The sequence below is a fragment of the Anopheles gambiae genome, chromosome 2, assembly GCF_943734735.2.
Source record: "Anopheles gambiae chromosome 2, idAnoGambNW_F1_1, whole genome shotgun sequence".
Lineage (NCBI taxonomy): Eukaryota > Metazoa > Arthropoda > Insecta > Diptera > Culicidae > Anopheles > Anopheles gambiae.
This window is the reverse complement of record NC_064601.1, coordinates 74,141,238-74,202,185: the sequence shown is the minus strand read 5'-3', so window position 1 is coordinate 74,202,185 and position 60,948 is coordinate 74,141,238. Positions and strand designations below refer to the sequence as shown.

The following is a 60,948-nucleotide window of genomic DNA, read 5'->3' as shown; positions in this document are numbered from 1 at the left end:
TATTATCGTGCAAGGCTCCAATAGTATAAATATTGATTCATACAACAGAAACTATTCTTCATTAACAATATTGTTTGATTAGCATTAAAAAGATGCTTACTAAAATTAAAACTATTCAACTAAAAAATAGCTTATTTTGTGCGAGCAAACATCCATACAAGATAAGATTAATCGTGACGATCCTAAAATAGAGACTTCAATATCATGGCGGTGTGTACACTTTCTCAGACAATAGATTACTACTACTACAATGATCAGATAAGATTGACCAAGTTTCAAATGCGCGCAATAAGTGTAGAGGAAATGGCGAGGAAAGCAGAAGGACGGAGCTAGGGGTGAGTGTGTAGATTTCAATTGGCAGATTATCAACAATAGATATTTAGGTATACGGTATGGTGTATTGTAACAATATATTAATTGTACAAGTAGCTTATCCTCCGCATTGGAGTGATTACGGCGTTATCTGAAATATAAAGCCCATGATTGGGCATACTTTAGCTTGACAGTGTAGCAGAGGTTAGTTCTGTGCGCGTCTGGGAAGTGGAACGTTAATCGAGATGATTTTGCCGCTAGTAGCTACGTTTGCGTTTATTGGACTAGCGCAGGGTATGTTTTAATTGTAGGTTGTAAGTTTCTAAGACGTTTCGATATGTAATTTCATCTTCGTCCCATAGCTGGTCCAATCGATCAATCAAAGATCGTCAACGGTACGGATGCAGCAATCGAAAACTATCCATTTGTTGTGTCTCTGCGTGGTGCTAGTGGAGGTCATTCGTGTGGTGGCAGTATCTTAAATGATCGCTGGATTCTTACGGCTGCCCACTGCGTCGATTATACTACGCCCCTGTACCAGACGATACAGGTGGGAAGGGCCGACATTTCCCGGACTGAAGACGAATCCGTATATGCGATTGAGGATGTTGTAATTCATCCCGGATACAACCCCGCCGACAGCTATATTGATGATATTGCTCTGCTGAAACTGCGCAAACCGCTGGTGTTTAGTGACCAGGTGCAACCAGTTCGACTGCCGAAACGATTTTTCGAAATCGACGTGCAGGAGTCTAATCTGGTGACGCTTGTTGGATGGGGCCGCAATGCTTCAGATGGACCAGTCCAGACCACTTTGCAGGAGATCGATTACTATGCAGTGCCGAACGATGAATGTAATCGTATCCACTCCAATCACATTTATCCAACACAGATTTGCGCAGCCGAGCCTGGCGGTGGAAAAGGCCAATGCAGTGTAAGTATACTATATCGCGTTGGTTACGTAATAGTGCTTGTTTTTAGATGTGGTAATCTTATTTTTAACTCAAATTCGTATACTTTCAGGGAGATTCTGGTGGTCCCTTGATATATAAAGAATTCCAGGTGGGCATCGTTTCCTGGAGTATTAAACCGTGTGCTATCGCTCCATATCCCGGCGTGTTAACCAAGGTGTCGTACTATGTTGATTTTATCAATCAACATGCTAGTGGTTATAGTGTTTAAACACCTAAGCAGCATCATATTTTTTCTGTGAACATTCGCTTCCTCAACAAAGCTGTAGCTTGAACACACTTTAAAGAACAGACCACAACTTATATTCATCTATGTACCAGCGTTTGTTTATTATCCTTAAAAATAAACTACGCTCTCTTTGTTACTCGATTTGTTGATAACTAAAAATGCAAAATGAATAAACCTTTTCACATAAAGCAATTGAAAAATGTGTTTTTTTTTTTAATTTTATTATCGTTAATACATTAATGATCGATTCGATCGTACGACTGTCTTCCTATGAAAGTTGACAGAGAGCGCCTAAGATGCATATTATGAGAGAGAGCGGCTAAACTTAATAGGGCCGTGAATTTCCGAATGATTGTCCCGATCGTAACAAAGGGGGGAATTACAGTGGAGCGCCGTTTATCCGGGCTCATCGGGACTTAACCTCGCCCGGATACTCCAATAACACGGAGAGAGAGTCAATGTATACATTTTATCACAAATTCCTGATCTTTTGTCTTAAATGTTTATTATGTTTTGGTAAATCTTAGCTAGTTCATTAACTAGGGCAAATGTACCAGTATTGGGCAGGTTAGTGCAGCAGTTTCACAAAAACTGTTTGTACACTTACAATTTTTATTACTTTTCATGAAAGTGACGTTATTTTGAACGATAAACTATCGAATTATGTTGTGATATTTTTTATTTGCCGTTTCAAATGCATTTTCTAGCGATATTCATGGAAATGCAAACACTGGTTTTATTCCTATTTTCGGCAGTTTGGTCCTATTTTCGGCAGGCTGTGCTCCTATTTTCGGCAACGCGAATACGGATCGGAAAATGTTTTAATTAATACCAATAGATAGACAAAAATGTTTAAAACAGTTCTACACTCTCACTTTCCTAAGAATGGTGTTAAAAAGTACTTAAATTATTAATTTTATGTTGCCCATTTTGGGCATTTTGCTGGCAATTTTTACAGTCATTTTGATTTGAGTTACAAACAAAGTAGGCACTGGAGAAATGAGACTGCCTGACGGCTGTAGAGTACGGCTCCGAATGGCTCACAAATTATTATCTTTCTCTCAAGTTATTGGATAATTTATAGTGAAATTGGTGATATTTGATACAAAATATGTGGTTTTATGTGTCGACATACACATTACAGTTTTCTGATCAAGTTTTAAATGAATATTCAACGAAATCAAAAGTGTGTTTTTGTTCCAAGTTTCGGCAGTAGCCCAAAGCATTGATCTGTCAAAAATCAACATTTACCGTGTACCAATTTTCGGCAGCATGTAAAGTGAATAATGTCTTGTGTTTAGTGATTTTAAAATTCCAAGCGGGCTAGTATAAAATCTGCAACCATCAAATCTTTCATAAAAACCATACTTTTATTGTTTTGGTGCTCTGATTCTGTTAATAATGAAACCTGCCGAACTATTGGCTAACTGCAAATCTGCCGAAACATGTTGAACTCTGCACATTTCGTTTATTATTTTGAAAAATATGCAAGGAAATGATGTGAAACTTCGTGTATGAATAACAAATGAGCATATCTCTATTTAAAAAAATATGTGTTGATACAATTTTTAACGTGTTTTTGCGTAAATACACGTTTTTGGTTACCCTGCCGAAAACAGGTACACTGCCGAATACTGGTACAGTTACCCTACATGTTTTCCCAATGAGAATATTTGAAATGTGCCATGAATTATAGCGCTTTTTTGTTATGACAATGGAACATGATAAAGTAACCAAAATCAACATCACACACGCAAATGGGTGCCCGCAAATAGTGCTGGGAGTAGTACAGTTTGAATTAAAAAAATAGATTAATTTTTTTTATTTAAAACCAAAATAGATGTGTTAAATGTTAAAGCTTAATTAAATTGAGAATACGTACAGGCGTGGCCCAATAAAAATACCCAATGATTAGAAAAATATTAATACCCTCTTAAAATTATTCTGATATTTAAATTGGTTAATCCGGACTGTAGAGTGCTTGGCCTAGGTTATGTAATACGCAAATGACCAACCAGTGTAGTCTATGGACATTTAATAACTGATATCAAATGGTTTAAGAACCATATTTGTTAATATTGGCATGCTAAGTGATCGTTTTGCTATGAAATGAAGACTGTCCCACTTTTCAGTGAACCGCATAAATGTTTTACCTTTTATCACATTTATAACTGATATCAAATGGTTTAAGAACCATATTTGTTAATATTGGCATGCTAAGTGATCGTTTTGCTATGAAATGAAGACTGTCCCACTTTTCAGTGAACCGCATAAATGTTTTACCTTTTATCACATTTATGAATGGTGTTTCGAGATTTTAAAAGATATTAGTCTGATTTTTTCGCACGTGCAGCTAAAAAGTGTCCTCAAAGACGTGTCAAGAAAGTTGTCCAATAAGTGGTCTAAGGAACTGCCCATGGTGCCGCAAAGTTAGATAAAAGGTAAAAAATATGAGGTGTCCGACTTTAGGTGACCGCCACTGTAACAATCCAGCCATAGAAATGAAATGTCATTCGAACGCGCTGCTACGGAAACGCAGAAATTCTCATGATGGGTATCTCTACGGAGCTGTTATACACGTTTACGCGCCCGTGTAAACGTAAATTATACGTAATTCATTAATAATTGTGAAATATAAAAAAAAACTTTTCGTTAAAAACATGTTTTTTTACCTATTTATAAGTTGTTTTATAATCGTTTCCCAATTTTAACATAGTACAAATCGTATTCAATTTTTACTTTTCACATGGGCACTACTAAGCAAGCCATGCAGTAAAAACATAATTTAGACATAGAAAAACAATCTAGCAAACAGTATATTGTTGTTCTATTTAGCAAATATGCTATCACCAGTTTTAGAGACGGAATTTATTTAAATATCAAAATTAGTTTGTACTTGTAGTATTCGAAATTTGAGTAATTTTGAACAGTCAACTAAATGAATCGTAAGCTTTCAGAAGATGACGTACGAAAATCGTCGGATTCCAGTGATATTGGCAGAGATCATTCACTTTCGGGCATATGCATCAGTCAACCCCGCGGCAGCAGCATTGATTCAGTGGTGTGTCGTATTTGTCAGGGCTCTAGCGATGAGATAAGGTAAGATTTTAAATTAAACACTTACATCTAGTGGAAAACTGTAAGCAAGTCTAAAGCAACATATGCTGATACTTCTCATACTCTCATTAACAGCATGATATCTCCATGTCTGTGCAAGGGATCGATGAAATACGTGCATTTGGAATGTTTGGAGCTTTGGTTAAACCGTTCCGGACTTACTCGGTGTGAGTTGTGTTTGCACAATTTCCAAACCCACGAAACGCTTCGGTAAGTACCAAATGCCTACAAAGGCAGTGGTTTGGTTAATGTAAGATATTGTTCATGTTTTACAGTTATGGTTGTTGCGAGTCAGTGCTAGTATGGTACCGTAATCCAGATAATCGGAATCTATTGATGGTAAGATATTCCTAATACTCTAGTTACATCATATTTATTAAACATAAATTTAATTTCTTTACGCAACCACTTTTCTTTTTTATATAAATCCGCAGTCGGATCTTTTGATCTACTCTATATTGTCATTTGTGTGCTTTATGCTCACACTGGTTTGCATGTTGGTGTTGCGTTTTCAACATTCTGAACACGATCCATTTGGAGAGGAATTAGCTAAAGTGGCTGTCATTTGTTTTCTATCGTTGGTGGTCTGTATGCAGTTTCTCTGGTCTCATATACATAATTTAAAATAAATCGCTGATTTGTAATTCTTTTCAGATGATTGCTTACTCTGCGAACGTTATTATCATAGCAAGAGATCATTTAATGCCCTGGTACCGGTAAGTTCTAAATTAGCAAATATATTAACCATTAAGAGGCGTGACATGAACAATATTTCACATGAAATATTTATTCGTTATTTTTCGTTACAGTTGGTGGAGATCAGCAAGAAATGTTCGATTGTCACGCTTAGACGTAGTCGATTATCCTATGGAAACTGTTTAGAATACACCGCTGAAGTATGTCTGAAATTAAATGAATCCTTTTCTTTCTGTTGTTTCACAAATTTGATTAGTTTAAAACATTTTTGCCTTCACAAATTAGCTCGGGAACTGAAAAATGTAAATTTAACATACATTTACATTCATATTCTTTTTTAATTCGATTTGTGTGTCTTTGAAATAAAAGAAAAGTAGAAAAAAGAATTGGAAGAAAGCTCCTGATATTTGGAGACATATTTATTGTATGATCAGGTGTGATATATTTATATTCTTGTATGCCGTTTTAGTCATACATTTTTCTTGTCATACGAACATGTTTAATTTCGATGTAGAATTTATATGTTTAAATTAATAACATGCCAGTGGTATTTTATTGCAATCAAGTTAAAAGGAAATGTATCCATATTGATTAAACGCAAATCATTGGTTTACATAAAAAAAAATGCAACTATCATTAACTGGTTTTTGAGTCAATTGAATTAGTTAGTAACAAGGAATCTTTATTATGCCATTATATAGCATACCTGGGGAAATCAGCAACTTGTTCGACTCAACAACATGCTCGGCGTGGGTTTAAACCTGATATGGACCATCCCTCATAATCAAGATATCGACTGCCAGGTACACTTTATGCGCCTCGAAAGGCTGTATAAACCGGTGTGATTATGTAGTAGGTCGTTACCAAAACGAAAAAGATTTTATTTGTTACCTGATTTGATTGATATATATTTATGTATAAAATATTTCGTGTTTTAAGAGTTATAAAAAATATTAGTTTTGAAGGAAAAATACTTACTTACTTATCCGGCGCTACAACCGCTTTGCGGTCTTGGCCTGCCTCAGGAGTGTCCGAAACCGCTCACGGTCTCGCGCCTGAAGGAAAAATATATGGACGATAAAAACGCGCATCTTACATTGCAAATATGTCTAAGAAAAGGAACCTCCATCAAGTTTTTTTGTACAACAAGTGCATAAAACGGTTCACAATATTAAAAAAAAAGTTATTAAATGTTTAGAATATCGATATCATGCTCGAAGATCATTTTGTATTTTTACAAAATTCAAGCAACAAGTATCACTTACTTACTTGTTCTACGCTACAATCGCTCTGCTTCAGGAGTGCCCTACATGTGAGCTAGCTCAATTTATCTAATTTAAAAAATTGTGGAATTCATTTGAATTAAAGAAATGATAAATTGATTTTGTATCGGCACTATAATAAAATAATTGCTTTTTAACGACGATTAGCAATTATTGAATCTTTGAAGCAATTATTCAGCTTTCCATCCTGATCCAACGATACATACCTTTGAATGCCCATACCTTTAAAGAGCATTCATAGATCAATCGTTTCTTCATTTTTACTATTGTAATGCTTATATGTTGAGCGTACATACGGTACATAGTGTACATGAACCGAGGTGGAATAACACTTTGTTCGAAGCGGACTTTTCGGACACTTGATCGTCCAGGCGATCATAGAAACCCAGAAGGGGTTTCCCTTACAGGAAACGTTGGAGTTTAGAAGCCTTACCTTGGATAAGGGGACATAACTAAACTCTTGAAATAAGTTGGAAGGCGAAGTATTAGGAAGCGTAACGTCCTATCTTGGCAGTCCGAACGAATCTGAACGCCACGGTCGGAATTGGTTTTATTTATACTCAATGAGTTTCGTACATTTGGTTTTGCAACGTGTTTTTGTCCGAATTCAAGGTTATTGATATGAGGTACAATTGTATCGGAGTGAGGTGTCTCTCATTATGCCTATGCTGCATTTTTAGTGTTCTGGAAGGTTCTGGAAAGTATAAACTGTTGTAATGTGATGAGCTAAATGTGTCTGGCTAAAGAACGGGTGCGTTCGTCGATGTTTGTCTACACTGCGCTTTTAGCAATAAGTTGCTATGCGTTCTCTGTTTATCCACTTGGCTGCAGTAACGCTTGAATTGCTTATGTTGCGCATTTCGGTTGTTTTCGATAAATGTGTCTCAATGGTTTTTTTTTTCTATGGTGTGGTCTGGATATGTTGCTATGGTGTGGATTATTTTGCTGATGTGTTATAATGAATGGTGTGTTTTGGCTTTCCGAAGTGTGTTACAATGTGTCTATAGCTGGTAGTGTGTATTATAATAAGTTGTGAATAGAAGATATGCTACACTATGATCCCTGCTGATATTTTGGAATTTAATGTTACCAGTTATGATTTAACACTTAACATCTAGTCTAATAAATACTCAACATAATGCATTAATACTCAGCTCTATTATGTTTTTTATGTATGTTCTATGAACCTGTCATTAAATATTATACCGGCATTTTTATTACGCTGATTACTGTTCTTGAGCTCGATGGAAGTTCAGTGCGTCATATAAATCACGACGTGTGTCTGAATCACAAATTTCTTCATATATATTATTCAGAGGCATTGCATTAGGATCACCACCAACTGGTACCTCGTACCAAAAGGAGGTGCTTTTCTCTGTTCCAGCATCACCAATTGAATTCGTTTTAGTAAGATACCTATAGAAAGGAACATGTAAAATTTTACGATAACGGTTGTAAAGTAAAATTATAACATTTGATACTAATACACCAACCGATATTGTTATTAATATTTTTAACGAATTCGTAGCAGTAGACAACGGTTGAACGATTGATTCTTTCCTTCCTTTAGTGAATATTTTTCCTTGTGGATATGCACTAACAGAATCAGCTATGGTTTCTTCACTCCGGTCGAATGGGGGACTAGTTGAAATTTCCTTTGTATCTTCCAGACGACACGGTAGACCCCATACTGAAAGTACGTCGTATCGTTTGCTATATCGAAAAATTTCAAAGAGTGATGGATTAATAACTCGACATTTGGTTAACCACAAACAATCCCACGGATTTTTATCGATTTCGATTCGCTCGAGGCGAGGCAGAGGCGCAAAATTTTCCATGCTCAAAAGCAAATTGTACGAAAGATTTACCATCCGTAGCAAAGGTGATGAACTGAACGCTTTGGGATGTATGTAAGAAATTTGATTATGACTAAGATCGAGTACGTTTAACGAAGATCCGGATGCAAATAAAGCTACTGATACTTGATTAAATCCATTATGGCTTAACACTAATGTAACCAGCGACGGTAGATTGTGCAACACTATTGAGTTCTCAGATAGCGAGTTCCTTGAAAGGTTTAGTGAAATCAATCGTGGCAAACTTTTTACAATCACGCAGGAGAGCAAACTTTGGACTACGGCAACATCTTCCACAGCACTTTGCTCTTCATCTGACGATCGTAGCGTTATATTTGGAATCTCATGGGTCAGCACATTGACGAAATTGATTGTCTTTAACGTTGATGGTAGATAATCGAATATTGAAGAAATTTGGTACACCGTACTATTTCTTACAGCAATTAATTGAATGTTTACCAAATCGCTCGCCGTGAACTGTATTCCTGTACAATTCTCTATGAACATCTCTTTCAATTGTATGAGTTTGTGAAACACATCATGGGTCATTACCCCAAATGTGCTGCTATTTAGTACTAACTTTTGCAACTTTGGCAGATCTTGAAAAACATCTCCATTGATATGATTCACATTACAGTTAATTAACTCCAGCAGCTCAAGATTATGAAAATCACGGTACAACGGTACGGCCCTCTGCATACGCACACAGTAACCATGCAGCACCAGTGTGGTTATTTTGTCTGGAAAACTCAGATACTCTAAGCCAAATCCAGTATCGCTGTATGCGTTTCTGCCATCCATGCGGTAGCTCGTAACCTTTCGAAACACTTTGTCCGAATGTGCATTCTTGACCGGGTGCACATTGCAGTCGAAGTTGATGGCAAATTCTTTACCAGGTACACGGTAGTTTACGGTTGTAACAATCAAACAATGGTTTAATAGTCTCGCACATCTCCAATCGTTTTGTGTGCTCAAATTTACACTTTCGTTATTATGATTTACTACTGATTGACAATTAGCGGATTTGCGGCTGGTTAACAGCATTATCACGACAACTTGCAATACAATCATCACGATTTTGTTAAGCAACTCACAGGAACAATAACGATTAGCTTGTTGGAACGTTTGTGCTAGATGTGGCCGACAACAGAGTGTTTGTGAGTATGGCTATAAGATTCAACGATGAGTTCTGAGAATATGTGGAGAGAACGTTTTAGATCTTGTTTACATTATCAGAATCGAAGAGCACAAGTGGGTACCGAAATAGAAACAGAAACGATGATTCACTCATTCATAAGAAAAATACCGATAGTATCGAAAAACTATTGGCATGATCTGATTTAAGACAAAACTATGCAAATGAATGTGCTAAAAATATGCTTAGGACGCTATCTATTCGGTTTTAGTATAAGCAAATTGTATGAAACTGATTTGTTTTACTCTAGTAAGCAATGCTTTGTTGTATTCCTTTCCCAATGCAAAATAAAAGGTCACTATCGTTGCCCCTGCTCTGTTTACAATGAGAGCAACAATACTGAAATGATTACGTGTCACGAGCGAGTTCGAGTGCGATTTGCCCGGATAAACGGCTCTAAACTGTATTCTATTTATTGTTTACTGTATAATACTTGGGCCATCATAATCATAATTGGTCACCGTGCATCGTATTTATGGGCAATACATTGTTCTGAAAATTTATGTATATATTTATAAACATTAATTTAAACAGAGTACTAAAACTCTGCATGTAATTACACCGAAAAATGAAATGGAAATAGTATTGCATTGCATGAGTTAAAGACGAATGAAGCAGAGATGCTCCAAGTCTCTATAAGTTAAACAAACAACCAACCAATTGCACAGTCGACATTTGCCGGAATAAAGCCTAAAAAATAAAAATTATCTTTTTGTCAAGCTGTTTTGTTTCATTTTCTAAGGATAAAAGTAAAGTACAGTGGAGCGCCGTTTATCCGGGTACCTTTTATCCGGCTTTCCGTTTATCCGTGCTGTTGAGAAATGACAGTTCAATACAAAGGTGACATTGCGTTATGAGGAGGGTATTTAAAAAAGCGGTTATAAGAGCACATTATCATAACAAAAAACACTATAATTCATGGCAAATTTCAAATATTCTCATGGGAAAAACATGAAGTTAATAAAAACTGGGTTATTTTTATCAAAAAATAGGAATTTTTTAAAGAACTAATCAGAAATTGATGATAAAATATATCATTTGACTCATTATCCGTGTTATTCGCTTATCCGGTAGAGGTCAAGTCCCGAGAAGCCCGGATAAACGGCGCTCCACTGTAAATACATTTTTTAAATAAATAATTAAGAAGTTATAAATCATCAAAGGATATTTTTTTAAATGCTTATTCAATTGTCAATTTTGAATTGTTTTTCATGTACTGTAGTTGAGGCGTCCTAGAGCTAGATTATAATTTACAAAACCTTGTTTTTAAGGTTTATTATTATGCTTTATGGAAAAAATATGAATTTCTCTAAAGTTGTTTCATATCAAAAAAAGATCTTAATCAATTAATCAGTCCAAATCATTGTTTTTTCCATATTCAAACCTATGCTAAAAAGTCTAAAGAGGTCTTAAGGTCTATAGATTGTAATCTATTATACCATTGCCTTTGTCATTTGGCGAAAAAACTAAGTACGATTTCATATTTCTTTTGACGGCAGTTGTTCCAAACTGACCACTGTGCATTGACTGGGTGTGAAATTGTCTTTTACCTTTTGTTTTAGTACAACGCTAGCGCCAAGGCGGAGAGTAGCATAAGCCCTGCAATGCATAGATCAGGGATGTCAAACAATTATGATGATATTTGGGTACAATGCACGCTCGGAAGTCCACACGTTTTTGATCCGCACGTTAAACAATATAATTACAAATATTAAACAAAGTTCGGCCAAAGGTAGTTAAATCTTTGAAATGATGAATTTTTAATCTCTATTTAAATCTACATCCCTCATCCTACACACAACAGCATTGATAAATAGAGTGAAATTGAAATTATAGCGAAAAATCTCATTTTTTCTACATGCGGTTTTTCAAAATCCACTGCCTGCGTTTTAGAAGCCGGCGGAACTGAAAGTTTATGAAAATCAGCGCCGGGCTGAACGTGTAAAATACCATTTCTTTCCTATGATTGAGGACGACTAAGCGATTGTCGTTTATTAGTTTCACGCGTAAATTTGGCAAACGAGACAGTTAGAATGTTGTCTAGAAACATTTTAACACGTTGAGCGCTACGCGTATTTTGCACAGCTTTCTGGTGTGCCGGCACTTCGTCATAAGTCGACCGCGAGCGAGCAGCGCACACGGTACGGCGAAACAATACAATGCAAAACTGATAAGCGAGTAAAGAGCCAGACCATGCACTCAGTAAACATTTCTTTAGAAACGAAACAATCAAATCTCCAAAGCGATGTCTTGAGACCTTTGGCTAAATTCACAACTTACTGATGTGGTCAGAGCAATTTTGATCACATCAGAGTGATTTTGTGTTTACGTAGAGTTCCAAATTTAAGCTATCGGTCAAAAAACCTCACATGTGTTTGAATTGTTTTAATAAAATTCATTAGAAAATCAATTTAAACTGCATTTATGTTTTATTTGGGATCATACAGGAAAATAAAAAAAAAAGTCATTACAATACAGGCCGACGATGTGCTTAAGAAGAATATGCACTGTTGGTCCCTGAGAAAATACTCTCCAATCAAAACGGCTCTGGCGGTCCGATCCGACCTCCGTCGGCACAGGGGAAAGTTCACACAAATTTTTAGCGCTGAACGTGATAAAAAAAAAACAAATCGTGAAATCCGAAACACATCGCAAACCCTGTAAACTCTCTCGCGAAAGATGGTACGATTCTCATGCTCTTCCTGCCTTTCGTTTCGTTTTTGCAGTTGCTTTGTTATCTTCTTTTTGTTACGAACAGCTGTACCTCTCGCCATTTCTCTGCTCGTATTTGCTCCTACCACGCAAACACGTGGTTGTTTCTATCTTTTGTTCCATGGAATTACATTACTTCTTGACCATACTGTTGACAGATCTAGCTACTACCCATGTTTCAATCATACAAATTGTAATGTATTGCTAACACGTACCTGCAACCTGGCGTAGATGCAGACAGAGCAAAATAATGGTCAAGTAACATAACAAAATACGAACTGACATGATTAGGAATTCAATCCTTCATAATCACAGGCACAACAAGGGGTACAATTTACATGAAAAATAGGCATTAAATCGTCATTAAATGTACGGTACATGGTATGATTATATTACCTTTAAAATTTGCCTGTCGACTGGTAACAATATCGGAGAAATGAGAGCACAGAAAAATCTACTTTTATACACATGAGCTACATAATTATATTGATAGCGATGATGCTTATATTATACTTACGCTTATATTAAATAATTAAATGCTTAAGCAATACGGCCTTTTTGGACCGTTACTCCTGAGTAAAAAAAATAATTAAATGCGTCACTGTACAACGTGTTAAATAGTTTTCAATAAGGCATAATAATTCCAATAGAATCTGAAACAATACAAATCATCATCGCGAATTTTCCCTCCAATTTATGATGTGCATGTGTTGGTGTCAATGTTCTATTTTGAATTTAACGGCAAGAGAGGTACAGGAATTTCATAGCGGTGTGAGTAACACACGATCAGCCGGCTCTAGGTAAGCTCTCACTCATTGACAATCGTACCATTTGGCAACCTTGTTTGCCCAGCTTCAAAACTGCCTTTCGTATTCTCTCTCTCTCTCTCTCTCTCTCATTCCTCAATGCTACCCGTAGCACAGCGCCTAGCAAAGCAAAATGTATGTCTACCCTGCGAAAGAGTACAAGAACGGCGATGGGTTTCTCTTGTTTCTTCAGTTTGATAGCATCTCTCGCACACTCTGGACGGTTCGAACCAAGAACAAACGTCGGCTTCAAGCGGACTGGAATCAGTAAATGTGTTGATTCGTGTTGTGTGTAGTTTTGTCAGTAGTTTCTTGTGGTATTGTAAAAATGTGATTTTAAAGGTGAAAATGTACAAATATTCTTCCGAGCGTTGGAGCACATGGTAAACTATGAGCTGTACGAGAAGATACACTAGTATGGGTTAATGACGCAGTAGTGATTATTCCCCGAATTAGCGAGAGTAAAAAGCCGTCAATGTGTGTGTTATTTCCAAACACGGTTTTGATGCGGTACTGGAAGAAGTAGAAAAACGAACCGGCATTTGTCTTACAGGGTTTCCCGCGATTTATTGGTCAGTTCCTATAGATTTTTGGTTCGTTCCCATAATTTATTGGTATTTTCTGATTGGATATCAATACAATTGGACCAAACAATTCTGAGAAACGGCCAAAAATCGTGGGAACACACCAAAAAATGGAAACATACCAAAAAATGATGGGAACCAACCAATGAATCGTGGGAAATCCTATATGCAAAGTACCCGAGTTTATCAAAGCTAATATAAAGATACGTGATTTTAACAATTAACCGGTGGATTCATGAGTGGAAGTATTGAAGGGTCTGTATGTCGGTACGTCAAATATTGTATGTTATTTTAATACGAAAAACATGATATACAAGCAAAAATGGAAGTTCAAACACAACCATCAGCTAAGATTTACCTGGGGAACTGTGAAGGCCAAATGAGAATAGAGCTTATGTTTAAAAAGGAACGTGTTTTTTGTTTCTTTTTTTGTCGGTGAACATTGTAATACAGGTTTTTTTTCCCAATATACGCTACTAATGCAGACCGGAGTCAATAGCGTAAGTCGAATGACGAGTTTCATTCAAATTATCGCTAATTTTCGTATGATTTTGCATAAAATGGTAGGTTTTAGCCACTAAATTAGTTATTTTATCTATCTCAACTGAAAATTACAATTTTATGCCTTTTAAAATGATCTCCAAAATTCGACCATATCAGTATAATTTGCTCACATTATAAGAGTCGTACAGCGAAATTGCTTATAGCGTATATCGGGGAATACCTGTACATCTCCGACAGTATTGACTATGAAGCGTGCATGTACAGTCTGTTCACGAGTTACGTGGTTCTTGACTGAAGCGATATTAGAGATATCCGCGGTTTTATAATTTTGATAGTTCATCCGTGCAATTTCAAGAATTTCAAATTCAAAATAAATGATTTTTTTTTTTCAAGAGAGAAACATCACAATTGACTGTAAGACTTCTTATAGATGAATGGAAAAGTGTATAGAAATTATAAATTTAAAAAAATCCTATCCATCACATGTATTTTAGCGGAAATACGTAATATTCGACTTCGACTGTGTTTATAAGCCAATTACAAGATTATTATCGTGTCTTAGAAAGAATATACAACTACAGAACAAGTAGTGACATGGACAAACGCCTTTATAGACTTATCTATTTAACGAGATTTATCAGACAGATTTATATACAACGATTTTAACTAAATAAATTTTACAATACTTTGCACAACAATACAATAATACAACAATTGCTGTTCTGCAATAGCTGCATAAATACAGCAATCCGTCTGATCACATGTAACTCACAATTGAAATTTCATTTTACGGCACGAGCCGGTATTAGCGAATCCGTCTCGCAGTGGACTGTACCAAAGTAGAGGAATGTGCCTCGCCAGGGTGCTGATGGTACGTTTAGTCCACTGGCAAAATCCGATCCCTGCCTCCTCGTGGCGCTGCCGGATGTCGGTTTTGATGAGCTTTGTCCGCTCGTTGAAGCCTAACCAAAGGGACGGTGCTGCTTTCCAAGGAAGGTGTACCAAAAGAAAGCAGCTGGAGCGATGTTCGAACACAGCATCCTTTAGGGAATAGTCAGCTGTTTTCTGTAAACAGGTATGAAATGATTCGTTCATAAAGGTTTAAGCGATCGTAACGACAGGTATCGGTATTGGATGTTTGGGACCAGTGCTTTGTTCCTGGATCGTAACATGAGTAGGAAGGGGGCTGCCCAAGAGCCCCAGAGAATGCTGTGAGGTGGGCATCGGTACTGGTAGCTTGGAACCGGTACTATTGGCTCAATCACAAGCGCTCAACAGTGTGAGGGACGTCCAAGCGTCCTGGAGGGGACTGTGGGATGATCTTGAGCCCGGAACGAGACTGGGAATCTCGGAGTACGGGCTTGAGAAAGGTTTGTTCACAAATGTCCCAGAGATAGTTAGACCGGGTATCGGTATTGGATGTTTGGGACCAGTGCTTTGTTCCTGGATCGTAACATGAGTAGGAAGGGGGCTGCCCAAGAGCCCCAGAGAATGCTGTGAGGTGGGCATCGGTACTGGTAGCTTGGAACCGGTACTATTGGCCCAATCACAAGCGCTCAACTGTGGTGGAGGACGTCCAAGCGTCCTGGAGGGGACTGTGGATGATCTTGAGCCCGGAACGAGACTGGGAATCTCGGAGTACGGGCTTGAGAAAGGTTTGATCACAAATGTCCCGTAGATAGTTAGACCGGGTATCGGTATTGGATGTTTGGGACCAGTACTTTGTTCCTGGATCGTAACACGAGTAGGAAGGGGGCTGCCCAAGAGCCCCAGAGAATGCTGTGAGGTGGGCATCGGTACTGGTAGCTTGGAACCGGTACTATTGGCCCAATCACAAGCGCTCAACTGTGGTGAGGGACGTCCAAGCGTCCTGGAGGGGACTGTGGGATGATCTTGAGCCCGGAACGAGACTGGGAATCTCGGAGTACGGGCTTGAGAAAGGTTTGATCACAAATGTCCCAGAGATAGTTAGACCGGGTATCGGTATTGGATGTTTGGGACCAGTGCTTTGTTCCTGGATCGTAACACGAGTAGGAAGGGGGCTGCCCAAGAGCCCCAGAGAATGCTGTGAGGTGGGCATCGGTACTGGTAGCTTGGAACCGGTACTATTGGCCCAATCACAAGCGCTCAACTGTGGTGGAGGACGTCCAAGCGTCCTGGAGGGGACTGTGGATGATCTTGAGCCCGGAACGAGACTGGGAATCTCGGAGTACGGGCTTGAGAAAGGTTTGATCACAAATGTCCCGTAGATAGTTAGACCGGGTATCGGTATTGGATGTTTGGGACCAGTACTTTGTTCCTGGATCGTAACACGAGTAGGAAGGGGGCTGCCCAAGAGCCCCAGAGAATGCTGTGAGGTGGGCATCGGTACTGGTAGCTTGGAACCGGTACTATTGGCCCAATCACAAGCGCTCAACTGTGGTGAGGGACGTCCAAGCGTCCTGGAGGGGACTGTGGATGATCTTGAGCCCGGAACGAGACTGGGAATCTCGGAGTACGGGCTTGAGAAAGGTTTGATCACAAATGTCCCAGAGATAGTTAGACCGGGTATCGGTATTGGATGTTTGGGACCAGTGCTTTGTTCCTGGATCGTAACACGAGTAGGAAGGGGGCTGCCCAAGAGCCCCAGAGAATGCTGTGAGGTGGGCATCGGTACTGGTAGCTTGGAACCGGTACTATTGGCCCAATCACAAGCGCTCAACTGTGGTGAGGGACGTCCAAGCGTCCTGGAGGGGACTGTGGGATGATCTTGAGCCCGGAACGAGACTGGGAATCTCGGAGTACGGGCTTGAGAAAGGTTTGATCACAAATGTCCCAGAGATAGTTAGACCAGGTATCGGTATTGGATGTTTGGGACCAGTGCTTTGTTCCTGGATCGTAACACGAGTAGGAAGGGGGCTGCCCAAGAGCCCCAGAGAATGCTGTGAGGTGGGCATCGGTACTGGTAGCTTGGAACCGGTACTATTGGCCCAATCACAAGCGCTCAACTGTGGTGAGGGACGTCCAAGCGTCCTGGAGGGGACTGTGGGATGATCTTGAGCCCGGAACGAGACTGGGAATCTCGGAGTACGGGCTTGAGAAAGGTTTGATCACAAATGTCCCAGAGATAGTTAGACCAGGTATCGGTATTGGATGTTTGGGACCAGTGCTTTGTTCCTGGATCGTAACACGAGTAGGAAGGGGGCTGCCCAAGAGCTCCAGAGAATGCGGTGAGGCGGGCATCGGTACTGGTAGCTTGGAACCGGTACTATTGGCCCAATCACAAGCGCTCAACTGTGGTGAGGGACGTCCAAGCGTCCTGGAGGGGACTGTGGGATGATCTTGAGCCCGGAACGAGACTGGGAATCTCGGAGTACGGGCTTGAGAAAGGTTTGATCACAAATGTCCAAGAGATAGTTAGACCAGGTTTCGGTATTGGATGTTTGGGACCAGTGCTTTGTTCCTGGATCGTAACACGAGTAGGAAGGGGGGCTGCCCAAGAGCCCCAGAGAATGCTGTGAGGTGGGCATCGGTACTGGTAGCTTGGAACCGGTACTATTGGCCCAATCACAAGCGCTCAACTGTGGTGAGGGACGTCCAAGCGTCCTGGAGGGGACTGTGGGATGATCTTGAGCCCGGAACGAGACTGGGAATCTCGGAGTACGGGCTTGAGAAAGGTTTGATCACAAATGTCCCAGAGATAGTTAGACCAGGTATCGGTATTGGATGTTTGGGACCAGTGCTTTGTTCCTGGATCGTAACACGAGTAGGAAGGGGGCTGCCCAAGAGCCCCAGAGAATGCTGTGAGGTGGGCATCGGTACTGGTAGCTTGGAACCGGTACTATTGGCCCAATCACAAGCGCTCAACTGTGGTGAGGGACGTCCAAGCGTCCTGGAGGGGACTGTGGATGATCTTGAGCCCAGAACGAGACTGGGAATCTCGGAGTACGGGCTTGAGAAAGGTTTGATCACAAATGTCCCAGAGATAGTTAGACCAGGTATCGGTATTGGATGTTTGGGACCAGTGCTTTGTTCCTGGATCGTAACACGAGTAGGAAGGGGGCTGCCCAAGAGCCCCAGAGAATGCTGTGAGGTGGGCATCGGTACTGGTAGCTTGGAACCGGTACTATTGGCCCAATCACAAGCGCTCAACTGTGGTGAGGGACGTCCAAGCGTCCTGGAGGGGACTGTGGGATGATCTTGAGCCCGGAACGAGACTGGGAATCTCGGAGTACGGGCTTGAGAAAGGTTTGTTCACAAATGTCCCGTAGATAGTTAGACCGGGTATCGGTATTGGATGTTTGGGACCAGTGCTTTGTTCCTGGATCGTAACACGAGTAGGAAGGGGGCTGCCCAAGAGCCCCAGAGAATGCTGTGAGGTGGGCATCGGTACTGGTAGCTTGGAACCGGTACTATTGGCCCAATCACAAGCGCTCAACTGTGGTGGAGGACGTCCAAGCGTCCTGGAGGGGACTGTGGGATGATCTTGAGCCCGGAACGAGACTGGGAATCTCGGAGTACGGGCTTGAGAAAGGTTTGATCACAAATGTCCCAGAGATAGTTAGACCGGGTATCGGTATTGGATGTTTGGGACCAGTGCTTTGTTCCTGGATCGTAATATGAGTAGGAAGGGGGCTGCCCAAGAGCCCCAGAGAATGCTGTGAGGTGGGCATCGGTACTGGTAGCTTGGAACCGGTACTATTGGCCCAATCACAAGCGCTCAACTGTGGTGGAGGACGTCCAAGCGTCCTGGAGGGGACTGTGGATGATCTTGAGCCCGGAACGAGACTGGGAATCTCGGAGTACGGGCTTGAGAAAGGTTTGATCACAAATGTCCCGTAGATAGTTAGACCGGGTATCGGTATTGGATGTTTGGGACCAGTACTTTGTTCCTGGATCGTAACACGAGTAGGAAGGGGGCTGCCCAAGAGCCCCAGAGAATGCTGTGAGGTGGGCATCGGTACTGGTAGCTTGGAACCGGTACTATTGGCCCAATCACAAGCGCTCAACTGTGGTGGAGGACGTCCAAGCGTCCTGGAGGGGACTGTGGGATGATCTTGAGCCCGGAACGAGACTGGGAATCTCGGAGTACGGGCTTGAGAAAGGTTTGATCACAAATGTCCCGTAGATAGTTAGACCGGGTATCGGTATTGGATGTTTGGGACCAGTACTTTGTTCCTGGATCGTAACACGAGTAGGAAGGGGGGCTGCCCAAGAGCCCCAGAGAATGCTGTGAGGTGGGCATCGGTACTGGTAGCTTGGAACCGGTACTATTGGCCCAATCACAAGCGCTCAACTGTGGTGGAGGACGTCCAAGCGTCCTGGAGGGGACTGTGGGATGATCTTGAGCCCGGAACGAGACTGGGAATCTCGGAGTACGGGCTTGAGAAAGGTTTGATCACAAATGTCCCAGAGATAGTTAGACCGGGTATCGGTATTGGATGTTTGGGACCAGTGCTTTGTTCCTGGATCGTAACACGAGTAGGAAGGGGGCTGCCCAAGAGCCCCAGAGAATGCTGTGAGGTGGGCATCGGTACTGGTAGCTTGGAACCGGTACTATTGGCCCAATCACAAGCGCTCAACTGTGGTGAGGGACGTCCAAGCGTCCTGGAGGGGACTGTGGATGATCTTGAGCCCAGAACGAGACTGGGAATCTCGGAGTACGGGCTTGAGAAAGGTTTGATCACAAATGTCCCAGAGATAGTTAGACCAGGTATCGGTATTGGATGTTTGGGACCAGTGCTTTGTTCCTGGATCGTAACACGAGTAGGAAGGGGGCTGCCCAAGAGCCCCAGAGAATGCTGTGAGGTGGGCATCGGTACTGGTAGCTTGGAACCGGTACTATTGGCCCAATCACAAGCGCTCAACTGTGGTGGAGGACGTCCAAGCGTCCTGGAGGGGACTGTGGGATGATCTTGAGCCCAGAACGAGACTGGGAATCTCGGAGTACGGGCTTGAGAAAGGTTTGATCACAAATGTCCCAGAGATAGTTAGACCAGGTATCGGTATTGGATGTTTGGGACCAGTGCTTTGTTCCTGGATCGTAACATGAGTAGGAAGGGGGCTGCCCAAGAGCCCCAGAGAATGCTGTGAGGTGGGCATCGGTACTGGTAGCTTGGAACCGGTACTATTGGCTCAATCACAAGCGCTCAACAGTGTGAGGGACGTCCAAGCGTCCTGGAGGGGACTGTGGGATGATCTTGAGCCCGGAACGAGACTGGGAATCTCGGAGTACGGGCTTGAGAAAGGTTTGTTCACAAATGTCCCAGAGATAGTTAGACCGGGTATCGGTATTGGATGTTTGGGACCAGTGCTTTGTTCCTGGATCGTAACATGAGTAGGAAGGGGGCTGCCCAAGAGCCCCAGAGAATGCTGTGAGGTGGGCATCGGTACTGGTAGCTTGGAACCGGTACTATTGGCCCAATCACAAGCGCTCAACTGTGGTGGAGGACGTCCAAGCGTCCTGGAGGGGACTGTGGATGATCTTGAGCCCGGAACGAGACTGGGAATCTCGGAGTACGGGCTTGAGAAAGGTTTGATCACAAATGTCCCAGAGATAGTTAGACCGGGTATCGGTATTGGATGTTTGGGACCAGTGCTTTGTTCCTGGATCGTAACACGAGTAGGAAGGGGGCTGCCCAAGAGCCCCAGAGAATGCTGTGAGGTGGGCATCGGTACTGGTAGCTTGGAACCGGTACTATTGGCCCAATCACAAGCGCTCAACTGTGGTGAGGGACGTCCAAGCGTCCTGGAGGGGACTGTGGGATGATCTTGAGCCCGGAACGAGACTGGGAATCTCGGAGTACGGGCTTGAGAAAGGTTTGATCACAAATGTCCCAGAGATAGTTAGACCAGGTATCGGTATTGGATGTTTGGGACCAGTGCTTTGTTCCTGGATCGTAACACGAGTAGGAAGGGGGCTGCCCAAGAGCCCCAGAGAATGCTGTGAGGTGGGCATCGGTACTGGTAGCTTGGAACCGGTACTATTGGCCCAATCACAAGCGCTCAACTGTGGTGAGGGACGTCCAAGCGTCCTGGAGGGGACTGTGGGATGATCTTGAGCCCGGAACGAGACTGGGAATCTCGGAGTACGGGCTTGAGAAAGGTTTGATCACAAATGTCCCAGAGATAGTTAGACCAGGTATCGGTATTGGATGTTTGGGACCAGTGCTTTGTTCCTGGATCGTAACACGAGTAGGAAGGGGGCTGCCCAAGAGCTCCAGAGAATGCGGTGAGGCGGGCATCGGTACTGGTAGCTTGGAACCGGTACTATTGGCCCAATCACAAGCGCTCAACTGTGGTGAGGGACGTCCAAGCGTCCTGGAGGGGACTGTGGGATGATCTTGAGCCCGGAACGAGACTGGGAATCTCGGAGTACGGGCTTGAGAAAGGTTTGATCACAAATGTCCAAGAGATAGTTAGACCAGGTTTCGGTATTGGATGTTTGGGACCAGTGCTTTGTTCCTGGATCGTAACACGAGTAGGAAGGGGGGCTGCCCAAGAGCCCCAGAGAATGCTGTGAGGTGGGCATCGGTACTGGTAGCTTGGAACCGGTACTATTGGCCCAATCACAAGCGCTCAACTGTGGTGAGGGACGTCCAAGCGTCCTGGAGGGGACTGTGGGATGATCTTGAGCCCGGAACGAGACTGGGAATCTCGGAGTACGGGCTTGAGAAAGGTTTGATCACAAATGTCCCAGAGATAGTTAGACCAGGTATCGGTATTGGATGTTTGGGACCAGTGCTTTGTTCCTGGATCGTAACACGAGTAGGAAGGGGGCTGCCCAAGAGCCCCAGAGAATGCTGTGAGGTGGGCATCGGTACTGGTAGCTTGGAACCGGTACTATTGGCCCAATCACAAGCGCTCAACTGTGGTGAGGGACGTCCAAGCGTCCTGGAGGGGACTGTGGATGATCTTGAGCCCAGAACGAGACTGGGAATCTCGGAGTACGGGCTTGAGAAAGGTTTGATCACAAATGTCCCAGAGATAGTTAGACCAGGTATCGGTATTGGATGTTTGGGACCAGTGCTTTGTTCCTGGATCGTAACACGAGTAGGAAGGGGGCTGCCCAAGAGCCCCAGAGAATGCTGTGAGGTGGGCATCGGTACTGGTAGCTTGGAACCGGTACTATTGGCCCAATCACAAGCGCTCAACTGTGGTGAGGGACGTCCAAGCGTCCTGGAGGGGACTGTGGGATGATCTTGAGCCCGGAACGAGACTGGGAATCTCGGAGTACGGGCTTGAGAAAGGTTTGTTCACAAATGTCCCGTAGATAGTTAGACCGGGTATCGGTATTGGATGTTTGGGACCAGTGCTTTGTTCCTGGATCGTAACACGAGTAGGAAGGGGGCTGCCCAAGAGCCCCAGAGAATGCTGTGAGGTGGGCATCGGTACTGGTAGCTTGGAACCGGTACTATTGGCCCAATCACAAGCGCTCAACTGTGGTGGAGGACGTCCAAGCGTCCTGGAGGGGACTGTGGGATGATCTTGAGCCCGGAACGAGACTGGGAATCTCGGAGTACGGGCTTGAGAAAGGTTTGATCACAAATGTCCCAGAGATAGTTAGACCAGGTATCGGTATTGGATGTTTGGGACCAGTGCTTTGTTCCTGGATCGTAACACGAGTAGGAAGGGGGCTGCCCAAGAGCCCCAGAGAATGCTGTGAGGTGGGCATCGGTACTGGTAGCTTGGAACCGGTACTATTGGCCCAATCACAAGCGCTCAACTGTGGTGAGGGACGTCCAAGCGTCCTGGAGGGGACTGTGGGATGATCTTGAGCCCGGAACGAGACTGGGAATCTCGGAGTACGGGCTTGAGAAAGGTTTGATCACAAATGTCCCAGAGATAGTTAGACCGGGTATCGGTATTGGATGTTTGGGACCAGTGCTTTGTTCCTGGATCGCAACATGAGTAGGAAGGGGGCTGCCCAAGAGCCCCAGAGAATGCTGTGAGGTGGGCATCGGTACTGGTAGCTTGGAACCGGTACTATTGGCCCAATCACAAGCGCTCAACTGTGGTGGAGGACGTCCAAGCGTCCTGGAGGGGACTGTGGATGATCTTGAGCCCGGAACGAGACTGGGAATCTCGGAGTACGGGCTTGAGAAAGGTTTGATCACAAATGTCCCGTAGATAGTTAGACCGGGTATCGGTATTGGATGTTTGGGACCAGTACTTTGTTCCTGGATCGTAACACGAGTAGGAAGGGGGCTGCCCAAGAGCCCCAGAGAATGCTGTGAGGTGGGCATCGGTACTGGTAGCTTGGAACCGGTACTATTGGCCCAATCACAAGCGCTCAACTGTGGTGGAGGACGTCCAAGCGTCCTGGAGGGGACTGTGGGATGATCTTGAGCCCGGAACGAGACTGGGAATCTCGGAGTACGGGCTTGAGAAAGGTTTGATCACAAATGTCCCGTAGATAGTTAGACCGGGTATCGGTATTGGATGTTTGGGACCAGTACTTTGTTCCTGGATCGTAACACGAGTAGGAAGGGGGCTGCCCAAGAGCCCCAGAGAATGCTGTGAGGTGGGCATCGGTACTGGTAGCTTGGAACCGGTACTATTGGCCCAATCACAAGCGCTCAACTGTGGTGGAGGACGTCCAAGCGTCCTGGAGGGGACTGTGGGATGATCTTGAGCCCGGAACGAGACTGGGAATCTCGGAGTACGGGCTTGAGAAAGGTTTGATCACAAATGTCCCAGAGATAGTTAGACCGGGTATCGGTATTGGATGTTTGGGACCAGTGCTTTGTTCCTGGATCGTAACACGAGTAGGAAGGGGGCTGCCCAAGAGCCCCAGAGAATGCTGTGAGGTGGGCATCGGTACTGGTAGCTTGGAACCGGTACTATTGGCCCAATCACAAGCGCTCAACTGTGGTGGAGGACGTCCAAGCGTCCTGGAGGGGACTGTGGATGATCTTGAGCCCGGAACGAGACTGGGAATCTCGGAGTACGGGCTTGAGAAAGGTTTGATCACAAATGTTCCGTAGATAGTTAGACCGGGTATCGGTATTGGATGTTTGGGACCAGTACTTTGTTCCTGGATCGTAACACGAGTAGGAAGGGGGCTGCCCAAGAGCCCCAGAGAATGCTGTGAGGTGGGCATCGGTACTGGTAGCTTGGAACCGGTACTATTGGCCCAATCACAAGCGCTCAACTGTGGTGAGGGACGTCCAAGCGTCCTGGAGGGGACTGTGGATGATCTTGAGCCCGGAACGAGACTGGGAATCTCGGAGTACGGGCTTGAGAAAGGTTTGATCACAAATGTCCCAGAGATAGTTAGACCGGGTATCGGTATTGGATGTTTGGGACCAGTGCTTTGTTCCTGGATCGTAACACGAGTAGGAAGGGGGCTGCCCAAGAGCCCCAGAGAATGCTGTGAGGTGGGCATCGGTACTGGTAGCTTGGAACCGGTACTATTGGCCCAATCACAAGTGCTCAACTGTGGTGGAGGACGTCCAAGCGTCCTGGAGGGGACTGTGGATGATCTTGAGCCCGGAACGAGACTGGGAATCTCGGAGTACGGGCTTGAGAAAGGTTTGATCACAAATGTCCCGTAGATAGTTAGACCGGGTATCGGTATTGGATGTTTGGGACCAGTACTTTGTTCCTGGATCGTAACACGAGTAGGAAGGGGGCTGCCCAAGAGCCCCAGAGAATGCTGTGAGGTGGGCATCGGTACTGGTAGCTTGGAACCGGTACTATTGGCCCAATCACAAGCGCTCAACTGTGGTGAGGGACGTCCAAGCGTCCTGGAGGGGACTGTGGGATGATCTTGAGCCCGGAACGAGACTGGGAATCTCGGAGTACGGGCTTGAGAAAGGTTTGATCACAAATGTCCCAGAGATAGTTAGACCGGGTATCGGTATTGGATGTTTGGGACCAGTGCTTTGTTCCTGGATCGTAACACGAGTAGGAAGGGGGCTGCCCAAGAGCCCCAGAGAATGCTGTGAGGTGGGCATCGGTACTGGTAGCTTGGAACCGGTACTATTGGCCCAATCACAAGTGCTCAACTGTGGTGGAGGACGTCCAAGCGTCCTGGAGGGGACTGTGGATGATCTTGAGCCCGGAACGAGACTGGGAATCTCGGAGTACGGGCTTGAGAAAGGTTTGATCACAAATGTCCCGTAGATAGTTAGACCGGGTATCGGTATTGGATGTTTGGGACCAGTACTTTGTTCCTGGATCGTAACACGAGTAGGAAGGGGGCTGCCCAAGAGCCCCAGAGAATGCTGTGAGGTGGGCATCGGTACTGGTAGCTTGGAACCGGTACTATTGGCCCAATCACAAGCGCTCAACTGTGGTGAGGGACGTCCAAGCGTCCTGGAGGGGACTGTGGGATGATCTTGAGCCCGGAACGAGACTGGGAATCTCGGAGTACGGGCTTGAGAAAGGTTTGATCACAAATGTCCCAGAGATAGTTAGACCGGGTATCGGTATTGGATGTTTGGGACCAGTGCTTTGTTCCTGGATCGTAACATGAGTAGGAAGGGGGCTGCCCAAGAGCCCCAGAGAATGCTGTGAGGTGGGCATCGGTACTGGTAGCTTGGAACCGGTACTATTGGCCCAATCACAAGCGCTCAACTGTGGTGGAGGACGTCCAAGCGTCCTGGAGGGGACTGTGAGATGATCTTGAGCCCGGAACGAGACTGGGAATCTCGGAGTACGGGCTTGAGAAAGGTTTGATCACAAATGTCCCAGAGATAGTTAGACCAGGTATCGGTATTGGATGTTTGGGACCAGTGCTTTGTTCCTGGATCGTAACACGAGTAGGAAGGGGGCTGCCCAAGAGCCCCAGAGAATGCTGTGAGGTGGGCATCGGTACTGGTAGCTTGGAACCGGTACTATTGGCCCAATCACAAGCGCTCAACTGTGGTGAGGGACGTCCAAGCGTCCTGGAGGGGACTGTGGGATGATCTTGAGCCCGGAACGAGACTGGGAATCTCGGAGTTCGGGCTTGAGAATGCTACCCTACCTATAGTTTGCTCTGAAGTGGGCATCGGTACTGGTGGCTTGGATCTGGTACTATTGGCCCAATCAGGAGGATTTAGTAAGGAGAGATTTCCAAGCGTCTAAAAGGGGAACAGTGTTTTTGTGTTGCAGTGCTTGTTTTCGTTACTGGTACTGTGGACACGGAAACTGTATTCCAGTAACCGGGAAAAAGGTTGGTGTTTACCTTATACCTGGAGTTACTCAGTTTGAGTTCAAAAAATATAACACAATTATAAAAAATACAAAAAAAGAAGAGATGGCAGGAGTAGAGGACGAAAAGAAAAATAATTAATTAGGTTTCACATGTGAGTAAATGTTTGACGCAGAAAGTACAAATACAATGTAAAAGATAGTTATAATATATTTTACAAATCATTCCGTTGCAAATTCACATCAATGTTAACAAGTATAAAAATCATCAAATGACGATGTATTAGATGATTGGCGGTGTTCTCGTAAATCCAGCGTTTGCCTATTCCGTTGTTCTCGTAAATTTAAATTCATCGCAAGTTGATTATGATTTAGGAGTATTTTCCCATCAGACATTAAGTGCCATCAAGTACCAGATTATACCTCATTTACTTTTTACAAAAGTTCTAGCATATATCAAAACCAACACATAACTAAGCGAATATGGAAGTAAGTTGCACGAGCCACATGAACTGTTGTTCATAAATACTGATAGAGTTTCAAAAATCAATTAAAGTATAGGGAAAATAGTAATGTGATAATGAAAGCAATTCGGTTCAAACAAGAAGTTTGTAAATCAATATTGAAGATTAGAAAATAATTAAGTATCAAAGATCATGTTGCTGGTGATACAGTTTGCAGCAGAAAGGCCTGATAGAAACTTGTTGAAATAACAACCGTACACATTTTGAGCAGAGAAAAACCATCATCGATCTCCCGGATTTGTGCTAGGTTTCCCAACTGGTAAGCTTTAGCTCTACACGAACTGTGTTATTAAGAATACCCGTTTAACGCCCATTTTCTTTTCAATTCACAGATTTCTCTATAGATTCTGACCATGTTTTTAAGTGAAACATAACATTAGAGTCTTATACAATAGAGACATATATAATGGGCCGGTCCCGCGAACCAGTCGTCAACTCGTACGTTTCAATGGTATGCTTGTGATGGGTTCAAGCCTAGAATGGACCCCGGTGTTCCCCCGGTGGCAACGACCAACTATTCGACTAAGTGGTACCTGTATAAGCCTTGAAAACCTATATAATCCAGCGTGTCCGCATAGAACGCTACGCCAAATGGAGGAAGAAGAAGAACAATAGAGCAAAGAAACAGAGCATGAATGTCAACTACAATCGCGCCAACATGGGTGCTGGTGGATATGGTGCATCGAATGTTATGAATGAATCGATCGAAAGTCGTTGGACAGTTGCGGAGCTGCGATGAACTCGAGTGATCTTGTAGCAGAATAACAAGCCAATTGGATTCGAAAACGAAATCCAGACTTTGCTTCATAAACGATGACGAAGTAGTAATACATGAACATACATACATGAACATCACCCAGCATCGTATTGTAAGCGGAAAGGGGAATGATGATGGTTTTTTCGAAACAGCAAACTAATGCTCACATCACATGCATTTAAAGAATGACAACATTGGGTACTCATCATGGTATGACAGTTTTGGATGAACTTTGTTCGTTGGACTTGTTCACTATAAGGTACAGCTATTATTCAATAGTTTAGTTTAATTATTTAACTGAATTTCAATCATCTAATTTAATTTCTGTTCATCCTTTTATTCCACAGACCAACTAACTGACTGAAATTTCTGCTGTGCCCCATGAGCTCAAGATGGAGTAATACCCTATAGCGGAGCCTTCCGCCGGCATATTATTCTCAACGGCCACAAAGACTGGCCACGCAGTATTGCTATCACCGGCTATGATCGATGCCTAATAACTTCAACAATCTTTGGTCAACATGTTGAACTTCGGGAAACAAATGTTGAAATAGTTGCGCTTTGAGTTTAGAATTCGTCAAAAAAGATTCCTTTGATTATCAAAAAACCTTTCATACCCAACATCAGTTAACAGAACAGAAAATACGGAACGATGAAGAGTGGAATATTTTATCGTTAGACAACAACATACCATTTTTAGAGAACATAGACAGGAATAGTTTGAGTTTGAATAAAATACGATACTATATACAGGATATACGAACACGTCCAAATAATTGCAGGCATCCAAATTCATTTTCAGACATAAAATGTGTAGGTTACACAAAAATGTATTTCCGTGATTTGTAATAAAACTGGATTGAAAACAAGATCTGATATACAAGTATTTAATAATTGTTTAAACAAGTTTTTGAGCAGCATTTATTAATTTACTTATATTTGGGAAGACAAATTACGGTTGCCTCCCCTCTTCCCACGTCGTTTAGTGTGTTGTGTTTTGCAGTTTAGCATTCCTGCGTTATAATTAGTGCCAACTTTGCCCATTTTCCAGCAGAAGCTTACACCTGAGATCAAAATCGCTCAAACGTCGTTGATCCACAACTCGCATCTCTTTGATTTGATAAAATTAAAATGTTTCAGATCAAGAAACGGCGTTCGTTCCTTGTGATGGCTATTATACAGAAATTTTCTGATATCTTCATCCGCTGTAGAAACAGCATCAACGGTAGGAATAAATAGAACCCGACAGATATCATAATACTGTGCTGATCTCATAAATCTGTCACATCCTTGGTTTTTGTTGAGGTTCCTTAAAGAGAAAACAGTAGAGAAAAATATACAGTAACGGCTACCTGAAGTCGGACACCTCATATTTTAACTTATTATCTGACTGCGGCATCCCGGACAGTTCCCTAGACCACTCACCGGAAAAAAAATCACCCATCGTTGACAACACCCTTGAGCTATGTCGCTACAAAATTTAATAACTTATTTACTTACTTGGGCCGGTCTGGTTGCACAGTCGTCAACTCGTACGACCTAACAACATGCCCGTCATGGATTCAAGTCCCGAATACACCGTGCCTACATACGTAGGACTGACTTTGCTGCTATGGTAACAATAAGGCCTGGGTCTATGAACATGATGTTGCGGCAACATTTGTTCAATGGCAACATTTTTGGATTTTCCTATTTATTTCAAAACATTTCCGCAACATTTTCATCGTCCATCGTTTCCTTGCGCTTCTATCCTAAATATACTTGATGTATTTTGACCTACGATCCTTGCTTTGACAATTATGTGTATGCATGTTGCTTCTTTATGTGCAGCGTGTTGCTTATTTGATCCTCCGGGTGTACGGAACTTTGCTAGACTGGTTTTACCATATTTTTACCATTTAACTCGTTCCCGACAGGCGTTCCCAAAAACGCTTGATTATTTCGGCCGACGATAAATATGCCATAAAACAAGATAACGTTTGATTCTTTCATTGCTAGTATTACTTTCAATAATTTTAACTCGTATGATTTTCTGTTACTTTTCTTACCGAATGTTTCTAGTAAGATGTACATTTGAAGTTACTTATTTATTATTTATTTATTTGAAGATTTTCGGATTATTCTCAGTTTATAGTAGGCATGTTGACCCGGTTGCTTTACGTAAGTGAGTAAATTTACTAGTAGCGTTTACTAGTGGTAGTGCGTTAAAAACTTTCCTATGAAAAAAGTTAGTAATTTTGATATGATGTTTCCTCATTCGTCATAAATATTGTTTCAAACGAACTGAATCTAGCACTCAACCGATGTGAATTACAAAAACAAAATTAGTTATGTAATGATTTACTTGTACATAATGTTAAATGAGTAGAATTGTGTAGAATTCATCTACGCTAAACAAGATTCGTCGTAATAAAATCCAACTATTCAAGTGATTAAAAAATATTACAAAAAAATCTCTGCATTTCTTTCTCTTTTTCTTCTTCTTCTTCTTAGGTCTTCTTCAACCAAACTGTACCGTTCGAAATTCTCCTTTAACTGTTGTTTAAAGGTGCGTCAAATGAACCATCACCGTATGGTTAATTCAGTACACGTGAAAAAGATAAATGATCCGGATCACAAAAGAAGAATGCTATGGTTCGTTTGATACGTAAAAAAAATCATGAAAATGAATGCAATAATTGAAATAACGAACAGAAAAACTTTTAAAAATTCGCGAATTAAGAAGAAAAATCAAGAAATGGTCTATTTTTGGGCTGTTGGTGTGAATTGCTTTCTAGGGTCAAAAGATAGATTGTTGCGTACGACCTCATTATGAAGTAAAAGCATATATGCGGATGTAGCGAAGTAAAACACTTCAAGTTAAAACGAAGTTCAAGTAAACACATATCAAGCAAAATACGCCTCAAGCACTAGCGCGCGCTTCAGAAACGCAACAAACATAAACTGGTAGTCAACCGTTCTCACGGTTCAAACGAGGAAGTAACTTTACGCAATTCATAAACCATAGGTACATGTCGCATTAAGTATAAATAAAACTTGTTATAAACATAGTCATAGTTACAGCTGGCTGACCTATATACGGTCAGAAACTAAATAGCATATAAGAGATGAAAACCTAAATAAAGGAAGCGCATTCGAACACAAACCTCAGAATCGCTCGTTTCTTAATAGTCGGAGGCTCTTTCCGGTCGACGAAGGAAAAATATACCCGACTCGGTGTAAAGCACCGGCGTTGGGCGCTGCGACGGAGCAACAAATCCGCCAGCAGCATTATAGATTGTCAATATTGGCTTGCTTTTCATGCTGTTGCGGTAGCAACGGGTAGGTTTGAGGCGATTTTTAAATTGCAACGGCTAAGTTGAGGAGATTTAAATTGCAACGCAATATTTCATTTGCAACGGCTAAGTTTGGATAGAAATTCGAAGCTATTGTAACTTATCGTATGAGAACGAGATCGCTGGCCTAAATAAACATACATCTTGGGAACGGCCCGTTTCTTGAGTTCATCGATAAGCATAAGCCACTCGACCAACGCGTAGGGTAATAAAAATATTTAGATCTGGTGCACCCCGTAGGAGGACAGAAATGCATGAAGAACGACCGGAGAAAAAAGAAAACATAAAGATTATAAACAAATTGTTGCATGCATTGCCAAAAAGGGCCACGGTCAAGTGTTTGTAGGATCAATCTAGAATGCGTGGAATTGAAGTATAAACAAAACACCATACGAAAACATAAAGATTATAAACAAATTGTTGCATGCATTGCCAAAAAGGGCCACGGTACTTTCACACACTGGCACCAATACAATTAAACAACGTGTACGGACACGTTCAACACCATCAAAAATGTTAGTATATAAGAACCAATTTTGTCAAATAAATGTCAGATCTAATTTAGAAACGGAACGGAAAACGTCTCGATTTTCTTTGAACGTTTTGGCCTTTCCTAGGTTTTTCTTTAGGTCTCATCCGGGTCCCTCTGCCCCCATTCGAAAAGTTATTGAATGAATTTGTGCCACTTTCGAAGCATAGGTTCCCACGAACCGCGAACACTAGCCGAAGGTTTAATGTACAATTTATTTTGGTAACTCCTTTCGGGCAGAAACCCATCTTTATATAAATTTGTTTTCGGTTGGATCTCAGGACACTGAAGGCCTTTCCTTCGCGTGGCCTGGCCCGAGATCCGCCGTCAACACATGCGATCAAACCAACAGATTAATATTCAGTTCTACCGATTTTTGAGTAGTGTACCGATTCACAGACTTAACATGTATTGCTGTTTGCAAAAGAACGAAAGAACCGAAATCATGTTTACGTTCACAGCAATGAACGCCTCGATTCACTCACGGTCACTTAAAATAACCGAAATGGCCCACCTGTACTGTTGATTGGCCGTTCGAATTGTTTGCGCCAAGGATCTTAGGAGATTGCACGCTAGGATTCCTAGTTCAGAAACAGCTCATGAATAAATTTATGGATCCTGTTAATTCTCAGAATATCCCGATTACTTTTTTCTTACGATGAAAGGCAGTATTTTGTGAATTTTATTCTAAAGGTAAGAAAGTGATCGTCGTTCCATCTGGCTTATGTGTTACTTTTTTTTTGGGTTTTTTTCATGCGTTTTGTATACTTTTTACGGTATAACGATATTTCCCCGTTTCGTAAGCGTTACCTGTGTAAAGGGGTGTTTATTTACCAGGCCACGAAATATCCTATTCTACCCGGTTAAGATTCTATTATTTAAAGATCTCTAGAAATAGACACTAAATAAGTAAAAATAAAAATAGCTCCACCATGTTATATTTGCAATATTCTAGTACTCTTCCTATTCTACCTGTCTAAGATTCTATTATTTAAAGAGCTCTAGAAATAGACACTAAATAAATAAAAATAAAAATAGCAGCACCATGTTATATTTGCAATATTTTTGGAGTTGCTAAAACGATTGAGAATTATGGCGATAATATTTTGAATCGTCATAAATCTCAATCGTTAAGGCAACTCCAAAAATATTGCAAATATTCCAAAAATATGCAAAATAACCAGTTTTACACCACTCAAACACTTTTTTGATATAAACGTTCAGGTGCATTTTTAAATTTTTCATTTTGTTTAAATTTTTCATGTTTCCAAAAAGAGGTGCGAAATAAGTATACAGCGCCTACCACAACTATATGGACAGTGGTTTTTCGCGATTTGCGGAAAATCCATAAGAGATAGATAAAACAGTGAATATATGAGATGTGCAGAATACAATTTTACATCTTCGTATATTTTTTTCAATTTTTTTAACACGTTCTTACACGACTTATGACGAAAAAACAAATTTATGGTCGTACCATAACTATAAAGACACTTCGAAAAACAGGTTTTCGAACAGGATCCTAAACATTTGATAAATATTTGATTTGATTTGATTAAATAAACAAAGATATTAAAAAGCATTTTGCACAATACGTGAACTCTTTTGCTGCTTCCTGCGCATGCTATTATTTAGATTTGAACCTTTTTTTTTTAGTAAGTTACTATCGTATTTGTAATACATTAGATACGCTTTTTGTTATTTAATGTTGGGTGTTTGTTGAATTGAATGTCAAGCCCCGAATGGACCGTGCCCCGTGATACGCAGGACTGACTGATCCTGATATAGTAATAATTAAGTCACCTACAACCAAGCCCTACAAGGCTATACCAACAACGGTTGTTTTGACAAAGAAGAAGAAGTTTATATTATTTATATTGTAAAGCGCACGTTTTGCCACATAGTTTCTACCTTATCATAATTGGCATAATGGGTATACAGTCCAATTGAATTCTTAAACATTTTATAAATTTTCTGTATTTGTTTTTCTATTGCTGCATAAGATGCACATATTTAAACTTTTAAAACCCGATATAATGTCGGAAAGGTTGTCTATACTTGTAGGACTTGTTTGTTCTGCGAGTTAGCATCGCAGATGTGACGTTAACGTTTCTGAATGTATGCCTGCATGCACATACTTTCAAGTACCAGTCGTGCTCCTAACGTTGTAACCTTTTTTGAGTTTATGACATACTTTCAAGCATCATTCGTGCTCTCAACACAACATTTGTGAACCGCACAGCGAAAAATTGTGTCCACTCCGTAGCGCATATACCTGCAATATGTCAAATTTTGTAAGCAGACGTATGTTGCGTTCAGTAAAATGCCATACAAAATTTATTAACCATAAATTATTGGGAAAATCAATAATATCAATTATATTACATACGTGTCAACCATATTGGTTCTACAGACCTCAAGTTAATTTTTCACCAAATTAAACATGAGCTCCTGAATTCTGCTCCCTTTACTTGGTTGAACAGGTCACCTAAAAATTGTAATTTTTTCTTATCTTGATTTTGAGAAGGACCTTTGCAAAGGCGAATTTACAGAAGTCAACGTAATGTTAAGGGTAGGAAGACAGTTTAGCTGATATGTGTAACGCACATGTACCGAGCCATGAAATGATACAAATCTAGATGTTTTTTTTTCAATTTGCTATTAGTAAGTAGTATTGTATTTACATTGGTTTTGAAATCTGTGTGTACCTATTCTGTAAAAACCCTCTAGTTAACACAAGACAAAGTAAAGACAAATAACAAAATACATTGTAAAGTTTTTTTTCTAATATCCAACGAACGATAATAGTCAAACTAACAATGCTTAAGAATGAAGCAAACACCACATGCGACCATGTGTTTTACCATGCATACATGGGATTTCCAACCGATTGTTGAATACACACCCACAAACGCCAATACACAAAAAGAAAGGAACGACAGAAAATTGTTTATTTCTTTTTTCCGTTAGGACACTGCGTGTCGTTTGTAAGTTACCACAGTTTGTTACGATCCGTCGAGCGTGTTGCACGTATGGCACAAGCTGCGCTAGAGGATTGATCATAAAAGGGCATACAATGTTCCATATTTGATTGTGTTTTGTTCAATTTGTATCTGTTTATCTCTTTTTGTATAGTGTTTAGGAATTAAAGTATTAAATTTTACAAACTTTGTTTTCTCGTCTTTTTATACTGCATGCTCAAATTTGTTTTTTTTTTGTTTCAACAAAGGGTAGAGTGATTTCATTTAATGAGTGCAGTGTAAATGTGTATGTTTAGTGAAGTGTGAGTGTATATAGCGTATGTGTATGCAATTTTGATCGAGCGGACTATTCTCTGCTAAATAAGCCTTTCAAACAGATAAGTTTAATCACATTCGATGAATCACGCTTTAAAGTTCCTTTTTTTATAAACTTAAATATTGTTAAAATATTACTTCAATTTTAAGAAGATTGACCGAAGCTATTTTCAAATTCTATCTACAAAAAAGCATTCTAAACTTATTTTTATCAAAAAGTATTTCTCGAAAGCAATGACAGCTTAGAGAGTCATCAATCGATTGATTAACTAAATTCATCAAAATTAGCTTAATAAATTGCAATGAAGTATACAACAATACTGTTACGATAAACAATGTACAATGTACAAACAATGTACATAGGTTCATAGAATTGATGGCTCAGCTACATTTTTTTATTTACTTTCTGTTTTTTGGCCTCATTTTCCTCTTTTCAGCAGCAGGTTTATAACATCTTAGAGGTGTTTTAGTTACCTTTTTAGCCTGATCAGTGAAATAGATCAGATCGATGTCTTCGCGCAGGCTTTTTCCACTTTAACGATGATAAGAAAATGAAATGAAGACGCGCACACAACCTTTCAGTTTGGTTTTACAATAGCAAGGGTTTATTAACAATGAAAAATGTCTTATATTCTTTTTTACTTTCTAAGTTAACCCCATTTTCAAGCGGTATGCGTTTTACTATCTTTGCCTGGATCGCCATGGATCTTTTCCGCGAGGACCGAGGATGTAAATGTTCGCCTGCCTTATCCTTTGTTTCGCATGGAGTTTTTTTACCATGATCCTTTTTGCCTGCTTGTCTTGTTTTATTAATTTACTCTGTTCTATCGTTCGTCGTGTACGGGCGTGGGTTGTTTATGTTGTTTATTGCCCGTTGTTTTATTGCACCGAGTTGTGTGTATGCAGATTGCTTTAGGCTCATTTCGTATGGCGATCCTGGAAAAGGATATTATATATTTAGGATAGCGATAACGATCCCTGAGTAGAATAAATTGCGCTAGTCTGAACGGTTGATTATTCTGTGCCATACTGTTGCAAGTTTGTTCAACTGCATTTGTTATAAAAATCTGAACTTATTTATAATATGCATGTTCGTACAGCGTTTCTTGTCTTATTATTTTAGGTAAATACAAAAAGACGGCTTACGAAGTATGTTGATTTTACGAAATCTAGTCTTATCTTTCTTAACGTTTCTTTCTACCTTAAATTCGCAACTGACCGTTAAGTTTGAAAATGAGATCGTCGAAGCGATCGCTCGTAAGTTGAATTAGATCAAATTTATAAAATTAAAAGAATCGCGTTCGCAACAAAGTTAGTTGTTGCTTATAATTAGTACGGATCTAACCCACAGTTTTGTGAGACATTTTTGTTGATTTGGCGTTATTTACCGGTCTTGTGAAAAGTCATCATTTCGTACGACTTAATATCATGTCGTTTTTAGTTCAAACCTCGTATACCAATCAATCATATTTAATCAAGAGCCACAAATTACTCAGGTCTTACTATATTGGTATTATTCTACATCTTATCTACAATTTTCTAACACATCGGAATGTGGACAGAGTGTATGCTGAGCTTTACATTTTGCCATTATTTCCTTCTGACTTTTACCCTTACTCGTTGATATAGATATTTTGTTGTCTTTCTTTGTGTGTAGCCTTGTTGTTCATGAAAATTAAATTATGACCTGACTGTGCATTTATCAATAATGGCATTACTTGTTCGTAAAAGGACTATCTTAAGCGAATGTTCTTTTGGGAGAACACTTCACTATGATAAGGCAATTCACTTTCATAGTGGCATTTTTTTGTTCGTGTAATTCAAATGGCTGGTAAAATCCTTTCCCAACCTCCACGCGGTACCGGCTGGAATATGCTCATAGTTGATGCATATACTGACAGGGAAGGTGTTTTGAAGAACAAACTTTACAATACCATATATATGTTAGTAAAGTAAATATATTTTTTACCCACTTAACAAAGACCTTTCATTGGTCTCTACGCTACGATCAGCAACGGGTTATTTTGGAAAGTCTCTGTACTTTACACCCGATGTTTTGTTTAAGTTATATCTACATTTCACAACACATCCTGTATTAACATGTCGCAACACAATCCAGTTTTAACGTATCGGATATCCTGAGTTTGTAATGGTATTAATGAGACAGTAAAAAAGTGATATAAAAGGTTTTTTTCGATTTTTGTTCGGCGATTGTTTAGGTAGTTGGGACGCCGAATGTCCCAGCTGATCGTAAAACTTTTGTTATTAGTTATCCTATGTTCGTGAAATTGTTCCAAATCCTGAAATCTACCTGGTTCCAGACTTTTTCTTACTTAGGGGTTTTACTGGTTTCCGGTTGGCATGTTTGTGTTTTGCCCTAACGCACATGTACATTTGTTGTTGCACATGTTGCACATGCGTTAATTGTTTAGCGGATTTTTACACTTTCCCGCAGAAACGTCCCTTTTTGGATTCTTTTCTTTAATAAATTTTAAAAATTTAATTTAAATTTAATTCAATGGTGTTGTTTTATTGAACCATCATCATATGTTTTGTTCATGAATATGCCTTGGATCCTTGCTCTTATAGTCGATCTTGCGCATCAGGTTTCTTGTTTTTTGGTCTATCAACGATGATCTTGAACAATAAGATACTGTTGAAAGCATGACTGCACTCAGATTTGATTCTGCCTATTAATAATGCAATAGAATTTTCAAAACATCAATCAAATGTTTGTTTAAACGCGCATTAACATTTAATTTATGATGAGGTTTGTTCAAAACCCAAAATAAATTAGGTGGAATAAATGGTTTATTAGGGGTCTCATATAAAGCAATTAATTATAAGGAATAATTAACATTGACGCTACAATTTGTTCACTTAATTTTATTCTAAACCACACTAACTATTTTTTTTTGCACTTTCGTTCACTGTAGTTATTAACATTAGGAAACACCTCCTCTCCACATTGAAGCCGCCAATGTAAATTTCGATTAGAAATTACACGAAGTCAAGTCGAGAAAAGTGAAACTAGAATAAAAACGCAGTACACATGTGCACTGGTTCGCTTTACAATTGTATAAATTTATTCGTATATAATAATTACGGCTTATATACTAGTTTGCTTGTGGTTCTACCGTGCGAAGATTTTTCTCTCCTTTTCTCGCATTTGAACGTATAGCTAACACTTTTCCTTTTCACATGCCTACGCATTCTCACTACGAGGTGTATCTGTTTGATGGCAAGTGCCATGGATGCAATTGTGATATATATTATTTTTTATTACCTTTCTCTGTTAAGAACGAATTGATTGCATTGATTGCGGGCGCAGGAATTTTCTTTTAAATTAAACTGTATCTAACCTTTTCTTCTGGCGCGTGTTTCGAATGTACCCCTGCATCGTCAAGTGCATAAAATCATTCTGTTGGTTTTGGATTTGATCTGTTTATCGAATACTTCTGTCTTGGATCTTTTACATGGGTGATATTTTTGGTCGAATGTTAATTATAAAAAGGAATTGGCTTACCTGGATAAGTTCCTTTGTTTCCTTTTGATGTGGTGCAGGGACGACGTTCTCCTTGCCTGGCGTTGGCTGCGCTGTGATGAATTGTTACACGATCACAACGCTTTTTAGCACGATTGTTCAGTAATTTAGTTAACAACACTACTTGTTGACGGCGGAACTCGGACCAGGCCACGCGAAGGAAAGGCCTTCGGTGTCCTAAGTTCCAACCGAAAACAGATTTATAGAAAAAGATGGGTTTCTGCCTGAAAGGAGTTATTATAATTAATTGTGTATTAAACTTTCTGCTAGTATTCACGGTTCGTGGGAATCTATTCTGCAAAAGTGGCACAATTTATTCAATAACTTTTCGGATGGGGCAGAGGGACCCGGATGAGACCTAAAGCAAATCCTAGGAAAGGCCAAGACGTTCAAAAGAAAATCGAGACGTTCTCCGTTCAGTTTCTGAATTAGATTTGACGTTTATTAAACAAAAATTGGTTCTTATATACTAAAATGTTTGATGGTGGTGAAACGTGTCCGTACACGTTGTTTAAATATATTGGCGCCAGTGTGTGTGAAAATACTGTGTCTTTTTTCGGAGATACATGCAATGGTCTTTTTTATGTTCCTTATGTTTTAATATACTGCTATGTTTATGCTTCAGTTCCACGCATTCTAGATTGATATTAAGAAAACTTGAAATTTTATGACCTCCTTGCTTTGGGATGGTAACTGAAAGGATTCATTAGCTGGTGCATATACACGTTTTCGTCCTGCATGCATTTTTCTCCTAATTTCTTTCCATACGCAGGATTTACCAGATCTCAAAATATTTTTATTACCCTTTGCTTTGTCCGTGTTGCTTACGCTTATTGATGAACTCAAGAATGGGACGTTCCCTAAAAAATGTATGTAGTTTTAGGCTAGTTAAAATTAAAATTAATAGTTTAAATTAAATGTGTATGACCCTGGGAAACATGGATGTAAGATTTTCCTACGCTTCTTGGACTTGGTCTAGCTTGACGATAGACACACGTGCATGCAGTACTCCTAAGTTAACTATTATAGGTTCGAAATGAAATGAAATGCTTAATTGTTAAAACATGCAAGTCAAAAAAACCAGATGGCCCTACTTGAAGGGTTTAGGATTACAATATGTTTGTCTCCTTGATGGGAACGTTTGTCCTTGAGTTCGTTTGAACTTTCATATTTTATTCTATTTAATGGGTTGAAAGAAATATAAAAAAAATCGTCAGTCGCGTTCGCAACACTTTATGTTTTGCCTGTTTATGTTTATGTTGCAATGTTTAATGTGATTTTTTGCTTTCCGGTAGTCTATACGTTACTTCTAAAACACGGAAGTGATTATTTAAATAGAATGGCTAAAACATACGTCCTTCTTATAATGATCGGTGTTTAATTTGGCTTAGATAATTTACAACGTAGGTGTAAAACTTCGAGGCGTTTACAAAACCTTTTTTGGCTCGATCAGACGTTGATCAAAACCATTGCTAACGCGCTAGCAGTACCACCTATTAAAGACGAGGAAAAAAAGAACTTCCGACACTGAAACACTGATCTTTTCAGTTCGAGATCTAAATAGCAAGTGTTGATTTGTATCCAAAATTTCACATTATATACTATTAGCTTAACGTTCAAACGTGGGAAAAATATTTTCCCTCCCTTTCACGTGTAATATGAAGATTATTTATCTTTTGACTTCTCACGTTGGATCTAAGAGGCCTTACCTTGGGAAGGGGGACACTCCCAGTTCATGAATAAGGACGTGTAGTCTCATGTACTGTCTAATTCAATCTGTCTTTATTTCACGAAAACCCTGGTTTATATTTTGGAATTATTTGTGTGTGTTGGTTGTGTATGTACATCTTGTGTCGATGTGTAGGTGTATATGATTATGCTATGCCTATTTTGTATTTCTTTCCGTTGGTCTGTTTTCGGATTTTATGGTTGTAAAACTTCGAGGCGTTTACAAAAGCTTTTTTGGCTCGATCAGACGATTCCGTCGAGTCCGTTGCCAACGTGCTGGCAGTACCACCTTTTAAAGACCAGGAAAAAAGAACTTCCGACACTGACACACCGATCCTTTTCTTTTGAGATCTAAATATCAAGTGTTTATTCATTTCTACAATTAGAGTTTTTATACTAAAGGGCTTTACGTTCTAACGTGGGAAGAATATTTTCCTTCCTTTTCACACATTTTTCTCCATATTGTTAACGCTCTTCCTTTTGACGCGCCTAAGCCTGATCTGGTTAATGTCAAGTGCTATGGATAGAAATGCGATCCTTTTTTATTGCTTTTCTCGTGGTGAGGACAAATTGGCTGCATTGATTGCGGGCGTAGGGATTTTCCTTTTGGCAGAAATGTACCTAACACTTGAATCTGCTGGTGCATGTTTAGAATGTATCGCTGCATTGTCAAGTGGCTAAGGTTTCAGCTTTTTTAATTTATTACCCGGTTGATATTGGTGACGAGCCTGAGCTTTAGGTTTGATTTTTTATGATCGTGCAAATCAAGAAGAACCAGATGGCCTTACTGGATGCGTGACATATTCCTAGACTTATGCTATTTATCACGCAGATGCACGTCGCCAGGGCACTTGAAAAGGGTAATAAGCGTTTTGAGCGGTTTGCTCATTTTAAATTTAAAAATACGCTCGCTTAAGTTTGAAAATGTGATCGTCGTGGCGATCGCTCGTAAAGAGAAATTTATTTAAATGAAATTAATAACATTAAGGGTGTCGTTAAAGTTAAAAATAAGTAGAAAATGTCATCGAGAAATGTTCGTTAAAGAAAATCATTTGAATTCGAATTTGAATATGGCCGTTGGCGATTAAAGATTTAAAAAAAATGTTCGTTAAAAATGATTAATTAAATTTAAATTGTCGCGTTCTCAACAATGGTTCTCTATGTATCCTTATGTTTCGCCTTTTTATATTTGTCTTCTAATCCTTCCTAACACATTTGAGATTTTATGACATATACGTCTTGAGTTGTTAACAATAATTCAATTATTGTTACGCATATGCATGTTGCATCATGCAGTCTGTTTCCTATTTTCTTCTCATGCTGTACGGACCTATGCTGAGATATTTTATTGCCCTACGATTACCAATGAAGTTAAGTTCCGGGCCGTTAAAAAATGCTTGTTTATTTAGGCCAACGATAATGAATCCATACGATAAGTTACTGTTTGGTTCCATCCTTGCATTGGTGCATTTATCAGTTATGTTCAAATGGATTTTTATTACTATGCTGATCTAACCGGATGTGTCAAAGATTTAACTATTTGATCTGTGAAATGTGATAGTTTCCTGATGGTTCTGTGATTATATAAGTTTGTATAGCAGACATGCTACAACAAGACTAGTTTCACTTATTTGTTACTCCCCCTCCTTATAGTCCCCCTCGTTACTGGCGACATAATCATTGATCATTTGTTATATTTGACCGGGATCTCTTGGGTACCATTCAGTTTACCTTCATACGTGACATATACTGGCTTGCATTCTAGGATATACAAAACCTCTGCAGCTACTATAGCCGAGTAGCCTGAACCCTTTACTATGCTCGAGACAAATTCGCAAGGACTGACTCGCGCTAACGTAACTTAGTCTCTAATAGTGCTTTGTCTATCTTGCACATTTCCGTCAACACGGTTGTGTAAACCTCTTTTATCTTTTGACCAAGATAATTTTCAACCAGAGTTATAAGGAAGTTGAAATAAGTAAACAGGTCGAGGTTGCTACCAATGCATGCTTTTCTATTGAATGGCGATTTAACACCGTTTGACTTCAATACAAAGATACTCGAATGGTCTTTAAGATAACCGTTAAATCCACATATCTGGGTTATTTATTCGGTTTCTTATGGAAAACGTATGCGTTTCTGATAGCAGCGTACATACTGCATTTGATCTTAATTATGGTCCATCGTTGTCCACTGTTTTGTTAACGATTCCTTCGTAGATGGTTTCGAATTCAGTTTCCACACAAAGTCGTCCCATATCCATCTGCATGTAGTCATGTAGTCTAAGTAATGTAGTCCAATTCTGCGTCGAGGCCCCTTCCAGTAGTATACGTGCACATGATCAATGCTCGTAATCAGAAGTATGTGAAAATGCTTCGCAATGTCTGATTGAGCGTTTAATGATTACTTTACATTTAAATATGTGGAAGCTTGTGTTAGGACTACTCTGTAATACTTGAATTCTTGTTTCTGTGGTAGTAAGATTTATTGATGGTGGTGCACACAATGCTACATCCATTAAAAGTAGCTCGTAATATTAATGTCATTCTTTGCGCAATCATACGCAATCAAACCCTTCATTTCTGATGTAACTATTGTGGTGACAAAAAACATAAATAAGAGCATCGCTAGTTAAGAACACACGCGTTTAAATTGATAATTTTTTTTCCCATTTATCGCGCACATGCTCTGAGTCCAAGATGTTGATTAGAACTAACTGTCTTGGCCTGAATTCGTATTATATAAATTGTGTTGTGTTGTTTTCGGTGCTGGTGTCGTGTTAACTCGCGAATTAAATTGCATCGCGACATGGTACGCGAATTAAAATTCATTAGCTTTATTCTTTTCTTCTTAACGTTTTCGGACGACTCTTTTAATGGTATTTTAATCATGTTGAAGCAGATGCTCTTTTGATTCAACATTTACAGCAGCTATCTTCATTACTGGTTATAAATCACGAGTGTAATTTCTACACGAAGACGTGTTTTATCGAGTGAAAGAAAACGTGGAGGCGACTGCTCTTGTTCAGTTTTAAGATTGTTAGTGTTTATTTTAACTCAAAATGAATTCTTATATACTATTTTCTTTAAGTTCTATTATGGGGAGGTAATTTTCTCTTCCTTTTACGCATATGTTCGTGTCGCTAGCCTTTTCAGTTAAGAACACATGCGTTGGAATTGTAATAAAAAATAATTTTATTTTTTTCAATTTGTCGCGCACATATTCTAAGTTCAAGATGTTGATTAGAACTGCTTAACCTTTCCTGATTTCATGTTATATATGTTCGGTTCCCTACTTTACATTGTTTATGCTATGGTTATTATGTTTATGCTACGGTTATTGATTTATGTTAGATTTGGCCAGATGTTGGTGCGTGGTGCTGGTTCCGATGATTACTTTGTTGATCATAGCATATTTCGCTATGAATGGTGTTGCATTGTTTCGGTGCTGGTGTTTTGCTTTCGGTGCTGTGATGTCGTGTTAACTCCTCTCCTCTTAAATGACTTTGTCCTCGAAGTTTCTAGATGCTCTCGTCTACTTTATGGTGTTTCCCTTGATGCAGATGGTAGTATGAACCTCAGGCTTTGAAATCTGTAAATATTTATCCATACGGCTATTGCGATAAACACAATGAATACGATTGAACCACTTATTGATCCAAACAAATTAACTTTCCATGATAAAGATTTGTTCTCTAGTTTGATTTTTTTCAATATTTCTCTATGCTCAATGGTTAGATTGTTTAGATATTTTGATGGTGGTGTGTCGATGACGTCGGTTTCGGTTGCTATTAACCCCAGTGTTGGTTGAAATGTTTTGTTTGGTATTGTTATTTCCAGGTTTGGAAATTCTTCTCCGTGGATGCAGATGTTGCATTTTTCAAAATGTAGTATATATGAACCTGTGAGAAATTGTGTGTCATTGTTGCAACTCGATGGAATTCTGACTGTGGCATTGTTAATGAGTATAACGGCATCATGAATACGTTTAATTATTTCATCGGAATATACTTTTTCATAAGTACAATCGGAATGATATCCATGTACTAGTTTTTGAATACACTTACTTGATGGTTCTAGGTGTATGCTGTCACAAAGATAACTACCATTATCTATTTGTTCGCAGGGCTGTGACGATTCAAATACATGAGTGTTGTTCTTCAGTATATAGTTGTGATGCAAGAGAATTCTTTTGTCATTTTTTTAATTGAATCAATATAATTGTATTCAAAAGTATGTTTGGATTCAAATGGGTATTTCAACATATATATGATATGTGTTTTGTTCATTGTTACCTGAGCTGTGGATCTTATCAACATTTCTTCGGTTGATGATACATGTATGTTGTGCTCAGCTAAAAACTTAACCATTTGGTTCAGGTCGTCAAGAGATAATAGTTTGCTGCTGGGTATTCCATGTTTTGCTAGTAAAATAGCATTTTCCAGTGTTTCTAAATAGTTTTGCAGAGTATCGAGGTTTGAGATGATAATTAGTTGGATGATTTCATTCGATCTTTGATGAAATCTTTCTTCTTCCTGTTGGAGTACGCTGTTTGCAATTCTGGTTTTATCATACAAGCGTTTATCAATTTCGTCGTTAATCAGTACTTGTTGATTATTTTGCTCAATCAAGGAGTTAATAGTGGAGTTTATAACACGTAAATCTTCAGCATCAGGTGTTCCTGCGATCCACTTCCATATGGTGCCAATAGTATCCCATCGTCGTTCTCTGTTCGTGTGTGGCCTAATCTTGTTAAATGTTTCATGCAATTTATTAACCTTTAATTTTATAATATTGTAAAGAGGATTATCGTTCACATGGTGTTTTAATTCTGCATCATTGTTTATGAGAACTTGTTCTAAATGATCTATCTTGATTGGGTGTATGATTCTTATGTTTCCTGTCTTGACTCGTGCTTGACCTAATGGAATTACTGCTAAGGGGTTGTTAGTTATATCATGTATTCCTATGTTAGCATAAACAATTGTAAATGACACGCAAATGGCGAGTCTGAAAAGAGAAAAAAATGTTAAATGTTAGTAAATTTTTTGTTAGTTGGTTTTCCTAAGGTTAACTTTGTGTACCTTTCTGTTATTAGAATCGATTATATAAGTTGAATGATTTTCTTTAATTTTTATGGGATAGTATCTATTCTCTCTTTTGTTATTTGTTTTATTTTTTTCATATGCAATGCTTCCTGGTTCATAAGTCCTGATATTCCTGATCGACTATTTTCTCTTCTTTTTCTTTGAAAAGTTGAGCAATTTTCCTATCTTTTTCTTCACGTATTTTTGATCTTTCTGCAAATGAATGGTCATTTGAAAATTCTCCAATATAAATGTTTCTCTGTGTATCTTTAATGAAACTATGTATAGAGTTGTTGTATTTGTAAGTGGCTTGTTGTACAAGGCAAGTGATACTCATATCTGGATTAAGAGATTTAATGCATCTGGCTATTTCTCGTATAGTTGAATGACATCTTTCTACTTGACCATTTGTTTCTGACCTATTAACCGGAGTTTTAAATATTTTCACGCCTAAATTCAATATTGATTGTTCTACAACATTTGATACAAAAGAAGACTCATTATCTATTACTATTTCTGCTGGAAGATTCCAGTCATATAAAAGCTGTAACAAGACATCTTTAATATCAGCTATTGATTTTGATTTTATAGGTCTGATTTTTAAATATTTAGAAAATTTGTCCAAGGATGTAATAAAAAGATTATTTGCATTATAGGCAAAAATATCTATGTGAACTATTTCTCCTGTGTAGGTAGGTATTGGGGTTTTAATTGGAATGAACTTCTGTGGTTTTATATCATATTTTTCTAGTTTGCAAATTTCACAATTTTGAATGAAGTTTTGAATGGATTTACGCATTCCAGGGAAATAATATTTCTTTATGAATTGTATAGCATTTTCTTTAACATTTCTATGTGCAAAGTTATGCACATACCTGGTTTATAACATAATTCATAATCATGTTCTTCTAAAAATAATTTCCATCTTTTAAGTTTTGCATTATTATTTTTTGGGGAAAGTGTAAATGTTAGTGGGAGGTGATCGGTAAAAATTTTAAGTTTTGCTCCGTAGATAAAATTTCTTAGAGTTTGTAATGCCCATACTACTGCTAGCATTTCTTTTTCGTTAGTCGCGTAATTTTCTTCAGTTCTGGAAAGAGTTCTGGAAATAAATGTAATAGCAAATTTTTCCAATATGTTCACGTAATGTGTCATCCATTACTCTTTGAAAAATCGATGGTGCATTTTTTAAACCAAAAGGCATACGTACAAATTCGTATTTGCCATTGTTAATTAAAAACGCAGCTTTTTCTATGTCTCTTTCATGCATAGGAATTTGATGAAATCCTGAAGCTAAGTCTAATGTAGTAAATTATTTATTTGAACCTAAATTGGCCAAAACGGATGCAGTATCTGGAATAGGGTATCTATCACTTATGGTTTTTGAGTTTAATTTTCTGTAATCTATGACAAGTCTATATTTTTTTCGTTAGAAGCATCAAGTTTTTTAGGAACAATACATACAGGTGAATTGTATGGAGATCGAGATGGTCGTATAATTCCATCGTTTAAAAGTTTGTTTATCTGGGAATGCACTTCCGATTTTAGTGCTTGTGGATATGGGTATGTTTTACTGTAAAGTGGTGATTGATCGGTAGTTCTTATTTCAGCTTTAACCTTTGTTGTAAAAGGTAGTTTTTTATCGGGAGGCTGAAATATATCTTGAAAATCGTGGAGCATATTTCTTAAATCATTTTTTTCTTGAGTTTGTAAATGTTCATCGCGAATATTTATTTGATTAACTTCTTGAAGCTTGTATAGCAATAATGGAATAGTATATTTTCCATTTACTATTAATGTGTCTTGTACTGTATTTATGCATGAACCAATTTCCTTTAAAGAATCCCAACCTAAAATAGCATCAAACGATTTCAGTTGTTCAAGATGAAAAAAATTTATCATCTTGTCAGAGTATGATTTAAGTAATCTAGCTTGTGAATATTTGGTTATTTTGATGTCTCCTGCTACAGTTGAGATAAAAAATGGGTTTTCTAAGTCGTGAGAAATTTTTGCATATTTTTTTGCATGGATGTATATAAATCCTGTGTCTACTAAGATTCGTAATGGTTCTTTTGCATTACCATAGTAAAGGAAATATGGTAATGTGGAACTCATTCTAAATAATTCAATTCGGCTTCTTCTCCATTTTCGGATGTTTCTGATCCATCTTGTCTGTTAATGCATGCCAAGTATCGATCATGGGCGGAGAGCACATCATCGTCACATTCTTCTAATGTTTTTGCCATTTCCTCTTCATATTCTACTTGCTCGTTTCCTGTGTTTGTTTCTATATTAAATTCTCTTGTTCTTTTTAATAGTGGTTTATATGTTCCTGAACAATTAGGACGATTACCGTAATTTACCTGTTTAGAACGGATGGAACTATCAACTTCCATGGGTTCTGGTTGTGGCGGGTTTTGTGCGACTGGTGGTTTAAACGGATTTCTCTGTGGAATTACAGGTGGTCTAATGCGTAAATGTGGGTTGTAAAAGTTTTGATTTGGTCTATTTTGCGGAGTTAGATAGGTAGGAGGTCTGTAATAAATTGGTGAATTGGAGTGGTTTGGAGTGGTTAGTGGTCTGTACATATTTGGTTTTGTTGGTATTCTTGGTACTATTGGGATAAGATTCCTGGGTGCGGAAGGTGGTATGTATGATATTGGTGTGGTAAGCATTTTCCGACACTCGATGTTTTGGAATGAAATACAATAACTGTAAGCAGCGGCTAATGATGTGGGTTCATAATTTCTTATGAATTTGTACACATCTCCATCAAGTCCTCTAAAGAAGGAATCAATGGATTTCTTATTGTAAGTTTCAATCAGAGCTTTAGATGCTTCTGGATGAGAGAATCGATCATCAGTATGAATTTGGTTTGCTATTAATGACAATAGTCTATTGACTTCGTCATAATACACTTCTAACGACCGACCCTTTTGTTGTACGTTCATTATCTGGAAGTCAAGTGTTTCAAGATCGCGTTTCTCTCCGTAATATGTTATTAAGGTTTTCTTGATTAAATTCCAATTTATTAAAACATTTGAGGCCACTAAGGAATCGTTAGCCTCACCTCTAATTTTTCTTCGAATGAATTTACAAACCATATGGAATCTGTTTTGTTGTTCCACGGTATTGGTACTGTTGGTTTGGTATAGTTTTACTATACCATCAACATCATCAATCCAGCTATTTAACTCACTTGGTTCACCAGAGAAAACAGGCAAATCTTTTACAAGATCAGGTATTTTATCGAATGATTCAGGACTTACGGCTGTTCCGTCAGTTTTCGTAAAATGTAATGGGGGATCCGAGTAATCTATTACTCCAGGTATCGATTATTGTTGTGCTTCTAAAGCAGCTAGTCCGCTTAGAATTCTATCCACTATTTCTTGTAGTGACATTTTGAATAACAATTATTTAGTGATTCTATTAATTCGTCCAGGATTATTGTTAAATGATATATATTTAATTATTTATAAATTTTATGTATTTTTCATATAAACTTTTGAAAATCAATTTGGAAACTCTTATTATTTCACTTTCTAATTTCGATTCACTTTGCTTTTGATTTCTATATACTCACGCTTATTTCACTTTTACTTACATAAGTTTCATTTTAGGGGATACCTCAAAATGATTATGAAAATTCCGCCTCGTGCTTCTTACGGTGATGGTCTGGAATTCTCTGCAAAGAAAATCAGTAGCTATCCTCTTACGGCGATGTTTCTGAAATTCTTATGACGACTGCTGCTCCTGTCCTCTTACGGTGGAAGTCATTCAGTCGTGGCGTTGACCCGATAATGTTGCGGTACTTCTCGATTCGTAGATAATGGCTCCTTTTTTCAACAAGATGAGCGTTTAACCACTTGTTGATACTACGGTATCACACGAACTGCTGCCACTGAAAAATGTCACTTTTTTGCGGGGCGATAGGTAACACTCGTTTTTAACAAACTGTCCTGTTGCAACATTACTCTTACGTAGTCACTTCACAAAACAATTTTATAAAAACTTCACAATATCGGGTCCCTTTTCGGGCGCCAGTTAAGAACACATGCGTTGGAATTGTAATAAAAAAATAATTTTATTTTTTTCAATTTGTCGCGCACATATTCTGAGTTCAAGATGTTGATTAGAACTGCCTAATCTTTCCTGATTTCATGTTATATATGTTCGGTTCCCTACTTTACATTGTTTATGCTATGGTAATTATGTTTATGCTACGGTTATTGATTTATGTTAGATTTGGCCAGATGTTGGTGCGTGGTGCTGGTTCTGATGATTACTTTGTTGATCATAGCATATTTCGCTATGAATGGTGTTCCATGTTTCGGTGCTGGTGTTTTGCTTTCGGTGCTGTGATGTTGTGTTAACTTTTCCCTTTTCGGCACGCCTACGCATTCTTCCGAGAGGGTTTCTGGTTCTGGTGTGCTGTCAAGCGTTATAGATGGAAATGTGATCCTTTTTTCCTACTTTTTTCATTTCATTGTGATCCTGCTTTGTTTGGTGAGGACAAATTGTTGCATTGATTGCAGGCGTTGTGGTTTTTCCTTGTGGCGTAACTGTACCTAACACTTGAATCCTGTGGTGCATGTTCCGAATGTATTGCATCATTGACAATACTTGAACTTATTGCTTTTCGAATTCATTATCTGGTTAATGTTATTGACGCATCTGCGTTTGAGTGATTTTAAGGTTTAACAATTTTATGCCCATTGGGAACAAAGATGTAGAATTTTACGCTTCTCGGAATTAGTCTAGCTTGACACACGTGTATGCTGTAATCCTAAAATAACTGTTATGGGTTCGAAATGAAATGAAGTAATTGACTGCTAAAACATGCAAGTCAAAAAAATCAGATGGCCCTACTTGAAGGGTTTAGGATTACAATATGTTTGTCTCCTTGATGGGTACGTCTGTTCTTGAGTACGTTTGAACTATCATATTTTAGTTTGTTTTATGAGTTTAAAGAAATATATTTAAAACTCGATTGTCGCGTTCGCAACAGTAAAAGTTTGAGGCGTTTTCAAAATCAGTTTGGATCGATTAGACGACTGAACGAGACCGTTGCCAGCGTGCTGGCAGTACCACCCTTTGAAAGACGAGGAAAAAAAGAACTTCCGACACTGACACACTGATATTTTCAGTTCGAGATCTAAATAGCAAGTGTTTATTTGTATCTACAATTACAGTTCATATATTATTAGCTTATTAGCATATTAGCGTAGTGGGAAGAATATTTTCCCTCCTTTTCACTCCTTTTTCCGTATTGTTAACGCTTTCCTTATGACGCGCCTACGTTATCTCCCTAGGAGGTGTCGCAAGTGTTCTATTTGATGTCAAGTGCTATGGATGGAAATGCGATCCTTTTCTTATTGCCTTTCTCGGCTTAGGACAAATTGGTTGCATTGCGTAGGAATTTTTGGGACTTTTGGGCAGAAATGTACCTAACACTTGAATATTATGGTACATGTTTCGAATGTACCCTTGCAACGACAACTGCTTGACAATCTGAAGTCCAAGCAAACTTAACGTTTTTCTTAATCAAATTATTAATAGGTTTTGACGGCGGAACTCGGGCCAGGCCACGCGAAGGAAAGGCCTTCAGTGTCCTAAGTTCCAACCGAAAACAAATTTATTCGAAAGGATGGGTTCTGCCCGAAAGGAGTTACTATAACCAATTGTGCATTGAACTTTCAGCTAGTATTCACGGTTTGTGGGAATCTATGCAGAGAAAGTGGCACAATTGGTACAATAACTTTTCGGATGGGAGCAGAGGGACTCGGATGAGACCTAAAGCAAATCCTAGGAAAGGCCAAGACGTTCAAAGAAAATCGAGATGTTTTCCGTTCAGGTTCTGAAATAGATCTGAGGTTTATTAAACAAATTTGGTTCTTATATACTAACATTTTTGATGGTGTTGAAACGTGTCCGTACACGTTGTTTAAATATATTGGTGCCAGTGTCTGAAAGTACCGTGGCCCTTTTCGGCAATGCATGCAACGGTTTCTTTATAATCTTTATGTTTCCATATGCTGCTATGTTTACGCTTCAGTTTCACGCATTCCAGATTAATCCTAGGAACACTTGAAATTTTATGACACCCTTGAAATTTTATAACGTCCTCGTTTTGGGTTTTGGGACACCTTACTCTAGGTTTGTAGGTTGGTCTTTCTGGCCTTTCTTCTAACTCTATCTCTATTTGCTTGTTGATATTAGGATATATAGTTGAATTATTATGCATGCAACTTACAGCTAAATTGTTAGTTTGTTTTTCTTCTATTTCTATAACGGTATCTTTTTGTGCTGTATCATTTCTCGCAGTTGTTTGCATTTGATTTCCGCGATGAGATAGAAAGTTCGTGAGGGAGTCCCAGAATGACGCTACCAGCATCCACCCGAAACCATAGATGTCGAATAATATTTTTCCGTGTATCAGAGTGTCGATGACGAACTTCACCATTGTGACCATAATGTAGATTCCAATCGCCGTTGACGTCATGTTGCCCATCCAGGTTGACCATGTGAGGAATTTGGACCAATATTTCTCGAAAGCGTTTTTGATAACCTTCTCTGTAACTAGTGCGTCAAAAGAATACCCTTGTAGATTAGGATGTTGCCCAGATATGACTTTGTGCATCACAGACGATGCGACCCTTCTGTCTCCTTGCTCGTAAACCATTCTTTTCATCTTCTCCAAGCTTTCCGAATCGTACACACTACTCTCCATAAGACTTGGCAATGGCGTGTATGTCCAACTCGTCAATATATCAGTGGTTAGTTGTTTTGGCGCGGTAGTTTCTCGTATTTGTTGATCAGTGGTGTACCATCGTCCTCCAATCGTAAATTTGGCTGGTAATAAAGGAGTGCAGTCGATTTCAGTACCTCGTAATTGAAGGATTCTCGTCACCGGTGCCATAAACATGGATCGATTGTTGTATTTCACCGGGATTTCTTGGTAACAATCTGGTTTACTTTCGTATGTAACGTATACTGGTTTGCACTCTAAAATACAGAGGACCTATGCAGCTACTATTTCCGTGTAGCCAGAACTTTTTACTATATTGGAGACAAATTCGTTAGGACTGACTCGTGCTAAGGTGAGCTTGGTTTCTAACAGTGCTTTATCTATCTTGCACATTTCCGTCATTACTGTGGTATATACCTCATTTATCTTTTGTCCGAGGTAATTTTCAACCAGAGAAATTTTTAAGTTGAAATAGGTAAACAAGAGGTTGCTACCAACGCTTGCTTTTTTGTTGAAAATAGATTTATAGCCGTTTGACTCCAATACAAAAACTCTCGGATGATCTGTAAGGTAACCGTCAAATCCACATATCTGGGTTTTTTCTCGGGCTCTGATCGAAAACATATGTGTATCTGCTAGTAACGTATATACTGCACTTGATCTTTGTTGAGTTCCATCGTTGTCAACGGTTTTGTTAACGATTCCTTAGTAAATGGTTTCAAATTCTGTCTCCACACAAAGTCGTCCCATGTCTACCTCCCATGTCATGTAGCCCAATTCTGCGTCGAGACACCTCCCAGTAGTATACGCGCACACGATACCTCTTCTTACATTTACTTGGTTATTTTCGATATCTGCAACTGCAGTATAATCATGCAAGGCTATTTCATATTCGTAATAAACTAAAGCGTTTTCCCATGTGTAACTTGAAGTACTGAATACTCCTCGCTTACAAGACGTGCCTTTCAAGCTACCTGCTATTACTACTTTTCCTCTTGTGGTACTATTTTGTTTCAATTCTACTACTTTATGGTTATCCGTTAATCTTATTGTACCTGTTAATTGAGCTAAGCGGCAATCATCAAGTTTGAATTCCTTTACAATACTCGCAAGCGTATTACAAGCGTAGCCATACTCGTAATCAGAGGTGTGCGAAAATGCTCCGCAGTGTCTAATCGATCGTTTAATTATCACCTTTCACTGAAATATATGGACGCTTGTTTTTGGACTCCTTTGTAAAACTTGAATCCTGGTTTCTTTAGTAGTTAGATTTCTTGTAGGCGGTACGCATGACGCTACATCCATCAAAGAGTAGCTCGTGATATTTATATCATTGTTTGCGCAATCATACGCAATCAATCCCTTCATTTCTGATCCAAGTATTGAGGTGGCACAAAACATCAGTACTAACATCGTAATTTATTTATTTATTTATTCATTTCATATATATGACCGACGGACCATCGTGTCTAATCGGCAACCTTATAATTAAATTAAGGAGCATATAAATAAACCTCTAGTTATAAGCATACATTAAATGTGACGTAGACGCAATTTCTCCTTGAACGTGGAAGTAGACATACTAAAATCGAACAAATCTAACACTTCATTGAACTCGAGGGACATACGTATAATAGGGTGTCCCTGGCTATGGTTGTTGCGGGTACGCGGTACACGGAGATGGAAATTAGATCTAAGAATCCGACAGGGAGCGAACAAATTGATGCTGGCTAGTAATGCCGGGGAATCGATCTCTCCGTTAAGGAGCCGGAATATAAAAAGGCATTGGGCGTTTTTGCGTCGAGAGCAGAGTGGTTCAAGTCCGAGAAGCAGACACCGCTGATGGTAGGAGGGCCGAGGGTGGTGGGATTGCCATGGAAGGAGTCGAACCGCATACCTGGTGAATCTCCGTTCAATGGCTTCGAGGCGACTGATGTCACCAACGCCAAGCGGGCACCAGATCGGGCAGCAGTACTCCAGGCAAGACCTTACGATGGCACAGAAGATCGACTTGACGCACATGGGATCAGTAAACTCACTACAGGTCTGCGTAATTAGACCAAGTAGCTGATTTCCCTTCGCAACAACGCTATCAATGTGAGGGCGAAATGACATCTTCTGATCGAGTAGCACCCCCAGATCACGGATACATGTCGTGCGAGCCAAAGTCGTGTTGAGCATAGTGTATGTAAACGTGATAGGGTGACGGGCTCTGCTGAATGATATACACTGGCCTTTATCAGCACACACTTCGAGGGCGTTTCTGCTGCACCAGCTGTCGAGATTCTCAAGGATCATTTGAAGGCGTACACAGTCACTGTCGTTTCTAACTGGAGCGAATATTTTTACGTCGTCGGCGTACATTAGGTGTTGGCCTGGCGGTACAACAAAAGATAGATCATTTATATAGATGAGGAAGAGTAGCGGTCCCAAATTACTCCCTTGGGGCACACCGGAGGAGCTGGTGAAGGAGTGAGAACGATGAGATCCTATGCTTTGTAATAGTTTGCCAATTAAGATTCATTGTGTTTGTTTTTTTTTCTTCTTCGTGTATTTAAATGACTCTTCCAATGGTCTTTTAGTTTGATCATGTTGAAGCAAATGTTCCTTTGGTTCAACATTTACAGCAGCTATTTTCACTGCTGGACGTTTTAAAACAGAATTTTTTGTTTTAATTGTCTTTGATCTAACTTGTCCATCGGGTGCTGAATGGACCTCAAGAATTTTTCCCTTTAACCATTTCCCTGGAGATGCATTATCGTCAGTCAGTACCACGATTTCACCTTCTTTTAATGGTTCTACCTTGTTTGTCCATTTATTTCGTTTGATTAAAGTGGGCAAATATTCTTTCTTCCATCTGTCCCAAAATATTTTTGAAAGATGTTGAATTCGCACATAATCCTTTCTACTCAAAGCTGTTGTCATCATTGGATTTGGGGGTATGTCTTCGGCTGTTCTACCAATTAAAAAATGAAATGGTGATAATATTTCATCTTCATCTGTGGTTAACGGAATATTAGTTAAAAGCCTTGAGTTGATCATATACTCTATTTGAATTAGCGTAGCTCTCAAAGTTACAGGAGTAGGCTTCCTGTGTTTCCATTCTTCAGCCATGAATCGCAAGGCTTTCATTATTATTTGAATCAGCCTTTCCCTTGATCCTCCAAAATGAGGCGCTGAAGGGGGATGGAAGTGCCAATCAATTTTATATTTGGTAGCAGCTTCTTTACCCATTCTTTGATCAATTTCATGAACTAGAGTTTTTAGCTCTTTTTCAGCACCTACAAAATTTGTACCGTTATCACTGTACAAATGAACTATTTTTCCCCTGCGGTGCTGAAAGTTCTTAAGACACACGAAAAAACTGTCTGTGTCTAATTTTTCTGCTAATTCGATGTGCACTGCCCTTGTAGACATGCACGTGAAAATTGTACCCCATCGTTTTTCTATGGATCTTTTAACCGCTACCTCCAAGGGACCAAAATAATCTACCCCAGTATGCAAAAACGGAGGATTATACGGTTGAGATCTGAACGTCGGCAGCGGTGCCATAAGAGGGGCTGCCGGCCTTGCTGAGCGTAAAATACATTTTTGACATCAACCTTTTACGAGTCTCAATACCAATTTTAACCTTACTATCCAAAATGATTGCCTTATTGCAGCAATAACGACATTATCCGCTTGATGCAGATATTTTTCGTGATAGTGGCGCACAATAAGCCTAGCGATTCTTGACTTTTGAGGAAGAATGATGGGCTTGCGAGTGCTATCAGCAATCGTAGTTATATTTTCAAGACGCCCACGTGACCTCGTCTAGATATGGCATTAGACACCGCAAATGACTCCTAGTTGATACTTCTTGCCCGTTTGTAAGATCCTTCATTTCATCAGGAAACTTTTCCCATTGCGCTCTTTTATAGAAATCCACCGTTTTGATGTGCTTTAATTACTTGTTCGGTGGTAGTAATAGCCTCTTGCATGATAAAGAAACTATGTAAATAATCATCCACGTAATGTTGTTTCACTCGAGAGCCATAGGAAATTCCTTTTGCTGTTCTAAAGCATTACGATTTTTAACCACTTGTGCACAGGCTAGAGAACACGTTGCGCCGAAAGTCATCACTTACATGACGTATGTATCAGGCACTTTATTTGTCTCACAATTTCGCCACAATTTCACAAAATTCGCTGAATGATCACCTTGCACTGTTGCGGCTGCGTCAAAAACTAATCTTGGTTTCGACTGTGGCTTATTCTTATTTACCACGATAAAGTGTGGTAGATAAAATATTCTTTTGGTTTTTTTCTTTGCCTCCTCTTGGGACAATTTTCTCAAATATCCCTTTTGAACATATTCCTCAAATGTTTTACCAAGCCATTTATGTAATTGAGGATTTCTTTTCAACTGCTTCTCTTGTGTTTCAAGGCGCCCGAGGGCGTGGTTATAGCTTTCCGGGAATACCACATCATCTGTTTTCCACAGCAGGTCTATTTCATATCTTCCATTATCCTTTTTGAGAGTTTTATTTATTAAGTTTTCGCTCGTTCTTCTTCGGATGATAGTATTTGTTTTGTGGCTTTAACGCCAAAGTCTTCAGTTGAGAAGTACTTCATTATCATCTCATTCATCAGCTGTTCGCTTTTGTGAACCATAAAGTAGTTTGTTTCACAAATTTCGTGAGTTTTGTCCTCCCCGAAAATGATCCATCCTAGTTTTGTTTTTATTGCCATAGGTTCATCTGGATTTCCTAATTTCTTGGCGCTTGCAACTAGGAGGTGACTGTGATTCAAGCCAATGAGTATTGTTGGCTTAGCGTTTAAATAAGAATCAGCTGGTACTGATTTCAAATGTGAAAATTTTTCTTTGAGATCAGCTACGTTAATACTTTGCTGTGGTAGCTGTAAATTTTCAACCGTTCTTATTCCTTTTAACTTGTATATAGTTTGATCGTGATTTCCCTGAATTAAACAATCTACTCTTTGACTGAACTTTTCATTAACAGATAAGTTTTGTGTCCAAGTCATGGTCAATGGAACGTTTGCTCCATCCAGTTGAAGTTTTTCTGCCATGTTTGCCTCCATCAACGTGAGTGATGAACCTGGATCTAAAAATGCATAGGTCTTTTGCTTGATTGCTCCATTAATTAGAATTACAGGAACAATTTGAAAGTAAACCACTCCGTTGGTGATTTTATGATAATTAACAGCGGGAGCTTCGTGGCGATGAAGTAAAGGATTAATTAGCTGATTGCAATTCTCTAAATCGCATTTTACTCTTGATCCACATTCTTTTGTTTTGTGATTTCTGCTCTTAAGGCAGCTCAAACATAATCGATGTAATTTAGCGAGATCAAATTTTTCTTTAAGCGTCTTTTGTTTGAATGTATCGCAGTTGGATGGTAAGTGAGCTGCGCTACAAATAAGACATTTTAGCACCCATGTTTGCGTGTTTCTTATTGCTTTCCTATTGTTTGAGTATGATTTTTCTCTGTTGTATGATCTTTCGGAAGGATTATTTCTCTTTCCATTGTTATACTTGGTTGAATCATGCATGTTTACCGCGTGACGTTCATTCCGTTTTGGGAGTTTTCGAACTGTGTTGGCTATAGGCAACAGCCAATTGGAGAAATGAGATAAATTAATTATTTCACTTCTCTTAATGGTTTGCTTATGTTCCACCCAATTGGTTTGTGGATGATAGGGTAATTTTCCTACAATTTCACCAATCAGTCTATGATCGTAAAGATAGGACTTTTCGTCTATAATCTCTAGGTTCGTTACAAGCGCCTCAATCGCTTCGCTAAGTTCCGGAATTTTATTACTATCTATTCGGATTCTTGTAACATCTCTGAGCAATTCTTGATAGATTAATTTCGGTCTTCCGAATAATTCCTCTAATCTTTTCTTGATCATTTTAACGTTTACGGGATCCAGAAAAAGTGATCTTACGCTTCTTTCTGCGTCTCCCTTCAGATATTTTTGAAGTCGATTCATATTTTCTAAGTTACTGAATCCAGCTTCCTCCGAGGTTTCATCAAATGCCTATTTGAACTTAGGCCAATCCTTTGCTCTTCCATCGAAGAAAGCAAGTTCTCGGAGTGTTGTACGTTTATAGAAAGTACTATCACTCATGCTATTCTTTTTCAACGCTTGAATTAAAGCATTGACTACAGAATCTTGACCGCGATCATCGGGTAGATGCATCGACTTCGACTTATCGAACTTACACTTTACGCAAAGATATTCCCCGCCCTTGCCGAGCTTCTTCTCTAACTTAGTACAGGATAGATGAAACCATCTATCGCACTCGTCACACTGAACCATTGATGGGTCAGCATCATCAGGCCTGGTACAAAGTTTGCAATGGCCATCCTTGTTTTCCACAAAGAATTTTTTACTCCTGGAACTCATTCTAGTTTCCATTGATACCTATTAATTTCGGATATGAAATTCGCGAAGTCGCGGAAGGTTAGTTGATCGGTTCAGACAAAAAACTCTGTACACGGGTGCACAGTTAGGCGTCAGAATTGTAAGTGTTTATTCAGATTCAAAATGAATTCTTATATACTAATTTCTTCAAGTTCTATTTTGGGAAGGTTATTTTCTCTTCCTTTTTCGCATATGTTCGTGTCGCTAGCCTTTTCCTTTTTGCCACGCCTACGCATTCTCCTAGGAGGTTTTCTGGTTCTGGTGTGCTGTTTTATGTCAAGCGATCCTGAAGGAAATGTGATCTCTTTTTTATTGCTTTCTCTGGTGAGAACAAATTGTTGCATTGATTGCAGGCGTTGTGGTTTTCCCTTTTTGGCGTAACTGTACCTAACACTTGACTTCTGTGGTGCATGTTCCGGATGTATCGCATCATTGACAAATACTTGAACTTATTGCCTTTCGAAATCTTATCTGGTTCATGTTATTAACGCATCTATGTTTGAGAGATTTTTAGGTTTAACGATTTTACGGCCGTGAGAAAAATGGATGTGGAATTTTCCTACGCTTCTCGGAGTTGGTCTAGCTTGGCACACATGCATGCTGTAATCCTAAGTTAATCGTTATAGGTTCGAAACGAATTGAAGTAATTGACTGCTAAAAAATGCAAGTCAAAATACCCAGATGGCCCTACTTGAAGGGTTTAGGATTACATTAAGTTTGTCTCCTTGATGGTACGTCTGTTCTCGAGTATGTTTGAACTATCATATTTTATTCTATTTTATGGTTAGAAAGAAATATAAAAAATCTGGATTGTCGCGTTCGCAACAGATACCCCTTTTACGTTAATAGAATGTTTCTTTCCTAATCAAATATTATTCCTCAAGGTAGCACGTAGGTGAGTTTTTTTAATAACTGAATGATTTATCCCAACAGGTAGAGTTCGCTTGTTCCTAATGGCCTAAGCCTTGGGTTTGAACGCCTTCTTCTCTGGACAGATTCGTTCTTGTAAAGCTGAGCTATTCTCTTTACAAACTGGATCGAATAAATTTCGTATCCTCTCTCGATAAGAAATTTGTTCCCTAACTGCAGTTTTTGGTATTGACGAATAAGAATTCGTTTCCTCTCTGGAGCCACCAATGTTGACGACGGAACTCGGGCCAGGCCACGCGAAGGAAAGGCCTTCAGTGTCCTAAGTTCCAACCGAAAACAGATTTATAGGAAAAGATGGGTTTCTGCCCGGTAGGAGTTACCATAATAAATTGTACATTAAACTTTCGGCTAGTATTCGCGGTTCGTGGGAATCTATGCAGAGAAAGTGGCACAATTTATTCAATAACTTTTCGGATGGGGCAGAGTGACCCGGATGAGACCTAAAACAAATCCTAGGAAAGGCCAAGACGTTCAAAGAAAATCGAGACGTTCTCCGTTCAGGTTTTTTTTTTATTTTTTTTTTATTTTTTTTTTAGGCCTTACTTGAAGGGTTTAGGATTGCAATATGTTTGTTAACTTGATGGGTACGTCTATTCTTGAGTACGTTTCAACTATCATATTCTAGTCTGTTTTATGAGTTTAAAGAAATATATTTAAAACTCGATTGTCGCGTTCGCAACATACCGGCCCACGTAAAACTACAAGTTTTACGAGGGACGCGACTTTCGCTATGATAAGATTTTAGGAGATTATAAAGCAAAGATAGAAAATTATAAGAATATATGTATAAATTTACGATATTTTGTGTTAATTGCGTTCGTAATCACCGTCTTGCTGCCCGATGAGTGGTTGCTGTGAAGGCGGTGCGCATGCTGTTGTCATCTCGTGGTCTACTGGACGTGCAACGGTTTTAAGTGTTGGATACAGAAAACTCGGCTTACCATGACACGGTATTACCTGAATTTTAGGTAGTTCTTCATTTTGTGGTTTTTCTAGCGCGATGCTGACGTAATTTTGTTGGCTTGCTACGTTGGCTGCTTGTTCTCTATGGCCTCGATGAGATAGCAGATTTGTCAAGGAATCATAAAAGGATGCTAACAATTACCATCCAACTCCGTAGATCTCGAAGAGAATCCTGCCATGTATTATTGTATCGTTAATGAATTTAACAACTCTTCCGAATACATAGATACCGATAGCTGTTGACGTTACGTTGCCGAGCCAGGTTGACCAAGATACTAGTTTTGACCAGTATTTCTGAAACGCGTTGTGAATTATGTTTTCTGATACGAGTGCGTCGAAAGTAAACCCTTGTAGGTTAGGATGCTGACCCGCGATCATTTTATGTAGAACTGAAGATGCTATTCTCTTATCACTTTGTTCATATACCATGTTCTTCATCTTTTGGAGACTTTCGGCATCGTAAACTCCTGTATGCCCAATTCGTTACGATATCAGTGGTCAGTTGTTGTGGGGCTGTCGTTTCTCTCAGACGATGATCTGTAGTATACCACCTACCACCAATTGTAAATTTCGCTGGTAGTAATGGTGTGCAGTCTATTTGCGTGCCTCTTAGTTGTAGCATTCGTGTAACTGGAGCCATAAACATAGAGCGATTATTGTACTTCACTGGAATTTCTTGATAGCAATCTTCTTTGCT

General features: G+C 39.7%; 4 protein-coding genes and 1 long non-coding RNA gene across 6 annotated transcripts in view; 3 read left to right on the top strand and 2 right to left on the bottom strand.

Annotated features, from left to right (window-relative positions):
- Positions 1-322: 322 nt before the first annotated feature.
- On the top strand, positions 323-1,712 carry LOC1275705 (chymotrypsin-1). Its single transcript, XM_061646859.1, has 3 exons — positions 323-606; positions 675-1,246; positions 1,336-1,712. The coding sequence occupies exons 1-3, from the start codon at positions 558-560 to the stop codon at positions 1,492-1,494; spliced, it is 780 nt and encodes a 259-aa protein (XP_061502843.1). The 5' UTR covers positions 323-557; the 3' UTR covers positions 1,495-1,712.
- Positions 1,713-4,107: 2,395 nt separating this feature from the next.
- On the top strand, positions 4,108-6,282 carry LOC133391972 (E3 ubiquitin-protein ligase MARCHF2-like). 2 transcript variants are annotated; one of them, XM_061649448.1, is made up of 7 exons: positions 4,108-4,611; positions 4,705-4,839; positions 4,905-4,968; positions 5,064-5,213; positions 5,284-5,345; positions 5,439-5,525; positions 6,027-6,282. In XM_061649448.1, the coding sequence occupies exons 1-6, from the start codon at positions 4,451-4,453 to the stop codon at positions 5,509-5,511; spliced, it is 645 nt and encodes a 214-aa protein (XP_061505432.1). In that variant the 5' UTR covers positions 4,108-4,450; the 3' UTR covers positions 5,512-5,525; positions 6,027-6,282. The 2 variants fall into 2 exon arrangements, with proteins under 2 accessions (XP_061505432.1, XP_061505430.1); XM_061649446.1 differs by lacking the exon at positions 6,027-6,282 and having other exon boundaries at positions 4,111-4,611; positions 5,439-5,542.
- Positions 6,283-7,093: 811 nt separating this feature from the next.
- LOC4576485 (leucine-rich repeat-containing protein 15) lies at positions 7,094-10,072 on the bottom strand. The gene is made up of 2 exons (XM_061647442.1): positions 8,102-10,072; positions 7,094-8,024 (listed from the first exon to the last, which is right to left on the bottom strand). Exons 1-2 carry the CDS (start codon positions 9,533-9,535, stop codon positions 8,013-8,015), a joined length of 1,446 nt encoding a protein of 481 aa, XP_061503426.1. The 5' UTR covers positions 9,536-10,072; the 3' UTR covers positions 7,094-8,012.
- A 4,979-nt stretch (positions 10,073-15,051) lies between these two features.
- Positions 15,052-28,534, top strand: LOC133391232 (uncharacterized). Its single transcript, XR_009764701.1, has 3 exons — positions 15,052-27,165; positions 27,239-27,922; positions 28,011-28,534. It is a non-coding gene; the product is annotated as an uncharacterized LOC133391232 (long non-coding RNA).
- A 30,992-nt stretch (positions 28,535-59,526) lies between these two features.
- Positions 59,527-60,948, bottom strand: part of LOC133391357 (uncharacterized) — an 8,795-nt gene continuing 7,373 nt past the window's right edge. Inside the window, exon 2 of the mRNA XM_061645075.1 lies at positions 59,527-60,948. This exon is cut by the window's right edge and continues 1,604 nt beyond it. Coding sequence (XP_061501059.1) covers positions 60,670-60,948 — 279 coding nt within the window. The 3' untranslated portion in view covers positions 59,527-60,669.

Excerpts from the sequence above, each read along its gene's own strand:
- LOC1275705 (XM_061646859.1), top strand. The coding sequence starts at position 558 with ATGATTTTGCCGCTAGTAGCTACGTTTGCGTTTATTGGACTAGCGCAG. Across the intron at positions 607-674 it reads GTTTATTGGACTAGCGCAGG|CTGGTCCAATCGATCAATCA; the intron begins GTATGTTTTAAT and ends TTCGTCCCATAG. Across the intron at positions 1,247-1,335 it reads GTGGAAAAGGCCAATGCAGT|GGAGATTCTGGTGGTCCCTT; the intron begins GTAAGTATACTA and ends GTATACTTTCAG.
- LOC133391972 (XM_061649448.1), top strand. The coding sequence starts at position 4,451 with ATGAATCGTAAGCTTTCAGAAGATGACGTACGAAAATCGTCGGATTCC. Across the intron at positions 4,612-4,704 it reads GGCTCTAGCGATGAGATAAG|CATGATATCTCCATGTCTGT; the intron begins GTAAGATTTTAA and ends TCTCATTAACAG. Across the intron at positions 4,840-4,904 it reads CAAACCCACGAAACGCTTCG|TTATGGTTGTTGCGAGTCAG; the intron begins GTAAGTACCAAA and ends CATGTTTTACAG.
- LOC4576485 (XM_061647442.1), bottom strand. The coding sequence starts at position 9,535 with ATGATTGTATTGCAAGTTGTCGTGATAATGCTGTTAACCAGCCGCAAA.